The following is a 70845-nucleotide window of genomic DNA, read 5'->3' on the forward strand; positions in this document are numbered from 1 at the left end:
ATGGATCATCGTATCCGCAGATCCGCGGTAAATATCCGCATCTAATCCGAAAATTGCGGATACGATCTGATCCGCAAATTGATCGGATCGGATCGCGGATATCTGCTCTACATCTGCAGATCCGCACTATAATAATTAATAAATAAATAAATATATATATGTTTGGTATTATATTTACTTGTTTGTATGTTTTAGTTAGTAATTATTATTCATATATTGTATTATTTTATTTTTGTTATTTAGAGAGAGTTTGATTAAAAATATTTTAGGAATAAATAAGTTTAAAACTACGAAAGAAATATTTTTATCGAATTCTTTTACATAGAAATATGATTAAAAAGAGAATGTTTAATTATGCGGATATATCCGATCCGCAAATGTACGGATCGGATCGGATCCGGCACTAAAGAGTACGGATATCATACCCGATCCGATCCGATCTGCAGACACCCCTACTACAAAGGCCTCTTAGAGATCCACCTGCTGTACATAGCAAAGCATTCTTCAGGCTTGAACTCTGGTGCTGTGTGGCCACCACCCTGCAAATGCAAAGTTGTTAATGATTCATATAAGATACCAATAAAGGAAAATCTATATGACAACTTTGAATCACAATTCACAAGGCTTGCCTTCACAGTTGCAAATGTCATCCTATTAGAGTAAGTCCTTGTGTATCTATACTTGGATAGAAAACCAAAAAGTACAAAACTTAATTAGCTTGTTTCATATGTAAATAAATACATACACCTTGGTAACTTTATAGCAACATGATTAGGACTTAGTTGGGTGAATACCCTGCTACTTGTCCATTTGTTTGCCATTGTCTCCAGTCTTCTACAATGGAGTAGTTTAAGGATCTTATCCATGCTTGAGTTGACAAGAAAGGAACTGTGATGTCATGATCACCACTGCACACAATATATTAGAATTGCAAGGGGTCTAATTCGACCTCCGAAGCTAGCTCAAGGAGCAAGGATTATCAGGCACTTTAAAGGCTATCTAGGGGTTATTTCTAGCAAAAACACTGACCTGTATATCAGTGAACGATAGCCTTTTTGACTGAGATTTACATGATACTCAAAGCTGTTATAGATTTCCAGCTTGTGAGGTATGTTCCATGTACAGCGATGCCATTCGCCGATGCTTCCCTGCAGCTCATACAACCAAAAGCTTTAAATTATGGTTGGATTGATAGCTATGTGACAAGAATTTGCTTCCAAATGTATCAGTTATACCTTTCTTATGTGGAGAGCATTGTGAACACTATCATCATTAGCCCAATAAGTGCAAAGGAAGTATGCATAACTCTATAATGATGAGGAAAGTTAATTAGTTAGTGTACAAAAAAGTGTATGATGCATCAAATTATCATTTCATGAGTACATGGAAATTGGAAAAGGCATGCAAGGCTGAAAAGGTTACACGGCAGCTTAATGGTGGCAATGTCAGGGGAGGAGCAAGGAAACTCCTGGAATACTTGTTCTCAGTTAGAGCTCTCCTCCAAGAAAATTTCTCCGGCTTAGGCGAAGTGATGTACTCGCATAACGGATCCAAAATCTGTGCTGAATTAAGTCCTTCAATAGCCCGTGGAAATGGAAGAGTGGTTTAACTTTGTGAAAGTGTTTAGGACTAAACTCTGCTGACAAAACTTGGATAGCAAGAAAACAATGGATGCAGTGTGTACCTTGTTGAAGGAAACAATGTCTCTTGAACATAACACATTTTCTGTGTCTATATTTATGTAGTCTCCTTTACAATTTTTTTGCAGTGACTGCTCATTAGACAAGTAATAGAGATATGTTAGCATCTACATTTTTATACTATAATGTTAAAGGGAATAGCTTATGAGAAATTATATTTTTAAACTACATTGTATAGTTCATCAGAAATAAGTGCCATTCCATGAGCAAATGGGATTTTATAATTCTTTTCCGTTCGAGTTGTTACAGGATTTCCCAGCAGGTATCCCTGAAGGAAAGAACATACCACAATTAATCTTGAGTTTTGGTATTGAATAAACAATGCAGAATACACAACCTCTTACCAATGTCCATTTTTATGAATCTAAAATTCCATGAGATCATTGTAAAAAACAAAAGAAAGTTTACATTATTAAGATTGAATTTAATTTATAATACAAACCTGGAGATTAATCCATGGTTGGACCCCTTCTTCATTTCCTGAAAACATGAGAATTTGTGGGATAATACTACTTCTGCATATGCATGTTAATGGTTCTAATTTTGACTGCATAAACCATGTACAAGTTTTTTACCTTGTGAAATTTCTTGAACAACTGCTGGGATAGGAATACCAGAGTATGAATCACCACCAATGTAAATTTCATGTGATAGAAATTTTGGATGTTCAATCAGCCACTACAAACATTTAACAACATTAAAGCTTAATAGACTAATTGATATAACTGCAAACAAAACTGAAGAAACAAAAAAAATAAGGTAATGAGTGTGAAGTAAACTGTGAAAAGCTAAAACCAATAAAATCATTGGTAAATACCTTTCTAAGAAATTGATGAGTTTGATTAACCAGTAAACAATCGCTTCGTTGAGCAGCAGAATCTGTTCTGGCATAAGAAAAGCCTGTTAAAACAGGCAAATCTACAAATATAATGTTGCTTACCTACCAAGAAAAATTGTTATAAATATTAGTGATATTTGATGAAACAGATTATTTTCAAAAACTTTAGATTATATATGTTGATGCAAGTTCACACCTTTGTCCAAGAGTGTGGCTTCAAATACAAATTAGGCAGACTCCCATTATATTCTTCATTTTTAAATGTAAGTGGACCTGCAATAATGGAGGGAAATATGGTTTATTAGCATATAGAATGACCAAGAAATTAAACTAGTCTATCAAAGATTCAAGAATATGAATGATGAATTGAACTTATATTAATGATGCATCAGTGCATCACAATTCTGTTTTAGGTAGCGTTTGGTGGAGAGACAGAGATAGAAAGACTGAGACTGAGAGAAAGAGACTAGCGTTTGGTGGAGAGACAGAGACGGAAAGATTGAGACTGAGATTGAAATAAATCTCAGTATTCTGTTTGGTGCAAAATGGGAGACAGAAATTGAAACAAGAATGAAACTCTAATTTAATTTGCACAAAGGATAAAATTAGAATTAATTAATTGAAATGAAAGTATTTTACGTATAAAATGTTATTAAAGTTTTAGTCTCCATCTCTAAAAATTTCAGTCCCCTGTGTCTTTACTTTTTGGAGGTACTGAAATACCGAAATTTTAGAGACAGAGACAGAAATTTTAGTATCAGTCTCTGAACTAACAAACACGATACTGAGTCTCAGTCTTTCAGTCTCTGTCTCAGTACCTCAAAACAAACGCTACCAGTTATTACCAATTTCAAAGACAAGGCCAGAGAAAGCAGAGCAGCCAGGACCACCAGTGAGCCATAGCATGAGAGGATCCACCTTAGGATTGTTCTCTGACTCAATGAAATAGTAGAAACTCTGCACATCATCATCTTCACCCACCCCAATATATCTGATATCAAGTTTAATAATTTGTACATATGAAGATTCAAATTAATGCATCAAATAGAAAACCATAAAACAAGTTAGATGATCTTATAGTGTAAAACTGACCCAGTTTCAAGCAGAAAAGGAAGGGGTCCTTGGAACCCTGGAAGATACTTAACTATGCTGCCACAGTTTGCAAGCTGAGATGAAAACTGAAGTACTAATAAAAGAAGAGGAAGTAGGAAGACACCATGAAATGTGAAATCAAATATCATATAACTAGTAAACGACCTTGCCATTTTCAATGGCCTCTCTCTTTTCTCCATGACCATTTCTATGGTTGTAACTTTATTATCTTATATTATATATTATATATATTAAGGTTCCCTTTCTTGTTATGATCAAATGTATGTTCGGCCATAAATGTTTTTTGATACACAATCGACATGCACATAAAATAAACTACCTTCCTGTAACTTTTGTTTTACCTAGCCAAAATGTTATATATGTAATAGATTGCCATTGATGTTGATTTTTTGTTGTTAATAAGGTCATTAGTTAAGAAACTGAATAAGACATTTAGAATAAATTTTCTTACTAACTTTTAACTCTAATCATTTTTTATTCTTTGCTACTTAATCAGTGGTCTTCATCATAGCAGATTATAATATATAAATATTTCAATTTAATCATAAGTTATATAATATCGTCGATGAATAATTGTTCTACTTTAAAGACAAATAAAATACTTATTCACTGTTTTTAATATTTTTAATATTAAAAATAGTTATTCTTATGTATGTTTTTGCTTGAAAAATTCAAAAAAATATTTTATATATTTTCATGTAATATTCTATACAGGACACGAATAAATATATTAATATATAAATAATAATACACTATATATACACATGAGCATTAACTATGAAAAAACAATAAATAAAAGATAGTCTTGTACATAAAGTTCAAATCTTCAAATATGAAATTTCCGTAAACAATAATATTATTATCATAAATCTAAAATATAAAGTTGGAGATCAAATTAATTATTGAGTGAAAATTAAAGAATCAATTTAAAGTTGGTTGAAAATTTTTTTTGGTCCAGTGAATAGGATTGACCAACATAACTAATACAATAATAAAGTAAGCCTAGCTAGCTTTTTGTATGTATATATATGCATGATTTCAATAACTACATTAAGAAAGTGCTGTCTTCTGTCTAAACTAGATTTCAAAAGTAAACTGCCATTTATTTCCGAATGCATATGACAATAATTTAAAGCAATTAGATTAAAAAATAACTCTACACTGCCATGAGAATGAGCAAAAATAATCCGTTAACGAACTATAATTTAAACGTGAAATTCGTGTAATGCGCAAAGATATATATATATATATATATATATATATATATATATATATATATATTTTTTTTTATTTTTTACTAAAGATAGGAGATTCGAATCCGCAACTTCTTAATTGAGTATGAGGAGACTATGCCATTTGAGTTATTACTCATTGGCGTGCAAAAAGATATATTATTTATACTATATTGTGTATTTTAATAAATGTTATATTAAAAATATTTTACAAAACATATTATTTTAAAATTTTAAATTTATTTAATTATTTTAAAAAAATACATAAATTATTTATATTAGAGTTATACAAAATTAAATTTTTATTTTTTTTTTATTTTTCGATTTGCATTAATTGTTATACTTTGTATTTAGAGACAATTCCTTTTTCATGCTACACTTTGTCTCCAATACTGGGTAATATATACTACTATAGATGTTGAAAACACCAATAGAAGTAATAAGAAACCAAGAGTTTTTTTTTTTTTAAATAATATAGAACAAACAAACAACCAAATATATATAACAAATACATTATCAAAAAACTAATAACAAAACATTTTTTTACTGTGTCTAATAATGGGAAAATGAGAAATATGATAAAAAAGTACTTGTTTGGACTTAGGTACTCCTGAGTTATCTGGTGTATATAAATGGTTAGATTTCTTAAGTACTCCTGAAGTACTCTGGTGTATATAAATTAGAGTGAGATCTGCGCAATGCACAAAGAGATAATTATTTATATTATATAGTGTATTTTAATAAATATTATATTAAAAATATTTTAAAAAATATATTATTTTAAGATTTTGAATTTATTTATTTAAAAAAATACATAAATTATTTATATTAAAGTTATACAAAATAAAATCTTTATTTTTTTTTTATTTTTCGATTTGCATTAATTGTTACACTTTGTATTTGGAGACAATCTCTTTTTCATGCTACACTTTGTCTCCAATACTAGGGTAATCTATGTTACTATATATGCTGACCAATAGAAGTAAGAAACCAAGAGTTTTTTTTTTTTTAAAAAATAATATAAAACAAACAACCAAATATATATAACAAATACATTATCAAAAAACTAAGAACAAAACATTTTTTTTACTGTGCCTAATAATGGGAAAATGAGAAATGTGATAAAAAGGTGCTTGCTTGGACTTGGGTACTCCTGAGCTATCTGGTGTATATAAATGGTTAGATTCTTTAAGTACTTCTGAAGTACTCTGGTGTATATAAATTAGAGTGAGACCGCGCAATGCACAAAGAGATATATTATTTATATTATATAGTGTATTTTAATAAATGTTATATTAAAAATATTTTAAAAAATATATTATTTTAAGATTTTGAATTTATTTATTTAAAAAAATACATAAATTATTTATATTAGAGTTATACAAAATTAAATATTTATTTTTTTTTATTTTTCGATTTGCATTAATTGTTACACTTTGTATTTGGAGACAATCTCTTTTTCATGCTACACTTTGTCTCCAATACTAGGGTAATCGATGTTACTATATATGCTGACCAATAGAAGTAAGAAACCAAGAGTTTTTTTTTTAAAAAATAATATAGAACAAACAAACAACCAAATATATATAACAAATACATTATCAAAAAACTAAGAACAAAACATTTTTTTACTGTGTCTAATAATGGGAAAATGAGAAATGTGATAAAAAGGTGCTTGCTTGGACTTGGATACTCCTGAGCTATCTGGTGTATATAAATGGTTAGATTCCTTAAGTACTCCTGAGGTACTCTGGTGTATATAAATTAGAGTGAGACCCGTGCAATGCATAAAGAAATATATTATTTATATTATATAGTGTATTTTAATAAATGTTATATTAAAAATATTTTAAAAAACATATTATTTTAAGATTTTGAATTTATTTATTTTGAAAAAATACATAAGTTATTTATATTAGAGTTATATAAAATTGAATCTTTGTTTTTTTTATTTTTCGATTTGCATTAATTACTACACTTTGTTTTTTCATGCATTTTTTTAATTTGTAAATAATTAAAAAAAATGAATGAATGAGAATGAAAAATATATAAAAATATCTTAAATTTACGAAATTTTTGACAATTGGTACTAGGGATTAAGAAATAAAGAATAGTAGAAGTCTTAATATGTATAAATTGTAGAATTTGAATATGTTGTAGAATTTAAATATTTGTAACTAAATTTTTTTATAATTATTATTTTTATGACATTTTTAATATATATTTATTGCATTTAATTAGCATTTGATGTTTTAATTGAATAATAATATATAAGAATTTTTTGTTTTAATTTTTTTAAAAGATTTTATTAAATGGTGATTGGTTGATTTTTATCTTTTGCCAAATTATTAAAATTGCTAGTATGGCATCATTAGCAAAGAAAAGATGGCTTAAACTCATTATAAAGAAAGTTGGTACCAGCTTTTATAAATAGATAGATTAGATTAAAAAATAACTCTATATTGCATGAGAACAAGCAAAAATAATCCATTAACGAACTATAATTTAAATGACATAGTCTATCTATTTTTATTTAAAAGTTTCAAATTCAAATTTCATTCTTAACTTAAAATATATATATATATATATATATATATATATATATATATATATATATATATATTTGAACAAAAATATAAAATCTAAACCGATCAAATTAATTTACAACCATTTGAATTGAATAAAATTAAAAAATAAATTTAATTTGATAACATGTAAATAACAATAATTTAAATAAAATTAAAATTAAGTTAAAAATAATTTCAAATTTCAAATCATAATAAAAATATATCTATTTTATTTTTCGAATCCATCTTAATCATTTGTTAACACTTGCCATAAAGTAACATTCTAGAACCCGACAAAAAAAGATAATAAGTTCTAGAAGCTTAATCACAAAGTAAAGAAATCAAAAATGTATATGACAGCATGCACTAACAAAATCCGACTCTTGAAGATACGGCATGTACCGATAAGCTAGGAAAATAATGATATAATGATTATTCAAATTTTAATTTTAATATATTTAATTTCTATTTTTCAAATAATCTCAAACTTGTTTGTTCCCCACACTACTCTCTATAAAACAGCGTTAAACAAAAGCAAGGATTATGTGCCTTGCAACATTCCCATCCATTTGACTCCTTTAATTACGATCATCAATTCATCATGTTTGGGAGTATTAAAGTTAGGAAAAAAATAAATTTTTTTTTAATTTTTAGTGTGTTTAATAAAATTTTAATTATAAAAATAAAAATATTAAAAATTCAAAAAATATATTTTTAAGAAGTATAATTTATAGCTCAAATAGCATAGTCTCCCATACTCAATTAAGAGGTTGTGAGTTCAAGTCTCCTATCTTTTGATAAAAAAAAAAGAAAGAAGTATAATTTATATTTTTAAAATTTTTTTAAAAAAATCACTATCATCATTAAAATCTTTCGAATATTTAAAATTTAAAGGTTAAACCCTAATTAACTAGTACGCATCACTATCATCATTAATTATCTTTTTCTCTAAGTGACTAATATATATTTTTTGTTACTACGTTACGTCCCTCATATTATTCTCCCATAATTTGTTGTTTCTTATTTGGCATAGCAACCATGAAAACTGAAGAAGCATCGTCTTCTTCTGCAACACCGAACGGCGATGGAGGACGAAGACGGAAGAAGAACAAAGCGAACCAGAAGGTTCCATTCTACAAGCTTTTCTCTTTCGCGGATCGCCTCGACGTTATATTGATGATTGTTGGAACACTCTCTGCAATCGGCAATGGCATGTCTCAGCCTCTAATGACTCTTATCTTCGGCAAGCTTATCAACACTTTCGGTTCCGGTGATCCATCTCATATCGTCAAGGAAGTTTCAAAGGTACGCTTTTTCTCTCTTCATATATGCTTCGCTCCTTCCTCAGCTCGTTATTAGGTATCTTCATTTTTTTTTTGTTCTCTTTCTTCTGCTGCTTCTGTTTTTGCTTCCGATTAGAATCAACATCAACGACCGTGTCTTCTTCTTCTTCTTCTTCTCTTCTTCCATTTTGAGATGATCCGCGAGATTCAATGCATTAACCTCCACAATCTCCTTTGAAACCAGTGGAATCGCGCCTGAGCTGTGCTTCACTCGCAATTTCCCCTTCTTCGAGCTTCTGCTGCTACGCCGAAGCATACATAAATCACGATCAACAATGCCACCACGATCGCCAAGAAAACCAGCACTAACACGTACAGCTTCAGACCTAGAAATGTAGTTCGGTTGGTTAGCTCCGGCAGAGCACCGGCGGTGGATTCCGTGGAGGTTGCTGCCATTGCTGCGAGTAATGAAGAGGTGTAATGAATTCTCTCGGGAATCGGGAGTGTGTGTGGTCGTTAACTAAGAGCGTTTGGCTTGTGAGAAAACTATAATGAGATGGGATGTTTGGAATTTGGAAAAGGAAAAGAGAAAGGAAAAGACAAAAAAAAAGGAAGAGTGGGGTTTCAACTTTGAAGTTTCATCATTCACAAACGATTTTTTTGTTGGTCTTTTGCATTACTTCAAGTTTTGGTGCGATAGGGTTCCTGTGTTCCTTGCGTTAGTTTTGATTCTTGCGCGTAGTTAATAGAAACAAAATCAGCAAACATATCACCTGTTCTTAATTTAATATGAAAACATAAAGAGAAGCCTTATGTGTACTGATGAATTAAGTTTTGTAGAGTAAGAAGAAAATCTAAAGGGTTTAGAATGGAGGAGAATATCGTATAAGCATTTTCATGGTGCATCAAATTTGATTGGTGTATTAATAACGTACCATGCATTGCATTTATTTATATAATATCATTGAATGTGTTGTTGCAGGTTGCAATACTGTTTGTTTACCTGGCTATTTGGTCTGGAATTACATCGTTTCTTCGTAAGATAACAATAATCTTCTCTTCCATGCTTCTTTAATTTGAATATGATTATGTAAGCATTCTGATATATGAGATTAACTTTGTGAGAGAACAAAAATGTTGCAGAGGTATCTTGTTGGATGGTGACAGGAGAAAGACAAGCAGCTAGGATCCGTGGTTTGTACTTGAAAACTATATTGAAGCAAGACATTGCCTTCTTTGACACTGAAACAACAACCGGAGAGGTCATTGGTAGAATGTCTGGCGACACTATTCTCATTCAAGATGCCATGGGAGAAAAGGTAATAATGAACACACCAACATGATTCCCTTCTTTGTTGTACCTTCATAAATACTCTAAGATACGTTGGTTGTATCTAAATAAGTAAAAAAGCTTTAACAATTAATCAGCCAAATAAGTATATTTTATTGTGTTTATACCTTAACTGATATTTATCTTTAATAATGAGGGTATTATTCTTTCTTTCACTCAAGAATTTGTATTTTATGTCATTTATTTTACTAATGGTGTATCATATCTTATCATCTCTATATTTGTTATATCACAGCTTCGGTATTTGTATCGTATCTGCATCTCGTATCATTATTTGTTCTTTATAGGCTATCATGATCTTAGAAATTGAACTTGATGATGACAGGTTGGGAAGTTTATTCAACTTGGTTCAACCTTTGTTGGTGGCTTTGTGATTGCCTTCATAAAAGGATGGAGGCTCGCTGTAGTTCTTCTTGCATGTATACCATGTGTGGTGGTTGCTGGTGGAACTATGGCCATGATGATGGCTAAAATGGCTAGCCGAGGACAGATTGCGTATGCAGAAGCAGGGAATGTTGTTGAACAAACAGTTGGAGCCATTAGAACTGTAAGACACTGAAAAACATGGAACACCCTATATAGGAACATTAAATTAGTTTGTTTTAGATTTTAATTGACTTATATCTGAGCAGGTTGCATCTTTTACTGGGGAGAAGAAAGCAATAGAAAAGTACAATATTAAGTTAAAAGTCGCATATACTACAATGGTTCAACAAGGAATGGCATCAGGTATAGGACTTGGAGCACTTCTGTTCATTATCTTCAGCACCTATGGGCTTGCCATGTGGTATGGTTCCAAGCTCATCATCGAGAGGGGATACAATGGTGGAACAGTAATCAATGTAATCATTGCTCTTATGACCGGTGGAATGTAAGTTGATAACTGCAATTGAATTAAATTACTAGCACTGGCATAAGATTGTTTGGGCATTAATTTTATTTGTTACTCCGATTCCTCTGTCTAACAATAATTGTTAGATTGAAAAAAAAAAGATAATTTAGCAAATTAATGTGTCTCATGTGTGCGGGTAGATTAACTTCTATTACATTTACAGGTCACTTGGTCAGACATCTCCTTGCGTAAATGCATTTGCAGCAGGCAGAGCAGCAGCATTTAAGATGTTTGAGACAATAGAAAGGAAACCAAAAATTGATGCATATGACACAAACGGTGTTGTCTTGGAAGACATTAAGGGAGATATTGAACTCAAAGATGTTTACTTCAGATATCCTGCTAGGCCAGATGTGCAGATCTTTGCTGGATTCTCATTATGTGTTCCAAATGGCACAACTGCTGCTTTGGTTGGTCAAAGTGGCAGTGGCAAATCAACTGTGATAAGCTTATTGGAAAGATTCTATGATCCTGATGCTGGAGAAGTACTCATAGATGGGGTCAACTTAAAGGATTTCCAACTTAGATGGATAAGAGAACAAATTGGTTTGGTTAGTCAAGAACCTACTCTTTTTACAGCTAGTATCAAAGACAACATTGCTTATGGAAAAGAAGGTGCAACTGACGAGGAAATAATGACAGCAATAACACTTGCCAATGCCAAAAAATTCATTGACAAGTTGCCGCAGGTATGTCAGTATTCAAATTTCATTGCCTTTTTTTTATGTTTGGTCATGGTAAATGAAAGTTTATTGTTATGTTTTCAGGGAATTGACACAATGGCAGGGGAGCATGGCACGCAACTTTCTGGTGGCCAAAAGCAAAGAATTGCCATAGCAAGGGCAATTTTGAAGAATCCTAAAATTCTGCTTTTGGATGAAGCCACAAGTGCATTGGATGCTGAATCTGAACGTGTTGTTCAAGAAGCCTTAGAGAAAGCCATGTCAAATAGGACTACCGTAGTTGTTGCACATCGTTTAACAACTATTAGGAATGCTGACACTATTGCAGTGGTTCAACAGGGGAAAATCGTAGAACAAGGTAATACACATGGTTTCTTTTTCCTAAGACAAAACTAGTTTGAAACGTGTTATGTTGTATCATTATCATGTTAAATTTTCATTCTTGCAGCATGTTCAAGCTATGTTTATCATTTTTTGCATGTTTCCTTTTTTGTAGGGTCTCATGATGAGTTAATCAAGGACCCTGAGGGTCCTTATTCTCAGCTTATTCGCTTACAAGAAGGACAAAAAAATGAGGATGAAGATAGCAGAATTTTTGAAGCAGATTTAGATAGAGCTTCCTTCCACAAACCATCGAATTTGAGATCATTAAGCCGAGGTTCATCAGGGAGCAGGCGTTCTCATTCAAATAACATTGTTGCCCCTTTAACTTCACAAAGTTCAGTACAAGAAATAGGTGATGGCGACGTTGAAACTGGTGAACGAAGTGATAAGAAGCGCAAAAGCGTTTCAATGAAACGTTTGGCCTATTTGAACAAGCCTGAACTTCCTGTGTTACTGCTTGGAGGCATCGCTGCAGCAGTGCATGGAGTTATATTCCCCATATTTGGCCTATTGCTTTCATCAGCCATCAAAATGTTCTTTGAGCCTCCACATCAGCTAAGGAAGGATTCTAGGTTCTGGTCACTTTTGTATGTTGGTTTGGGTTTGCTCACTCTCATGGCTATACCAGTGCAGAATTACTTCTTTGGGATTGCTGGTGGAAAACTCATTGAAAGGATTCGCTCGTTGACATTCCAGAAGGTTGTGCACCAAGAAATCAGTTGGTTTGATCATCCTGAAAACGCAAGGTATGGCAGCAGCATACCAATATTTCACTTACAAGAAGGAAATATGAAAACATGGAAATATTAATCATCATGTGTTAATTTAATTCATTTTTATTGATTTAATCATTTAACAAAAAGAAATGAATCAACTTTCAGTGGTGCAATCGGCGCAAGGCTATCTACTGATGCTTCAACAGTGAGGAGTCTTGTCGGTGACACATTGGCCCTCATTGTGCAAAACATATCCACAATCATAGCAGGCCTAGTTATAGCTTTCACTGCTAATTGGATTCTAGCTTTTGTAGTCCTGGCTGTGTCACCATGTGTTCTCATCCAAGGATTCCTTCAGATGAAATTTCTAAGAGGGTTCAGTGCTGATGCCAAGGTTAGCCTACTTTCCAGATTTTGTTAATTTTCCACTAATGTCACCATGTTTCGTACACAACATGATAAGATTCTGTTATTGCGTGGTACAGTTGATGTATGAAGAGGCAAGTCAAGTGGCAAATGATGCTGTTGGTAGCATTAGAACCGTTGCATCGTTTTGTGCAGAACCAAAGGTGATGGATATGTATAGGAAGAAGTGTATAGGACCAGAAAAACAAGGTGTAAGGTTGGGGCTTGTTAGCGGAGCAGGATTTGGTTTCTCATTTGTTGCTCTATACTGCACAAATGCCTTTTGTTTCTACATAGGATCTGTTCTTGTGCAGCATGGGGAAGCAACATTTTCAGAGGTTTTCAGGGTACCTACCATCACTCAAAACACCTTTTGAATGATTCACTTTCTTCTTTTGATGTGGTTCTTATTTTAAGATTCCATGTGCAGGTTTTCTTTTGCCTCACAATGACAGCAATCGGCGTTTCCCAGACTAGTGCCTTGGCACCAGACACAAATAAGGCCAAGGATTCCGCAGCTTCAATATTTGAAATCCTTGATAGCAAACCAATGATTGACTCCAGCAGCAATGAGGGAATGACACTAGACAATGTTGTTGGTGCCATTGAACTTCAAAATGTCAGCTTTAGTTACCCAACAAGGCCTGACATCCAAATTTTCAAAGATTTATGTCTAAGCATCCCTGCTGGGAAGGTAATCATCATCATTACTTTACTATTCTACTAACTAGCCCTTTTGGCTGTACTACATTTATAAAAGGCCTCTTGAAAATTGTTATTTTAATATAGTAATGATCGTACTTTGTGTTCATAGATGATGGGAATTATCAATTATGTTAGCCCCAAAAAGCAACAGATCTTACTATATGTCTTTTTTTGTAGACTGTTGCATTGGTTGGAGAAAGTGGAAGTGGAAAATCAACAGTGATCAGCCTCTTAGAAAGATTCTACAACCCTGATTCCGGACAGATACTCCTTGATGAAGTGGACATCACTAAGTTCAGAATAAGCTGGTTGAGGCAACAAATGGGTTTGGTTGGTCAAGAGCCAATTCTCTTCAATGAAAGCATCCGTGACAACATAGCATATGGCAAAGAAGGATGTGCCACTGAGGAAGAGATCATTGCAGCAGCAGAAGCAGCCAATGCACACAATTTTATAAGCTCTCTTCCGAAAGGATATGACACTACTGTTGGTGAAAGAGGGACACAACTCTCTGGTGGACAGAAGCAGCGTATTGCCATTGCAAGAGCCATGCTTAAACAGCCTAAGATACTATTGCTCGATGAAGCAACAAGTGCACTTGATGCTGAATCAGAGCGTGTGGTTCAAGAGGCTCTAGATAGAGTGAGTGTGGACAGAACTACTGTGGTGGTAGCTCATAGGCTTTCAACAATCAAAGGTGCTGATATCATTGCTGTAGTGAAGAATGGAGTGATTGCTGAGAAGGGAAGACATGATTCTTTGATGAAGATTGAGGGTGGCACTTATGCTTCCTTGGTAGCTCTACATATGAGTGCATCCTAAGATAATATTCCCTCTGAGAAAAAAAAAATAAATAGAGAGTAGAACACGCCAAATCCAGGGAACACTTTTTAAAAAAAATTAAAAAGATATTTGGAGAACCATTTTCTTTTAGTAGAATACACATTAGAGTTTATCTTTGAATTCCTCTACTTGTAGATTTTTCCAGGATTGATTGATTGGAGTTTACCGTTATTTTTATCTTTTTGTAACTTGTAATTTGATGATATATTTTTTTAATCAAATTTTGAGAAATATAGTAAAATCACAATATTTTTCACTTTATTCATTTTCAAGCGAGAATATTTTTCCAATGCATTGTTGCTGTCTCAAAATTTATTAAAAATTAAATTTAGACCAGTTAGATCGTAGTTGTTGATGGAATCCTCCTTGTTGTTCTTGACGGAATCTTCTTTATTGTTCTTGATGGAAATGAGATCTTCTTCATTGTTCATCTTGATCGTGAGTGTTGAAGGTGTAGTAACTAGAGAGTATGCAAAACCAATGATGATTGAGAGAATGTTGTCGTTACTATATTAATACTGTTGCTTAATCAATAATTAGGTTGTATTCGTTGCAATTTTACAAATTGCATTTACAGTTACTACTCTCCCTACTCTTAATTAAATCCTACTATTAGTTGAAGACAAGTTTACATTTATACATACAAATGCTTTAATAATTTGTCATGCATAATTGATGCTTAAGCTGGTGGAAGAATAATGCAATGCAATCTCATGCATAACTAAAAGGATCACAAGTCAATATCGCATTTAACTAATATACTTATTAATTCATTTTCAGCTAATTGTGTCAATTACCAAAAAATGATATATAACTAGCTTAGCTAGGTGTGCTTTTAATTATGGAAAAGTCTAGGGGCCAGCAACTTTGTTAAATTCTGATCAGCATGTAACCAGTAAAAAAAAGTGAGCCATTGGATGAAATTTCACACCAATCTCACACCATTAAAACCATCATTGATGACTATTTGATGGCTACAACTCACAAAAGTTACTGGCCCCTAGTATTCCTCTTTAATTATTATGCATGCTAGCTAATAAGTATTGAATTTTGAATCCATTTTTTAAGGTTTATTCTAAGCCATCTCCACAACCACTACTATTAATCTAAATATAATAAGGGGTAAAACAACACATACATACATTTGTAGTAATATAATTTATCTGTGATCTTCTAATATAAAAGTTCTTCAACTTCCAAAAATGCATTTGGCACGTGGTTTTAATCAATTATAATTTAGACTTTTCTTTATCATTAAAGAGGAACAATGTTAGTATAAATTCACCATTTTTCGTGATGTGATTACTACTGGTGGAGCTAGGGAGTTTTTCATATTGATTTCTATTTTCTATTGTAAACTACATTTAGATATGGTTCCTATTAGGAATAATTTCAAAGTCTTAAATTAGTAAAAACTATATGTACTATTTGGATTATGCTATTGAAATTATGAGAGTTTTCAAGAAATATTTTATTACACTTTTTTGTTATTTATTATATTTTCAACAACATTTCTCATTCTCTTAGGCTATGAATAAAATTTATAAAATTAGAATCTTAACTAAATTAAATATTATTAATGTCACTTAAATAGGAGGCAGTATTTATGACCAAAATAAAATACAATTATATTTTATTAACGACTTAACATGCACTACCGTATCTGTTTAGTCGCTTTTTTTATTAAGTTTAAAAAATTATTTTATATTTTTATTTTTAAAATTATAAATAGAATACAATAATTAACATGTAAAAATCACCTAATCTCCAACCATTATTTCACAATTCACATAATAAAATTCACTTAAAAAAATATAATAAGAACCAACCATTTTCTAAAATTAAAGCATAACCATAATCAATACTAATATTATCTAATAACACCAAATATTTAAATCAATACAAATAATACAATATTATGCATCTACTAAAGTCTTATGCATTTTAAACATAAAACGTTAACTTATAATCTTATAATGACTAATAACACAAAATATTAAGGTTTATAATATTTAAATTTCACATAAGAATAGCCATCATCTATCACTAATAACACAAAATATTAATTGTGTATGATGACCGGGCCACCAGACCGAGTTCGGGTGACTCGAGTTATGGCCCGGTCCTGACCCAAAATAATGACCGGGTCTATTTTTAAGACACTTACCCGATCCTAAACCCGATGAAATCACACCAAATTAACTCCTAAAGTGTTCGGGGCCGGACCGGGTCTTCGGGCCAGACTGGGTCATGTACACCCTATCTTAGGCCATAAATAAAATTTATAAAATTAGAATCTTAACTAAATTAAATATTATTAATGTCACTTAAACAGGAGGCAGTGTTTGTGACCAAAATAAAATACAATTATATTTTATTAACGACTTAACAGGCACTACCGTATCTGTTTAGTCGCTTTTTTATTAAATTTAAAAAATTATTTTTATATTTTTATTTTTAAAATTATAAATAGAATACAATAATTAAAAAAAATTATAAAAAATAAAATATCTTAAGTTATTTAACATGTAGAATGTATAAAATAAATCAATTTGAATTAAAAAGTATTATTAAAAAAGAACTACGTTATTATTATGCCTAACAAAATCAATATAAAAATTTATTTATATTATTTATATATTAGTTATTTATAAATCTTATTAAATTTATTTATTTTTTTAATTTTATTTAATTTAAAAAAATTTAAAAATTTATATTCAAAATTTTATTTTCTCAATCCTATTAACATTTTATTTTTAAATAATTTATTTTCTCAATCATATTAGACAATTTTCACCTCAGAATTGTACCAAAAATAAAAAAGAAAAAATATAAAAAAAATAATTAAAATCATGTGATTTGGTTTTCATTTGTTGTTAGGACTTAGGAGGGAAAAAAGAAGAAAGAAACAATACGGCGTCGTTTAGGTTGATATGGCTCTGTGTGTCGCATGGGTACGCGAATTTAGCTGAACTAAACTCAAATCGAAAAGAAAAGAATCAAAATTTGCTGCATTCATTTCTTTATTTGAACTCGAATAGGAAGAACGATGGCGTGCTTACATGATCACAGTTGCGAAGACCACGATTGTTCCACCGATTGGTCGCTATACAAGCACATCGACCTCTCCAAGGTTTGTCCTTTCTCTCTACAAACCCCCCCCCCCTTTTCTCCCAAGAACCTATTCTTAATCAAATTGAGTCAATTGGGGTAATCTAGTTTGTTGATGATATTGGATTTTAGTTTACTGAACCCATGGTTTGGATTTGGAGTATATGTATGCACTATAACTGAGTGAATCACATTGAAAGTGTAATGCACAGTTAGTGCTTGACAAAATGCCTAGCTGGGTTTTGCTGTTCATTTTGATCATGCTTAGGTGTGTTTATGTGTGCTTATATAGTCTCATGGTTTGTGTGTCTTTTAAAGCAATTATTAATTGGGAGTCGTAAAAAATTCCTCTGATTCTTCCAATGATTCTGTTAAAAACATAAAATCATTTTTCAGGTATCTGCTTTGAATGAGGCAAGACCAGGAAGTGTTAAGTCAGTTTTTAAAGCTTGGGAGGAGCGTCTGAATTCTTCTGGGGTAATACATTCAACAATCCACTTTAGCTCCTTTTTTATTTTCACATTGAATGAAATGAACATCTCGCTTCCATTGTGTCATGTTACTTTTATTTCTATTGCTAGATACGAGAGTTTCGAGGTTCACTGTTTCTGCATTCTGGTCTTTTAACTTATAATGATATATCCCTTTTGGCCGTCTTGTTTTCAACAGGAACACTTGGAAAGCAACGAGGGTGATCCTGAGTTACTTGTTTTCATTCCGTAAGTTTCTATTGTCTGAACAGTGAAGCCTTTTGTGTTATGTGAATGCTGAACTGACAGTTCTCATGTTTTAATATGCTATATTGACTATATTTTTTATTTTACTGTTATTATATATATACTGCAGATTCATGAAGTTTATTGCATATAGATTTTCATTTCTATTTTATTATTTTGATAAATGTACTGTTTGGCAGTTTATGACTGCTAGAAGGCCAAAGGCCAAGATTATTTATTTAATTTTTTGGGGAGAGACTTCTTTTCATCGTAATGGTTTTCCATTGCATTCCAGCCATGAAATTCTGCATGTTTCCGTGTTCAACTTTCTGCTAAATGCATTAATGGTACTTACTTTTCTTTTCAATCCTATCAGTTCTTATGGAACCTTTTCTTTTTGGATTCTTTGTGAAATAGATTTACTTCAGATGTCAAAATTAAAAGCATATCCATAGTAGGCGGAGCTGATGGGACAAGTCCTACTAAAATGAGAGCGTAAGTTGTTTGGTTTTGGAGCAGCTTTTCCATTTAGGTGCCTTCCCTTTGCAAGTGGAATTTGGTAGTAATTCCTGAAAATAATGTTTTAAGTTCATAGATAAGTATTAGCCACCACAACTTTAGTTTTACAACAACCGACTTTGATTGTCACGAGTCTTTTGCCTGCTTAAAGCTGTAATCTGTTGCTACTTGTATGATTTCTTGCTTATATTCTCTGTTGGATGTTAAGAAAACAATTCAAATATGTTAGAAAATACTTGTAAGATCCTTTAGTTGTACTGTTATAAATGACTAGGTGTGCTGAAGCTCACATCTAGCTTGTGGAGGAAAGGTTGTAAAATGAAAGACGAAAATGTAGATAGATGGCTATATGCATTTTGGCATTTTCCTTATTACTTGCTTTTACATAGGTGTAATGCAGTCTAGTTTTGGACCTAATTCAATAGACTTGTCATCTCTATGTAATACCTACTCTTTGTAAAGTACTTGATTAAGCGACTGAAACTTTGAATTCAATTAGGTTTATCAATCGGGATGGAATTGACTTTTCAGATGCACAAAGCATGCAAGCCATTCAGGTAATAGGTTCTTTAAAAGGATTTCAAGGAATTCATTGATTGATCCAACTCCACAACATGTATGAAACTGCTGTTTTATTTCGTGAAGGAATGGGATTTGGCTGAGAATATGCAAGGAGTATTGGAATACCAGACAAGGTAATCATGTTGCACTTGTCACTTTTGTACTTCCATTACATTAGCTTGTCAGCACGTGTCCTTGCTTTCTTGGTATTTTAATATATCAATCCTTTTCATTAGATATTCAAAATTTCAAAGTGTGGGAAATATTACGCTGCACTTTCCTGACAATTTTGGAGCCGATACAAGCAAAATCCACTATATTGGCCTTAAAGGCGAAGCCACTCAGGTACTTTAACTTCTAAATTCAGGGCTATTAGCTGAATTGTGTGCATTCATTACCCTGAATAATTACTTTCTTATTGTACAGTTAAAAAGGGATGTGGTTGCAACTATTGTTTATGAGGTTATGCCAAATCCTTCTGATCACAAGTAAGTATTGAACTCTTAACATGATTTTACTACCAATCCATTTTTTGTAATGCTTCCAAGTTCCAATGTATAGCTTTGTTTAAAAGCTTGGGCTCCTGAGCCTTCACTTTCCAATTTCTTTTGTAGGACGCGTGCTGAAAGTGGTGGCGGTTTTTCGCATGTCGAATAAGCACGGCTAATTGGCTATGGTGTTATTTACTCACAGGATAACCTTCTGAAATCAACTAGCTTACCCCCATCATATTTTCTCCTTCCTTGGGACAAAAGAGTACAGTTGGATAATTACAATCTAAGTTGAAGAAATAACTTTGATATATACATTTCATATGAGATTCTGTGACACAGACTTGTTGATCTCGATGATGGAATGTAGGATAGTACAAATCCTACACATCATGAAGAATATGGCCTTTCGGCAAAAAGCTAAGGAAAAAGGTTGGAATATGAATTTCAATTTTATGTAATTGATGCAGATTGCTAATGGTTGAGACGCAATGTTTTTTGTTTTTTTCCGAAAGAAGCGAATCTAATTCGTTCTAGCTTAGTAAACTAGGAAAGTCGTGTGACACTAACCAGTGTCGAGGGAAGAAGAATTCTGAGATATCTTGACTATGAAAAAAATAAAGAAAAAAATTTGTGTGGATAAAATTGTAAACGAAAATGTTAAAATATATTATCAATGTGCCTTTTTGATTGGTGTAGTTAACAACTTAACAATAGCGACAGTGATAAATTTGAAATGATAATTTATTTACATTTGTCTTGCACAATAAAAATAATAAAATATACAAGCATGAGAAATAGATTCCGAATATTCCTTGCTTATTTTGAATCGCAGTCCTACTATTTTCACTATAATTATTTCCAGTCATTATGCCTTTCTCATTAAGATCAAAGTGAAAAATAAGAATTTTTATGAGTGCCTTCCATCTAAAATAAATTTATATTAACAAAAGTAACTATTTCTATATATTTTATCTTATGTTAACAATGAGTACGAATCACAGAAATAATTCTATAAATTAAAAAAAAAAGGACAAATGTCAACTTTTTTTTTTTTTGGCAATGACCAAATAGTAACTCTAAATGTGATTTAAAAGTCATTGGCAGTATCTACCAAAAAGAAGTTATGTACAGAAAATATTATACTTAATCGAAGCAGTAATATGATGATTATTTTCTAAATTCATCCTACGGTATATCCAACATTGAGTTTTTTTTTATAAATAAATTAAAAATAAATTTTGTTTTCAAAAAAGATCTAACACCTTTGTTACCCAAAATTGAGTTTTTTAATTTTGATATGGAAAAAGTGACGGAGTTTCACAGCGTTATGGGGGTTTGGGGTGTTTCACGGAGATGTGACGGCGTTGTCGAAGAAATCGGTGGCACCGATGGGGGTACAGAAATCGGTGGCAACGATTTCAGGTTGCGGATGGGACGCAAATCGGTGACACCGATTGGTGACCCCTTGCCACGCGTCACGCATGCAGATGGGTTGTGGGTGGCCCGTGACTCCTATGCGCGTTTTACCCCTCAAAACCCGTGTTTCCTATCTCTTTCACCCTCCCAACACTTTCTCATTTACTCCCACACACAAACTATCCCTTTCCCCTTTCTGCAACGCCTAAACCCCACCATTTCACCATTGTTGGACCACCAAAAAGCTCAGTAAAAAATTTGAGTAAAAGTGCCAAGAAGAAGAAAAATTAAGGAAGTAAATCAACCAGAGCTTCATATTGTTAATTATCTTGGAGATCCAAATTATGTAAGTTTTTATTTTTTAATAATTTTATTTAAAATTAATGATAGTGAGAATTTTAAATTTTATTAGCAATATATTAGAATGGCATTAAGTAGAAATTAAACATGTATGTATGTATAATTCTATTATTAGGTGGTTAGAAATAGAAATTAACATAGAAATAAACTTTGTATGTATGTATGTATGAATGTATGAATGATATGGCTAGTTAGTATATTATCAGTATTAGTAATTGAGTTTAATTAATTATTATGATGAAAAATAAAAATTTAATTTATTATTTTATTTATGATCTGTAACAATTGAATTTTAATTTAGTAAAATTTAAACAATAAATTAATAATAACTAAAATTAGATTTTATGTTATGTTAGGTGTTAGGTGTTAGATGATAATAATAATAATAATAATAATATTTATAATATTAATAATAGTAATAACTAATTAGTATGTATGCTGTTTGAATAATAATAATAATAATAATAATAATAATAATAATAATAATAATAATAATAAATTAGTATGCTGTTCTATATGAATAATAATAGTAATGAAAAGTTATAATTATAGTAAAAAAATTAGTATTATAATCTTCGCTTTCAAATTCACCTTCGCTTTCACTATTATAATCTTCCAATTCAATGTTACGGTCCACTTCAGATTGTTCAAACTCAATATATAACTCGATGCACGACATCCGGTGGCGATTTTCCATGTACATTGAAAACATTTCATGCATACCTGGATACCTGTACAAAATACACGATATTCTCCTACATCTTTGAGAATCTATCTTCTCACAAATCACACCTTTTAATTCCTCAAATGACAATGTGAACGGAATAACAACATCTAATGGATTTTCACACACAAATTGAACTCCCTCGTATGTTTGCAATAAGATCTGTCCGTAATAATAAATCTTCAATACAACTCTATCATCCATAACACTACACGTAGTTGACTATTCACAACCTCACAGAAATTTGTTTTACAAAAAAAATGGAGATGAATCAGAGAACAGAAGAGAAGAGGATGAACATGACGAGGAAGAAATGAGACTTTTGTGAACTCACCATCCGCTTTTTTGTATGCACTAACGGGCAAATCGGACGGACCGACCGCTGCACCACCCAAATCGGTGGGTCCGATTTGTGCACCCCGGATTAAAATAAAATTTTCTGCCTCTAGTAATCGGTGGGACCGATTACTGCACTCATCCGATAACGTCTTCCTCCACCACAAATCGGTGGCACCGATTTATTCCCCATCAACCTCTCCCTCACACAAATCGGTTCTTCCTCCCTGCTTGAAATCGGTGGCACCGATTTTTTCCCCCAAAAATTAAAAAACGCAACGCCGTCATAACAGTGTAAATCACCGGTAATAATCATATCTCAGCATAACTCACACCCGGGCATCATATCTAAAAAAATCAGCCCCCAAAATTCACTTTTTTTGTTTTTTTAATGGAAATATGGGATGGATCCAACTCCATTTTGGACCCAAATCAAGTGGACTCCATCCGATTATGATATTTTTTTTTTACATTATATATATATACATTATTTTTAATGGTAAAATTTTTATAGTTAGGAAAAAACTTATTTTATAGTTTAATTTAATTTAGTTATATCTAAAATTAATAAATAAAATTAATACAAATTAACAAATTTAAATTATAATATTTTAAATTTTAAATAAAAAATATTATTTAATTCAAAATTAAGTAATTTAGAATTTAAAGAATATTATGATTTGAACTAAATATAAGGATCCTAATCGAATAAAGTTGTCGTTCTTTGTTTTTGGAAATAATATTTATTTTTGATTTATTTATGAAAAAAAACTGCAACATTACATTGATCCTTATCCTCATTTATGTGAAAAATGAATAAAATAATTTCTTAATTCTTATATTTATTTATTATGAGTTCTTGGTAGTAGACCGAACCACACTGCTTCGTTTCGCGCCGTTACTTTTGTCTGTCTTTCCCTTCGTCCCTCATACTCCCCATAGCACACTTACTCTTCTCTCTGTTCCTCTGCTTCTCAGGTAAGCTCAACCCACCTTGTTTTCATCATTTTCTGTTTGTTTCGTGTTATACTTTTGATGGGGTATTTCAAAATTCCCTTTTTCCTTTATTTCTGTGGTATGTTATGTACCCTTTGTTGGGTATGAGTCATGAGTGTATCATGGTTTTCATTGTTTTTCCAGTATATTCGTGCTTTTCTTAATGGATATGTGATGAAATTTGCCTGTTCAAATGATTGCTGTTGAAAAAGTCAGAGTAAAGCTTCAAGCTTTATGATGTCCCGGCGACAAAAAGAAAGCTTGCCCATTCTTTGATTTTTAAGGGTTTTTCAATTTTGAACTGTGTGGCCCAAGTATGAAGTAGTTCATAGAATCTGGTAATACTAACAAAAAGCCTGTTTTGCAGTTCATGATGTGTTTGTTTAAGAATAATCTGAGATTCCTCTATCGAAAAGTCTAATCAAATCAGTATTTATAGGGGGAAATTATATCAGTTTGATTTGTACTGCATCATTTATTTCTCAGCTTAAATGTATTTCTTTTTTTTGTTCAAAACTATCTTTTCCCCTGCAAAAGAGCTAACTTATTTCTGTAGCATGCTATGTAGCAATCTTTCTTATTGTTGTTGTACAATGAATTATGAACCATGTATTAGAGCTTTAGAGTTATAACTCTTGACTCATTGAACCGCAGGACAAGGATGCAAGCCACTACTGGAGTTGCAATGATGGGTTCTTTGCAACAACAGCCTGTTTGGACCAAGGGGATGACTTTCCCTAATAAAGGGCTCGGCAATAATGGATGTTTAGCTCAGACGAAGTTCTATAGTTTGAAGCCATGCAAAGCATCTCATGTTGAAGGAACTGTACTTACTGGAACTCCATCATCTTTGTCCGTCTCTGTGCCTGAAATTGGAGGTAATTATAGTTTTACCATCTGATTGAAAAATTGGTATGTGCAAGTGACTTGTATTTTATCTATTTATTTATTTTATCCCTTTGTAGACTAGAGTAATAAATACTATTGAAAGTTTTAGATAGATGCAAGTAGAATAAGTGTAAATCATCCCAAACATTAGGCTTGAGGTTTTCAGTTTTGTATTGTATCAGGTGATGGAAGCAAGTTTGTGGATTATGGCTTGAGTGAAGCCGATCATGAGGTTCGTGCAATTATTGATAAGGAAAAGGACCGACAATTTAAAAGTTTAGAGCTTATTGCCTCGGAGAATTTTACTTCTAGAGCAGTGATGGAAGCAGTTGGTTCATGTCTCACTAACAAGTACTCCGAAGGACTACCGGGTAAAAGGTAAATTCTTCTATCCAAATGCTGTCTTCTTTTTCTGTTAAAGTAATTTCATTGACTGGAATCTTGTTATACATGTAAGGTATTATGGTGGTAATGAGTACATTGACGAGCTTGAAATCCTATGTCAAGAAAGGGCTTTGACAGCATTTCATGTAGATAGAGAGAAATGGGGTGTAAATGTTCAACCGTTGTCTGGTTCCCCTGCTAATTTTGCAGTATATACTGCAATTCTTAAACCACATGATAGAATAATGGTAAACTATTCTCCATTCAATTTAACTATGCCAGAACGGTGTTCACGTTATGTAATTGTCCTAATGCACAATGGTAATTTACCAGGGTTTGGACTTGCCTCATGGGGGGCATTTATCACATGGATTTATGACACCCAAGAGACGTGTATCAGGAACATCCATTTATTTTGAATCTATGCCTTATCGACTTGATGAATCAACAGGTTCCTTTTTTTCTTGTCACTAAATTATTGCAGATTTATTTTCTAATTTGTTTGATAACTTAAATTTTTTAGCCTGTTTTGGGTTCTATCAGGTCTTATTGATTATGATATGCTGGAGAAAACTGCAAACCTTTTCCGGCCAAAACTCATAATTGCCGGTGCCAGTGCTTATCCTCGAGACATTGACTATCCTCGCTTCAGAAAAGTATGTTTTCTACTTAATTATTTTCTGGAGTATATCACGATTCATACCCTTGAAAATCTTATGTGATTATGTTTGCAAAGAACTAATGATGGCTTATATACTTGTGAAGATTGCAGATGAAGTAGGTGCTTTTCTTATGATGGATATGGCTCACATAAGTGGGCTTGTTGCTGCATCTGTGCTTGCTAGTCCCTTCGAGTTTTGTGATATTGTGACCACCACAACCCACAAGGTTTGCCTTGAGATTTTTCTACTTCGTGCTTTCTACGTTATGGGTTTTGAGAATTAGTTTTGTGAAAGTATATTATTCTATTATGCTTACTTGGATCCGTAATCCCTGTTATATATAACTTGTGTGTTGTATTAAGACACAGTTCCAATTGACTTTATCCATTATATATTTAATCCAGTCCTTGAGAGGTCCAAGAGGTGGTATGATATTCTTCAAGAAAGATCCTGTGCATGGAGTCGATCTGGAGTCTGCCATAAACAATGCTGTTTTTCCTGGTCTTCAGGTAAATTAGAGTTGCCATCTTGCTAGTTCTCTTGAGCATTCTGATTGATAAGATGCAAGTATGCTTTGCACCTCTGCTGTCAGATACATCAATTTCTTTTCCTTTGTAGTTTGTGATCCTAATAGTGTAAGTCAATTATTCAGGGTGGTCCTCATAACCACACAATTGGAGGACTAGCAGTTTGCTTGAAGCATGCTCAATCTCAGGAATTTAAAAATTACCAAAACCAGGTACAATACTTTTCATCATTAATTAGAATCGATGCAAGGCGCTTCCTAATGATTGCACATGTATGCACCATTGTGCAGGTGGTCTCTAACTGTAGAGCTCTTGCAAACCGGTTAATTGAGCACGGGTATAAACTGGTCTCTGGTGGTAGTGATAATCACCTGGTTCTTGTTGATCTGAGGCCATCTGTAAGACTCTTACTCATGCCTTTGTTTTTATTGTCTGAAGAAATATAATGTAGTCTGTCAAAATTTTCATAAGTAAACTGCAATGAAAATTCCTAACCATGCTTTTCAATGTAAAGGACATGACATGATCATATCATATTAACTGGCATCAATTTCTTCAGGGTATCGATGGCGCACGAGTTGAGAAAATTCTTGATATGGCTTCCATAACCCTTAACAAGAATTCAGTGCCCGGTGAGACTATTACCACTTAACAAGCATCATTTTTTTCACATACTTTTGCTAATTGTGATGTTTATGCTGCATTAATTTTCACTGACATTTGGCTAATTATAAAAGGCGATAAGAGCGCCCTAGTTCCCGGAGGCATTCGCATTGGATCGCCGGCAATGACAACAAGAGGACTCAGCGAGAAAGAGTTCACATTGATAGCTGACTTAATTCATGAGGGTGTCCAGATAAGTCTTGAAGCCAAGAAGTTGGTGTCAGGGACAAAGCTGCAAGATTTTATGAAGTTTGTAACATCTGCTGAGTTTCCTTTGGGAGAAAAGGTTTCAGAGTTGCGTGGTAGAGTTGAAGCTCTTACTACTAAGTATCCAATCCCAGGGGTCTAAGCCTGTGTACTTTATTTTAGAAGCTGTTCAACAATTTTTTATATAATAATTACATGCTTCGTCTGTATGTTACTGATTTTATTAAATTACTTCTTTAAATAAAATACCTACCTACCTTGCAAAATGTTTATCTATAAAAAAAAGTGGCCTTTAAGGTTTAACACTATAATAGAAACCTTGGTTCCTAACAAGGGTTTAGTTTGGTGACTTAATCTTATCCTTGACCATGAAAAATTTTGAGATTAAATATGAAGTTTGATAAGAGTAAAAGTAATTTTTATGAACTCACTCTGCATCTCTCAAACTACAAGTGACCATTTTCAAGTATCTTATATCATATGGGTCAACTATTAAAATTTCAAAAACTAAATCAAGGATTGGTAAATTATTTTACCTCAAAAAGTTATTCATTCTTCTAATAGACTCTTTTAAGACGAATGCATGTGTTTCAAAAAAAATTAAGAAACTTAACTATTCTTAAAGGTTAATTTACGATTAAAATTTAAAGAAACAAAATATAAAATAGGGCTGCACATGGATCGGATCGGATCAGATACGATATCCGCATAATTAAAAAAAAAATAATTTTAAGATTCTGTTTGGCTATTTTTACAAAAAAATATCGAAAAAATTCATTTTTTATCTGTTTAAACCTATTTACTCCTAAAATATTATCAATAATAGTTCTCTTGAATAACAAAAATAAAATAATAACACAAGATTTAAGTTTAATTATTCTAAGTTGAAGTACAATATAAAAAATTAAAAACAAAATATTATAAAATTCATAAAATAACACACTAAAATTCATATCCCATTCGGATTTATTTTCTTAAACTATGCTATTTATATGTGATGTGCGGATATGCGGATTTGTGGATCGGATCCGCGAATATCACTGCCGAATCCGCAATCCGATCCGACCATAGTGCGGATCGGATTCGATCCGATCCAATGGCTCTACGGATCGGATAATATCCGCAAAATTCGGATCAGATGCGGATAATTACCGCGGATATGCGAATATTATTCGATCTATGTGCAGCCCTATTATAAAACACCTTAAACCCTAAATTTTTAATTTTAATTATAAATTCTAAATCTGAAATATTCTGTAAAAAAAAAAAAGAAAAATGTGAAAAATTGATTAACTGGGCCTTGTAAGTCATAACATAGAAGAAGCCCACGAGTGCCTCTTGTGTGATAAAACCTGGGTCACGCACACAACGCAAACACAAAACGGAACGAAGAGCAATTTCAATTGAGAGATACAGTATAGAGAGAGAAGAGAGAATCCAAGAGCAAGTTTGTATCAGCTTCAGCAGAAGAACAAGATGGTGGTTGAAGATACCCAGAAATCAAGCATCACTGACGACCAAATCACCGCAAACCCTAACAACGAAAACGAAGACCTTGAGGAGGGAGAGATCCTCGACGACGACGACTCCTCCGCCACCTCCAGGCCACCCTCCTCCTCCGGCGCCCTCGCCCGTAACCCCCACCCTCTTGAGAACTCTTGGACCTTCTGGTTCGATAACCCCTCCGCTAAGTCCAAGCAAGCAGCTTGGGGCAGCTCCATCAGACCCATTTACACCTTCGCCACCGTTGAAGAATTCTGGAGGTCAATCTTCTATCTTTTCCCATTTTCCGATTTTTGGGCACCGTCAAAAATTGTCCTTTCATTAGTTCTTGATGAGATCTTTGTTGTGTATATTTTGTTTATTTGTTTGTTTTGTATTATTTTTTAAAAAACAAGCCTTTTGGTTTCTTGCTTTTGATGGTGGTTACAGCATTTACAATAACATACATCACCCTAGCAAGTTGGCTGTTGGAGCAGACTTTCACTGTTTCAAGCACAAGATTGAGCCTAAATGGGAGGACCCTATCTGCGCTAATGGGGGAAAATGGACTATGACATTTCCTAGGGGGAAATCTGATACCAGTTGGTTATACACGGTATTGTTATGTGAAAACCATTGATTCATTGCATTGATGAATTGAATTTATCTGTATGATTTGTGATGTGAGCTAATATGTTCTCTTTTTTGTTTTTTTGTTTCTAAAGTTGTTGGGGATGATTGGAGAACAATTTGATCATGGTGATGAGATTTGCGGAGCTGTCGTAAATGTCAGGAATAGGCAGGAGAAAATTGCTCTTTGGACTAAGAATGCTGCAAATGAAGCTGCCCAGGTTTTGAATTAGTTATTTCTATCTTCTAAAAATTGAGTATATTGCTAGCTGTTAATTGTAATTTACCAAAGAAAAAGTTCAAATCTGTTTACATGTGAATGGCATACCTAATAATGAACTTGCTAAACTGTTTGATATGGAGTGCAAATAAACAACATAACTCAGTTATTTGCAGTGACTGGTTGGAATTGTTAGAGATATGAAATTTTTACCAATAGGTGGAAGTTCTATGTAATTTACTCTTGAACATGCGAAGGTGGTAGATATGTATTGTTACAATGAACAATAGCAATGAACATTCCGAGTCCTTTGCTTGTGCTTGTGAATTGTATACATCTATTGTCAAATTCTTTGGACAACTTGTGGAATACCAAATCCAAAACTGTGTTTCTTGTTGCAATGCAGGTGAGCATTGGAAAACAGTGGAAGGAGTTTCTTGATTATAATGATACCATCGGCTTTATATTCCACGTGAGTATAACAACTATATGAGCTTTTGAATTTGTCGTTACAAGTCATATAAGTTCGTGATTTATGTTTGTTGTTGGCTATTTGTGCAGGAGGATGCAAAGAAGCATGACAGAGCCGCTAAAAACAAATACGTCATATGAAGTGTATAGCGTTCATTCTATGTGGTAGCAAAGTGTAGGCTGTGTTACATTTTTCATGTATGTAGCCGAGAGTTATTTGAAAACCTTTTTTGCATCTCTTATCTTCAACAGTGTGTTAAGAACCGTGTACCGTGAATAGGTGACTCTGTTATTTCATTAATAATAGTTTTGTTTTACTAATTGCATCTTATATTGATATCTTGCACATTCTTGGCAGACTCTTGTGTGCGATAAAATGAATGATGTTATGTTATTTTTTTTTAGGTCATGATGTTATGTTCTTATTTCAAAACTGGTTCAACTATAGTACTTTTTGGGCTGAGTTATACTTCACACTATCGTTTAGGATATGCGTATGATAACAGGTAGTAAGATCAAATTAGAGTCAAATTCAAATTTAGGTAGTCCTTGTATGTTAATCAATAGCATAAGTTAACTCTTTTAAGCAGAAAGTTTACCCACATATATTGGCAATTCTTGTATGTAAATTTAATAGTGCACAATCCAACACATTATTAGCATGAGAAGAGGGAGCAAAAACATTGCATATCAAGTCAATGTACACATCAAGTTGTATTTAGAACGACTTCCACTACTAGGCAGATAGGAAAGAATGGGGGCAACAGCAAAGGCATAATAGGCGATCTTGTTGGACAGCAATGTGCAGCATTTACAATCAATCTGTTTCAAAATCAGATAGATGCACAATTAGGAACTGGTGCCTGGTAGTACTATATTAAAAGTTAATCACTACAATATTTCCCCTTCTTCGCAGCCTCCGTTTGGTAACACCTCGTCTTCATCCGCGGCATACTCGTCTTTGATAAATAAACCAAGCCGCTCCAACGGGTTTTCAAGCTGAGGTTTCTCCAATGTCTCCTCCATTGCAACTTTATAGCCATGTCTACCAGCCACTGCCTTATAAGATAATGTACACCCACTCAAAATTTCAAGTTCTCTCACTATCTCCAGATTGTGCTCTATATCAACAGTCCTTTTCATCTATTAAAAAACAGAAGATATCAGAGTCGACCTTCATTTTGTTAATCATATCATTTGAGTACCAAAATTTATTTGAGGAACAAAACCTTTTCTATTGCAAGTCGTGCAGCTTCTCTTTCCTTTTCTCTTCGTTGCCTTGACTCTTCCTCGAGCTTCAATCTTGCAGCTGCTTCAGCATGTTTGATTTGGGCTTCAATTCTAGCTCTCTCTGTCATACAGCACATAATGAACAAGGATCGGATATATCATAAATAAATAAATCACGATTCTCAACAGCCCCATATCCACTTTGAAGAATCTTCTACAACAATTAATGCATCATGAATAAGTATGGAAGTCCATGCCATACACCCCACACCCCATAAAACTCGATAATGAAGAGCAAGATGAGCAAGCAGTTGCTCTTTAAACAAAATATATAAAATACAAAGGGAATTGCTGGATATTGGTACCACTCAAATTCATATAGCATCACAGTATGACAGTTTACTAGATAGCTAGTAGGGAAAGACTGAATGTGATGGTTAACTTTCTTTTGTTGATCTTATCCCCTCCATTAGCCCACAGGCATAAAATATCACATATATATCCGAACAAAAGCATCTGTATTATCAAGGATTCCAATTCAGTATTCTTACTTTGCATGACACGTGTCAACAAACACAGAAAACAAGGGAGGGACACAATGGGAAAATGGAAACAATGTCCCTCATGAACATTCAAAGTTCAAACAAGCATACAGATTTGTTCTGCCAAATTAGATTGTTTCAAAAGCAAGTAACTATATTCACCTTCTCGCTGCATCCTTTCTAATCTCTCCTTTTCTAACTGCATTTTCAGAGGATCACCTTTATCACCCTAAATGAAGCAGTAAAAAATAAATTAGGAAACCACACTACTTAAATGTCAATATCCTTTAGTAATGCAAAGAGAAGAAATACTGCAATGAAGGCAAAGCCCTACATGTTCAAGAAGTGTTTTTTGTTGTGCTTTCAAGATTGTATCTGCAAAGCGACTTTTAAGCATAGCAGCCCGGAGAGCCTTTTTAGGTGACAACTGTACAGAAAAAACAGGGGTGCTCCATACTGAAATTTAAAATAATAAAAAAAAAAGGAAGACAACAAGATTAGCATCATAACAATTCACAGAACACATTTAGATATTATTAGAAAAGAAAAGAGAGAGCAACAAAAGCAGAGCAAATAAGCTGACCTTCCCCAGAAGTGGCATCACCAGCAGAAGTTGCAAGCTGTGAACTAGAACATACGTGTTCACTGTCCAGAGAACTTACAGGCCCTTTACATATCAACATCAAGCATTCCAAATCAGCACACAAGTAAGAGAACATAACACATGATGAATGATAAGTTCTTCTCACCATCAGAATCCGGGTCAGATTTTTTCTCCAAAGGTGATGTAAATTTAGTCTGGCAATCCTGGAATTAGATATACAGTTTCTTTTAAGGTTTGCAGTTAAAAAAGAAACTGATAAAAGACATAAAATTTCATTAATGGTATAGATAAGATTGCTGTAAATACCTGCCCCAAAGCATCCTTCCCTTCAGATCCTTCAGAAGATATTTCTAAATCAATGCAGAAATGCAGGTCAACTAGGCAAAAAATTACACGTCAAATATAGACACAGGAAGAACTTTGTTTCAACTACCTGAAGCATGACTCGAATTGCTATGAATTCCACAACTGCAAGTAATGTCACCACAAACACTACATCGGCTTGTGATAAGTCGCAATGAAGGACAGGACTCCCCTTCATGGTTACTTATATTGCCTACAGATTACAGAGTTATTAGCTCCCTTACAGAGCCCTAAACACATGCTGTATTCTAAACAATTCATACCTTCGTTCAAGTCTTTCTTCACTTTGCACGAAAGCTGTGGAAATTTTGGAAACTCCACCTATGACCAAATCATTGCCAATACAATAATGTCTTCAAAAATACATAAAGGGAAACAAAAGACATATGTGACCTAATGAGGTTGACCTCGTGAGGTGACCTCAGAGAACAAAATTAACAGAAGTATCAATTTTATTTCATGATTTCCAGAAACTATCTTCAAACATTGCATATTACAATAAGTCTTTACTCTCCTCTCACAGAAATCAACACTTACATTAGCATCTTTTGCTGCCATTGAACTACCCTTCTGAATTCCTTTGTGCTCAGATACTCGTGACTTTTTGGGCACCGCGTCTTTTTCTTGAGACTGCATCCCATTACAACTCTTTACTCCCGTTTCCTTGATGAACCCCGTCCTATTTTTTTCAAGGTCTTCTTCACATTTCAATTTTTTATCCAAATCTTTCCATTTTTTCTCAAATACTTTGCTGAGTTCCTTGGCCATTAAATGAACATCATTATTGGGAGGATTATATGTCATAGCATTCGAAAAGGTTAACCTGACATCAGTGGCGAATTCCTCAATGCTGGAATAAATATTTTTCTCCAGCTTGGATTTAATTGTGCCTAAATCCATGGGTTCAGATATGATTGTGAAATAATCCGGAATGTTTAATGCCACAGGGTCCACTGGCTTACTAAAAACCCAGCTATATCGATGAGATGTTAAACTCTTCAGGACTGTAGAGCAGTGTGAAGATCCCTTTCTATCAATCTTCTGCCTTTTCTCTTTTTGGCACTCAATGCTCCCTGTCCCTGGCAGTCCCCTTTTGTTGGAATCTGCCTTAAGCGACTTCTTTGAACTAGAGAGCTCACTTTGATCAATTAGGGAAACTTTCTGTGCAGCCTCACATTTTGTTCCAGAATCAACTTCTATCCTTTTGGTTGAGAATTTGATCCTCAACTTTGTACTAGGTACGATAGTTTCAGTGGCAATCATGTTGTGATAAAAAAAGACTAAACTGTGAGCTCACTCCCTAACTTTTCAAAAAACAAGTAGAGTCCAAATACTTCAGAGGGCAAGGGCATTAAGCGTGAAATGCTTCCATGTGAAGACAGAACACCTACATGACAAAAATACATTCAAAACAAGATACCAAGATAGTAACAATCACAGAACAAATATCCTAAAACTGCAATGCCCTACTTAACCCTTTAAAACTTAGTTTTGATAAAAACTATAGCCAAATAGGTTAGTTTAATGTAGATACCGAAATTAGAAGTCTAGTCTCCAAATCTTGGACAGTAGTTGCATAGATTTGACAAGGTAATTTTAAAGGTATCGAATCCAGACTGCTATAATTAGAGAAGGGGGAATTAAGAGGTCGAATTATACTGTGAATAAGCTAAGCACTACATCATAGCAACTAAACAAAAGGTCGAACAAAAACCATAATCAAATTAAATTCAATCATATGCTGATAATCTTAGATCTGAGCAAAAACTCAAGTATCACAAAATCAGCATAGATCGTATACCTGCCTCTAACAAAGCAACCCACTTTCGACATCAATTGAACTCAAAGTAAAGTAAGAAATCACCAATTACATCGAATTCCCATTCAAATCAAGTTCCGAAATCGAAACCCTTTTAGGTTACCATGTTTCGATAGCAACCAGGAAAATTAAGATGAAGAGTGAATAATAGATGAGCGCGAAGAAAGTAAAAAAGGATTCGGAGGTAAAAGTACCTGAATTGAAGCAGAGAGAGAGGGCTGGAAAGCCCCCCTCGGAGATCGACGCAGCAGGGCGAAGGGAAGGAAAAGAAGCGCAGAGGAGTGGGAGTGTGAACTTTCTAGCTACCAGTGTTTCTTTTTTCTCTATCTCTTCTTTTTTAGGGTTTTTCCTTATCTACGCGTGTTTCAGTTGACTACTTCTACAGTTCTACTCTTATTACTTGCGCTTTACTCTATTTTTTTTTTTTAAGTTTTTTTTTTTTTTTTACTTAAAATATGGAGACTCAAACCCGCAACTTTTTAATTGAATATGGAGAAATTATGCCATTTAAATTATTGTTTCTTGGCTTTTTTTAAGTTTTTTTTTATATTTATTTTCAGTGACAAAAAATATAACAATTATATAAAAGAATATCAAAACCATCGACATCATGTGTATGGTTTTGTTTCTTATCTTATGGAGTTGAGAGAAATTTCTTGGTAAATTTGAAGTGAAATAAAATTATAATAAAAATCAAATGGATGTGGTTACAATAAACTTGGTACTTACCCAGTCTTTTTTTTGGTATTAGGTTGAGGATTATTTCCAAAACAAAATATATATATTGGATATAATGGGCCAATTAGTGTAAAGCTGGGCGTGTCTGACAGATTCCAAAAATGTTAGATTCTAATACTCAAGCCCAACTATTATTTTGCGACCCACCTTCACTTTACATTTTAATTAGAGATATGTTATTGGGCTTTTCTGCTTGTAGGACTTAGCCCATGACCAAACATATATTAATAGGAATATAACTTGGTGAATGAATAATTATTATTCATTTTCTAAACATAAGTTTTTAACCTCTTTTTCTAGTATTGATAATATTTTAATAATTATTCTGATACTATCGAAAATTGGGGAGTAACTTATCCCTTCTTTTACATTGTTATTTCATGAGAAACTTAATTATATATACATTCAACATATGAAATAAATCTCTTTATATATTTTATATGAATATAGAGTATCATGTTTAAACTAAATACTAGATAATTAATTTATCACATCATTTTTATCCTCTCAAAACTATACAACATGAGAAATATTTGTATATATAATTCTATTGTGCATTCAATATATCTTCCAAAAACTTTTTTTTCTTTTTTTTTATATAATTTTATTGTGCATTTAATTATTTGCTTTCATGGACAGACATACAATAATATAGGGCTAGTTTGTTTATAAGAAGAGAATAAGACAAGACACTAAAAATAAGACACAAAATACAGAAATACAAAATTTTGTTTTTTTGTATTTTGTTTGGTGATAAATTATAACAAATTTTGAAAATTTAATTTGTTCTCTTTTTTTTCATCTAAAAATTTGAGAAGAAAAATATAATAATAAAAAAAATTAACAAAAATAATAAAAGAACAAATAAAAAATAAGTTGTGTCCTTTATTAGTATCTCTGTGTTCTTCTGTCAGGATTGACACAAAATATATTAATTCAGTGTCTTTTGACACAATGTATTTGTCCATGTCTCATCTGTCAAACACGATTTTATGTCTCCATGTCCCTGTCTCAATATCCCGTCATTGAAAACAAACGCAGCCTAGTGGATCATCTATGTCCTTTGTATCATAATGCAAGACTCGGTACAACGACTTATATATACAAATATGCCAAACACGCCGATTTCCAATTGTAAGAATTGATTTTTGCAAAATTTCTCAACAAGGGCTAGTACTTGCAGCTCAACATCAATGTCGACTTGTTAGAAAACAAAGTAGTCCCAATTAATCATAATATATGACAAATGGACACAGGATTGCATAGACTCTAGAGTGTCCAACGTTTTCGTATAATGAATTTGTCTAATCCATGACAGCTTGATCATGCTAGATACATGATTGTTTTTGCCCAGCAATATCTCGAAGTTGACCATGCAATCGTCGACCTAGGTGAAAAAAACTAATATCTGTTCTTCCACTTACAACACGATCGTTATTCGGGAGACCATAAATGTGTGCCACATCCTCGAGAGTAATTGTACATTCTTCCACTAAAAGATGAAACTTATGTGTTTTCGGCCACCGTCTATCTATTAATGCCGTCATTAGGGATGATTTACAGTTCACTCTTTCTATTTGAGAAATATGATAGAACCCGATTTTTCGTAATGTTTTCATCACCAACTGACTATATCATTTTAAATGACCAATTTTTTTAATCTTAAAACTCTATGTGCCTAAATATGAAAAAAAAAATTGACTAACCATAATTAAAATTAATAAATAAATTAATAAATAAAATTTAGCCAAGGTATCTATATATTTTTCATAACATAACATATAATATATATGTTAATATATATTTTAATATTAGTGATATATATTATCGTAATTCTATATATATAAATAATAATATATTTATGTATGTTGCGTACAACAATATATTGTCCAGACATGCAACAACACTAGTAGACTATCCATATTCTTTGTATAATAAGGCGAGATCCGGAACAACAATTTAGACAAATATGCCAAATTCGTCGATTCCCAACTGTAAAAATTGATTTTCGTAAAATTCCTCAACAAGAGCAAATACTTGCAGCTCACCATCGATGTCGACTTGTCAGAAAACAAAATGGTTTCAATTAAGCAGAATATGTGATAACGAACATAGCATTACACAGACTCTAGAGTGTCCAACACCTCCGTATCACGAATTTGTCTGATCCATGACAGTTTGATCGCACTAGATATATAATCGTTTTCGCCCAGTGGTATCTCGAAGTTATGGCCACACATTCATCGACTAAGTAGACAAAACTACTACCTGTTTTTTCACTTACAGCACGACCGTTAGTCGAGAGACCATAGATGTGTGTCACATCCTCCAGAGTGATTGTACATTCACCTACTAAAAGATGGAATGTTTGTGTTTTTGGCCACTATCTGTCTATTAATGTCAACATTAAAAATAATTTACAGTTTACTCTTTCTATTTGAGAAACATAATAGAACACCAGCTGACTATACCGTTATGAAGAGACTAATTTTTTCAATTTTAAAATTTTCTGTGCTTGAATATAAATAAAGATAAAAATAAAAAAATTAGACCAACCATAATTAAAATTAATAAATAAATAAAATTTAGCTAAAATATCTATTTTTCATAACATAGCATATAATATATATGTTAATATATATTTTAATATTAGTGATATATATTATCATAATACTATATATATATCAATAATAATATATTTATGTATGTTGCGTACAGCAATATATTTAGAATAAATATTTTAATATAAGCATATTTAGTAGCATCAATATATACAATACTTTAATGTAAAAAATATTCATAATTAAATTCGATACAAAAATTAATAAATAAAATCTAAATAATGTGTATATTTAATTTTTTTTATAACATGGCGTCATATATATTAACATACATATATTTTAACTCTAATGATATATATTATTATAGGACTATATTTATCAAATATATTTATGTATTTTGCATAATTTATTTATTTACAATATAATAATATTTCTGGATGGGAGGACGTGTGTGCTGCGTCATTGTGTGAAGTAATGGAGTTAGGGTTGGTTGGAAAATGAATCCTCTCAATTTGTTTTAACATCTAAAAACATAAAGTGTGATTTTTTACTATTAATTTTATAAGTGGAATTAAAGATAAATATGAGAGAGAGCAACGAATGGTGAAATTAAACAATTGACACCATTCAATTTTTTCTTTACTGAAGAGGATCCACTCCCGAATTGGTTGGATAATGATTACAGACTTAGAACATCAGTAGCTATCAAAACGGTTTGACCGATCGGTTCTTAGTCAATTTGGCGGTCTGTTACGATGGGTAACCGGAGATGGTGGGCTGGACTCGCTAGGTTGGCCCAATCGTCTGAGAAAGGAAGCCTTCGAGTGGGTCTGCGCCTTGGGGCCTCCGTCCGACTTGCGAGTATGAACGAGTGGGGGGTGGTACCTGCAAAGACACTCCGATGCCTAAGTCAGCAAGAGTGTGAGCAGGTCTAGAGAGTATTGGGACTTAGAGATACCTGAGGGGTGTCAGTGTATTTATAGTGGTGAACCAATAACCACCGTTGGAGTAGTGCCACCTTTTTAGGTGGATAACCGTCCCTTTATTTAGGGATTGTTGGGATATGGTTTCTAGAAGTGAGTTGAGAGATTTTAGGAGCAGTTACTTATTTGAATAAGTGTTATCTGCCAGCTATCTCTTGAACCCGACTTCTTTGGAAAGAAGTCTGTGTTGAGTCCGACCTCTTCTAAAGAGGTCGGTGAATAACGAAGGCCAATCTTTGGATTGGGCCTTTTGGTGTATTTGGACCTGGGTCTTAGTGTTGGGCCAGTGTATGAACATGGTCCAATGTCAATTTTTCTAATTTTTTGGTTTCTGCATAGAACCAAATTATTATTCCTAATTGATGAGTTTGGAAAACTCTAAACTAAATTGATGATGATCAAACATTATTAACAGCAAAATTATTAATCTAATTTTGATTGATATATTAATTAAATTAATTTTGATGTGCAGGTTTTTATTGGGCTGAGAATTAATGAAAATACAGCAAGCCCAAAATTAAAACTTGCAATCAGCCTTGTTTAATGTTTCTTACATTTTGGCTGAATGGTTATAATAGATGTTGGGCAGGAATAAATCTTATTACTTCAAAGCCCAAAGAATGCTTTCCCATTTGCTCATTGCTTGATCCAAATTTTATCAGGAAAGCAAATGTTATTATTGGGCCAGAAATTAAATGTTGTTGCAACTAAGCCCAACTTCACATTTGATGAGAGTTCCTCATGCATGATCCGAAACAAATGAAAAAGAAAGCAAAAATGCTTCCAACGGATCCAAGCACTTCACCATGTGATGGATTCCAAAATTCATTACATTGTCATTTATTGCATGGGAACTATAAGAGAGAAAGTTGCAGCTGAATTGATTGATGGCCATAGTGTTACACGCCACTCTAGCTAGGGAAGTAAAAGCAACTCATTTGAATTAATTTATTCAAACACTTGATTGTTTTTTTCTTTCACAATTTCTTCTCTCTCATCTCTTTCTCTCTTCTTCTTCGGTCCTTGTCCAGAAAACTATGAATTCTATGTTCATCTATCAAGAAAAAGAAGAAGTTGCATGCATCAAAACCATCAAGCTAATGATGGTAAGAAAACATACTAAAATAAAAAAGAGCTGTGGCTAAGATTGTCACCAAACATGGATAGATTTGGTGAGGTAATCTTGGGTTCTTTATTCTCCAAAGGGAAGAAGAAGATCTCGGCCAGCAAGGGGAGATTCTTGGAGGAGATGGCTTGTCTTTGATTCTGTTCAACCACCACAGGAAGTAGCTAGAGTGGCGAAGTGATGGTAGAGGCAGAGATTGAAGCAGATGAAGTCATCATCATCATGAAGTATCAAGGGCCATAAATCCATCTTGGAGAGCAAGCCAATGATGGAGAGCTCGGATTGATGAAGAGTGATGACCAAGGAAGGACTAGAGGTAATTGCATGTTGGTTATTGCATGGTTATCTCTTCTCTCTCTGTGTGGCCGAACCAGTTTCTTGAAGGAAGAAGAAGTTGGCTTGGATTTTTGGCTTCAAGTGTGGAGGCTTCTCTCTTCTATAAAAAGGGGGAACAGCCACTGGTAGGAGCAAGGAGTTAGAAGTAAGCATTGAGAGTGCAAGGCACAGGATTCTCAGAGCTACCTAAGCTTACAGATTTTCTTCTCCTTCAATGTATTCTGTTTAGTATTTTTCTGTTTAATTTTGTCATGTCTTGAGTCTCATGGAAAAAGACAAACAGTAAGGTTTGTATGAAAAAGCCATAGAGCGGAAAAAGGCAGAGAGTGCAAAAGATGTCTTAGAGTTCTTTTGTTCATCTATGTTGTTTTTCATGATTCTGTGGGAATCCCCTTGTAAGTTGGGTTAGCACTTTACAGTTTGTAATCAGATTGATTATAATGAAATTCCATCATGTTTGTGATGGAGACTGGATGTAGGCTGCACTGCACTTAGCAGCTGAACCAGGATATATCTGGGTGTAATCTTCTACTCTTCTCTTCTACATTTCTGTTTCTACTGCACAGGAGCAAAAACCAAAATTATCTCGTGCCAAGTGACGAGACAAAAAGAAAAGTCTCGTGGCTAGGGACGAGACAAAAGAAAAAGTCTCGTGTAAAGTGATGAGCTAAAAACAGAAAAGTCTCCTCTAAGTCCAGCAAGGGTTATCAAGCAAAAAGGGGGCTAAGATTCAACCCCCCCTTCTCTTAGCCACTGAAACCATCAATTGGTATCAGAGCTTGGTCTCAAAGAGATCAAGCTTTGCAGCTTGGAGTAAAGATCCTTATGGCAGAAAACAGTGGTGCAAATGTGGTGTCCTATAATCTGACTGAAGGACAATCAAGCAACAGACCTCCTCTTTTCAATAGAAAAAATTATACCTATTGGAAGGAGAGGATGAAGATATTTGTACAAGCATTGGACTACAGACTTTGGAAGATCATCTTAGAAGGCCCTCAATTTCCAACTAACACAAGTGCTGAAGGAATAGTCTCTCTCAAACCAGAAGCAAGCTGGACCGAGGAAGATAGGAAGAAGGTGGAGTTAAATGCCAAGGCAGTAAACCTGCTCAACTGTGCTATCAGCTTCGAGGAATACCGACGGGTATCACGATGTACAACAGCAAAGGAAATCTGGGACAAGCTACAAATCACTCATGAAGGAACCACCATTGTAAAGAAGACTCGGACAGACATGCTAAATAGAGAATATGAAATGTTTGCAATGAAGGAAGGAGAGTCTATTGATGAACTGTTCGAACGGTTCAATGCCATCATTGTTGGCTTAGATGCTCTGGGAATTACACATTCTGAATCTGTGCTAGTAAGGAGAGTGCTGAGATGTCTCACAAAAGAGTGGGAAACAAAAGCTCTAATTATTTATGAGAGCAGTGGCTTAGATTCTATGACAGTTGATGATTTGAGAGGAAATCTTCTTGCTTTTGAAAACACCTATTTGAAAAAAGATTCAAAAAAGAAAGGAATTGCTTTCTCTTCTATGACTAACCCTCTGGATGATGAATCCAGTGATAACTCCTTTGAACATGAATTTGTGTTATTTGCCAAAAAATTCAGGAAAATGATGAAGCTCAAAGGCAAAGGCAGCAGCTCAAGGAAAGTGAAGAAAGACCTTAGCAAAGTAACCTGTTACAACTGCAAGGAAATGGGGCATTTCAAATCTGATTGTCCCAAGTTAAAGAAGGAGGAAAAGCTGAAAAGAGGAAAGAAGAAGGGACTGATGGCTTCATGGGAAGATTCGGAAAATGACTCGGATGATGATGATGATGAGGAATCCGAGACCAAGTCACAATCTTGTCTCATGGCAGATCACATAGATCAGGTAGTTTTTCATAATCCTAACACTGAAGATCTTCATCTTATGATAGACCACCTCTCTGAAAAAATAAGATGTTTTCTGCTGGAAAATCAAGAACTTGAACAACAAATCACCATTCTTAAGGCTGAAAACAGTTTTTTAAAACAAAAAGTGAGAGAGGCCGAAACTGCTTGTGATCTTGTTGAAGAGAATAAGCAGTTAAGAGCACAAATTAAGAGCTGTGAAAGTAATCATTCCGTTCTTGCATATGTGGATTGTTTTAAGCAAAATGAAGAGTTGCTTAAAGAGGTTAAAAGACTAAAGGAAGACTTAGCCAAGTTCACCCAAAGTTCTGAAAATCTGAATCAAATCTTGGCTAGTCAAAATTCTCTTTATGATAAGGCTGGGTTGGGGTTTTATAAATCTGAAAAATCTCATTTTGAAAATATTGCCTCATCTTCAAATGATACAAGGTATCAAGACCCAACCTACTTTAACAAAACAGCAACTCCAAGATTTTGTAGACTATGCAACCGAAATGGACACTTTCCCATTCAATGTTTTTTTGGTGAAAGAATGATTGGTGATAAGGTTTATAAAATTGTTTTTGATTACAATGGCTTAGGACATAGAAGATGGTTTAACGTAAAAGGATCCAAAAAGATTTGGATACCTAAGGTCACTTAAGCTTGTTTTGTAGGTGTGCCTAACATCCAAACAGAAGGAAAATATGTGGTATATGGATAGCGGGTGCTCTAGGCATATGACCGGAAAGACAACCTTCTTCATAAAGCTTGATGACTATGATGGAGGACTTGTCACATTCGGTGATGATGCAAAAGGAAAAATTGTGGCTGTTGGGAAAGTAGGTAAAAGTTTCTCATCTTGTATAAATGATGTCCTTCTTGTACATGGCTTGAAACATAATTTACTTAGTGTTAGTCAATTATGTGATTTGGGTTTTGAAGTTATTTTTAAGAAATTTGTTTGTTTAGTTGTTTGTGAGAAAACTGGGGATGTTCTTTTTGAAGCTAAAAGATGCAGCAATGTGTATGGATTAACTCTTGAGGATTTAAAGGAACAAAATGTAACATGCTTTACATCTTTTGAATATGAAAAATGGCTTTGGCATAGAAAGTTGGGACATGCTAGCATGTACCAAATTTCTAAGCTAGTCAAAAGGAATTTGGTTAGAGGAATTCCAAACATCAAGTTTGATAAGGATCTTACTTGTGATGCTTGTCAATTGGGTAAACAAGTAAAATCTTCTTTTAAATCAAAAGATGGAATCTCAACCAAAAGGCCATTGGAGTTGTTACATATTGATCTTTTTGGTCCTACTAGAGCTCAAAGTTTATGAGGTAAACACTATGGCCTTGTGGTGGTAGATGATTACTCTAGATTTGGTTGAGTACTTTTTCTTGCCCATAAGAATGATGCTTTTCATGCTTTTTCCACCCTTTGTAAGAAAATTCAAAATGAAAAGGATTTGAAAATTGCCCATTTGAGAAGTGATCACGGAAGAGAATTCGAAAATCAAGATTTTAAAAAATTCTGTGATGACTTAGGGATTTCTCATAATTTTTCATGCCCTAGAACCCCCCAACAAAATGGGGTGGTTGAAAGAAGGAATAGAAGGCTTCAAGAGATGACTAGGGCTATGCTATGTGAGAATGAGATTCCTAAATTTTTGTGGGCTAAAGCTGTGAACACAGCATGTTATATTTTGAATAGAACAATCATTAGAAAAGGGTTAAAGAAAACCCCTTATGAGCTATGGAAAGGAACCCCTCCAAATCTTAAGTACTTTCATGTTTTTGGATGCAAATGTTTTGTGCTTAATAATAAAGAAAATCTTGGAAAGTTTGATCCAAAATCCTATGAAGGAATGTTTGTTGGATATTCCACCACAAGCAAGGCCTATAGAGTTTATCTCAAAGAGCATAGAACCATAGAGGAATCCATACATGTTACTTTTTATGATTCTAACTTAATTCCCAGTATTGTGAAGGATATTGATTCAGATTGTAAAGAGGCTGGAACAAATAAAGAAAATCCCAAATCTGTGCAAAATGAAGAATCTGTCAGCCCGGTTTTGTCTCGTCAGATTGGAGGAGACATTTCCATTTTGTCTCCTGAGCAGGCACGAGCAACTGAAACAGTGAGACCACCAGAAGTTTATCAAAGCTCTACACCTGTCCGAAAGCCTAGAGAATGGAAGTCTATGAGGGGTTATCCTCATGACTTCATCATTGGTGATCCCTCTCATGGTGTAACAACAAGATTCTCCACCAAAAGGCAAACCGAACCTAGTAACTTTGCTTTCTTGTCACAAATGGAGCCCAACAATGTCAAACAAGCTCTTGAAGATCCATCATGGGTCAAGGCCATGCAAGAGGAGCTAGCTCAATTTGACAAGAATGAGGTTTGGACATTAGTACCTTATCCGGATGGTAAGAAGGTAACGGGTACTAAGTGGGTATTTAAAAACAAACTTGGTGAGGATGGACAAGTTGTTCGTAACAAGGCTAGATTAGTGGCCCAATGTTATGATCAAGAAGAGGGTATAGATTTTGATGAGTCTTTTGCTCCGGTAGCTAGAATGGAAGCAATTAGATTGCTTCTTGCCTATGCCGCCCATAAAAGTTTGAAAATGTTTCAAATGGATGTTAAATGTGCTTTTCTTAATGACTTTATTGATAGAGAAGTGTATGTGGCACAACCCCCCGGTTTTGAACATATAGAATTTCCAAATCATGTTTTCAAACTAACTAAGGCTCTTTATAGTCTTAGACAAGCTCCAAGAGCTTGGTATGAAAGGCTTAGTGCCTTCTTATTGGAAAATCAATTTCAAAGGGGTACCACCGACACTACTTTATTTATTAAAGCATCTAATGATGATATACTCCTTGTTCAAGTTTATGTTGATGACATTGTATTTGGATCGGCTAACATTTCCTTGTGTGAAGAGTTTGGAAAACTCATGACTAGTGAGTTTGAAATGAGTTTAATGGGAGAACTTACTTTCTTTCTTGGCCTCCAAATTAAACAAACTCCTAGTGGTACTTTTATTTACCAAGGAAAGTATGCAAAAGAGCTTATCAAAAAGTTTGGCCTAGAAAATTCCAAATCAATGGGTACTCCAATGCATCCCAACACAAAACTTGAAAAGGATGATGATGGTCAAGATGTGGATGAAACAAAGTATAGGGGAATGATAGTTTCACTCATGTATCTTACCTCCTCTAGACCGGATATTGTCCAAAGTGTGGGTGTATGTTCAAGGTTTCAATCTCACCCAAAAGAATCCCATCTCACGGCTGTTAAACGCATCATTAGATACAATAAGGGAACTTGTGATTATGGATTATGGTATCTTAAATCTGATAACTTTTGTGCAGTAGGGTTTTGTGATGCAGATTTTGCGGGAGATAGAGTGGATAGACGAAGCACATCCGGCATGTGTTGCTTCCTTGGAAGCTCACTCAATATGTGGTCAAGCAAAAAGCAAGCCACAGTGGCTTTATCCACAGTTGAAGCAGAATACATTTCCGCATCTGCATGTTGCTCACAATTAATTTGGTTAAAAACACAATTGGAAGATTACAAATTAAAAATCAATAGTATACCCTTATTTTGTGATAATATCAGTGCTATAAACATTTCAAAAAATCCTGTTCTGCACTCAAGAACTAAGCACATTGAGATAAAATATCATTTCATTAGAGAACATGTGCAAAAGAGAACTATTGATATTCAATTTGTAAAATCTGAAGACCAAATTGCTGATATTTTTACAAAACCCCTCTGTGAAGACAGATTCTGTACCTTGAGAAAAAGTTTGGGAATGTTTGATTTAAGTTTCATTAAAAATTTGTGAATTTTTTAACTCTGTTCAGTTTTGTCTCGTAGGATTGGACGAGATAAAAATGCAGGCTTGATGAAGGAGCTATGATCAAGGGGGAGGCAACGCAGATTTAATTTTTTGGGTCCCACCTAATAATTCCTGACCCCACTTTGCCGTTATGGTAGTTATCTCTCTATGGAAATAAGAATCTTCTTCCTGTGTCATCATATCTTTGGAAGTGGTTATTGTCAAATCAAATCCCTCTCTCCATCTAATCCCTTGATTTAAGGCAACAACTTTTCAGATTTTTTATTTCAAAAATAAAAAGGAAAATCATTTTTGGGTAATAACTACACCATAATGGTCATTAACCGTCCACTAATGGTCATTACTTCCACCAAATTCTCTCTCCTGTCCTCATTTAATGTGTCTCTCACCTTCCTTCTCCCCCACTCAATTCGATTACTTCACCTTTCATATTCCACTCTTCCATCACCATGAAAAAGAAAACCGCGCCAAGAAAGAGCGAAAGAATCCTTCTCTCCCAAAAACCATCAACCCCTCAAACCCACACACATATTCACATACATTCTACTTCTTCATCTTCTCCCTCACCCCCAACCAAGCACACCGAAGCTATGAGGAAGAAAGTAATAGCACAGAAGAGTTCTGGAAGAAGAAGAAGCGGGAAAAATAAGGAGCCCCACATTGAGGAAGAGGACGAATCTCATACCTCGCCCACTCATTCACCACCACCTTCATCACCAAAGAGAACTACCCCCGAAAAAAGCTCACAGAAGACCAAGGGGTTTGCGCTAAATGACACCACCGAACCTCCAAATTTGGAATCCTTGGAATTCAGAAACAAGTATGGCAAGACTCACTCTCACTTTGATCCGAACAGATTCAACTCTTGTACCTCTTTTGAGTTTCACAATGAGGTTATGGAAAAACGTCATTTGTGTGTAACCTACCTTGTCAGTCTCGACACTCTCACTAACAAAGGCATCAACATCTCCTCTCTGTTTGAACTTCTCAACTGGAAGCCACTTCTTCTCATTCAGAAACCAGTTTATCCTGGCCTAGTCCGAGAGTTCTACGCCAATATGCGACTCATTGACGACACTCTTCATTCCTATGTCAAAAGGGTTCAAATAGCCCTTGATTCTGAGACCATTGGAGCGGCCCTGGGCTTCAAGGATGAAGGACCGCGAGCGTACATGATAAACAAATGGGATACACAAGTCGGCGTCTCATACAAAACGGTTCTTCAGCACATTTGCGAGAATCTTTCTGGCTTGCATGGAACGATTCCAACCCACAAAGCTCTAGGACCAATCAACTCTCTGCTTCACCGAATCATCACCCATATTCTGACTCCCCAAAGCGGCTCACACAACCGAGTAACATTTTCTGACTGTCTCATATTATTTGCTTTGGTTACCTCTACTCCGATATCCTTTGGCTATATTATGATTAGGCATATGTGGGATTCTGTTAGAAGCACCAAAAAGGCTAACCTGCCTTATGGTATGTTTTTAACTAAAATTTTTGAATACTTTAAAGTTGATATATTGAATGAGGCAGTAGAGAACAAAGTATCCTCAATCAGAGGAGGAGGAGCGACTAAGGGAACCAAAGGGGGCAAATCTGTTGCATCGGAAGTGACAATGAGACCCGGCCAGAGTCTTCCAAAACAGTCAAATCCATCAAAAAAATTTTGGGTGAATTCTCAAACATGGCAAACATGATGATTCAATCTCACAAAGAGGCTCGCAAGCAAGCCTCTAAGAGCGAGAAAGCTTGGAAAAATTGTAAAGAAAGGGTCGGCCTGATGTTAGCAACTCTTAAGGAGGATCTGGGCGATAATAGTGAAGAAGGCGCTGAGGACTCTGCTTTTCATCTATCAGATGATTGATGACTGTTGTTTTATGTTATTTGATATTGGCATGATTAGGCTCAATCTTTCTTTTGTAGTAGCATGACTTGATACTCACTGCTTCTTGACACTTTGACTTATTTGGCATCTTATGAATATTTTGTTGTATTGTCAATGCTTTCTTGCTGCAGGTACATAATGCCCCTTGATGCCAAAAGGGGGAGAAAAATCCAAAATTGAAACTGAAAAAAAACAGGGGATGAAATTCTCTTTGAGAATTCATGATCACCCTTGTTGATAATGGATAATGCATTGTGAAAATGCATTAGGATTATGATTGATGATGTTTTGATTTGATGATGTCTTGATAATTTAGCATTCGGTTCTATATTTTTTACTGCCATTACTTGATGATTATCTTGGTGAAATATGTGAATTACCTTGATAGAATGATTGATGATTGAACTTATTTTTGGCAGTTCCTTTAGTTTGAAATAATGAAAGTTGCTGTGTTTGAAAAGAATATATCATGTTGATGAAAAATATTTTTTCCACCATAACCATGATTGCTCTGATTTAGTGAAAAATATTTGAACAGCAAAATCATTTTCCAATGTACTTTGAGCGAAAATCAAACTTGTGATAGCAAATAAGTTTTGTATATCATTCAAATCTGCTCATAAATCAAGCATTCAACATTTCAAAATTAATATGTTGAATAACATTGTTTCTTGAAGCTTGATTAAATTGTTAACAGGTTAAGTGCTTCCCTTGGTAAGAATAGCATATATCAAGGGGGAGCCATGTGACATTTTGAAATGGGAGAAATTCAATCTTCAAAGGGAGTACTCATACTCAATTTTATTTCTAAAAATTTCTTTCCATTTCAATTTTAATAATGTTTGTCATCAAGGGGGAGATTGATGAGTTTGAAAAACTTTAAACTAAATTGATGATGATCAAATATTATTAACAGCAAAATTATTAATCTAATTTTGATTGATATATTAATTAAATTAATTTTGCTGTGCAGGTTTTTATTGGGCCGAGAATTAATGAAAATACAGCAAGCCCAAAATTAAAACTTGCAATCAGCCTTGTTTAATGTTTCTTACATTTTGGCTGAATGGTTATAATAGATGTTGGGCAGGAATAAATCTTATTACTTCAAAGCCCAAAGAATGCTTTCCCATTTGCTCATTGCTTGATCCAAATTTCATCAGGAAAGCAAATGTTATTATTGGGCCAGAAATTAAATGTTGTTGCAACTAAGCCCAACTTCACATTTGATGAGAGTTCCTCATGCATGATCCGAAACAAATGAAAAAGAAAGCAAAAATGCTTCCAACGGATCCAAGCACTTCACCATGTGATGGATTCCAAAATTCATTACATTGTCATTTATTGCATGGGAACTATGAGAGAGAAAGTTGCAGCTGAATTGATTGATGGCCATAGTGCTACATGCCACTCTAGCTAGGGAAGTAAAAGCAACTCATTTGAATTAATTTATTCAAACACTTGATTGTTTTTTTCTTTCACAATTTCTTCTCTCTCATCTCTTTCTCTCTTCTTCTTCGGTCCTTGTCCAAGAAACTCTGAATGCTATGTTCATCTACCAAGAAAAAGAAGAAGTTGCATGCATCAAGACCATCAAGCTAATGATGGCAAGAAAATATACTAAAATAAAAAAGAGATGTGGCTAAGATTGTCACCAAACATGGATAGATTTGGTGAGGTAATCTTGGGTTCTTTATGCTCAAAAGGGAAGAAGAAGATCTCGGCCAGCAAAGGGAGATTCTTGGAGGAGATGGCTTGTCTTTGATTCTGTTCAACCACCACAGGAAGTAGCTAGAGTAGCGAAGTGATGGTAGAGGCAGAGATTGAAGCAGATGAAGTCATCATCATCATGAAGCATCAAGGGCCATAAATCCATCTTGGAGAGCAAGCCAAGGATGGAGAGCTCGGATTAATGAAGAGTGATGACCAAGGAAGGACTAGAGGTAATTGCATGTTGGTTATTGCATGGTTATCTCTTCTCTCTATGTGTGGCCGAACCGGTTTCTTGAAGGAAGAAGAAGTTGGCTTGGGTTTTTGGCTTCAAGTGTGGAGGCTTCTCTCTTCTATAAAAAGGGAGAACAGCCACTGGTTGGAGCAAGGAGTTAGAAGTAAGCATTGAGAGTGCAAGACATAGGATTCTCAGAGCTACCTAAGCTTACAGATTTTCTTCTCCTTCAATGTATTCTGTTTAGTATTTTTCTGTTTAATTTTGTCATGTCTTGAGTCTCATGGAAAAAGACAAACAGTGAGGTTTGTATGAAAAAGTCATAGAGCGAAAAAAGGCAGAGAGTGCAAAATTAAAAGAAAAAGCCATAGATGTCTTAGAGTTCCTTTGTTCATCTATGTTGTGTTTCATGATTCTGTGGGAATCCCCTTGTAAGTTGGGTTAGCACTTTACAGTTTGTAATCAGATTGATTATAGTGAAATTCCATCATGTTTGTGATGGAGACTGGATGTAGGCTGCACTGCACTTAGCAGCTGAACCAGGATATATCTGAGTGTAATCTTCTACTCTTCTCTTCTACATTTCTGTTTCTACTGCACAGGAGCAAAAATCAAAATTATCTCGTGCCAAGTGACGAGACAAAAAGAAAAGTCTCGTGGCTAGGGACGAGACAAAAGAAAAAGTCTCGTGTAAAGTGATGAGCTAAAAACAGAAAAGTCTCCTCTAAGTCCAGCAAGAATTATCAAGCAAAAAGGGGGCTAAGATTCAACCCCCTCCTTCTCTTAGCCACTGAAACCATCACTAATGGTTTGCGATTTGAGCGGCAAATTCAAACAGATTTTCAGAACTTTAATTTTAATAATGCCATTTTTTTTTACAAATTCATACAAAAAACAATGCAAAAAAAATCATGTAAAAAAATGACATATCAAAAATATGAATTTAATTGATTATTGATTTTCTTTACATATAATTATAAATGAGTGGTAGGTAGATGGTGAACATGCTAATTGCAATCATCAATTAAAAATATTAGATAGTGGTCATGCTATTCAATTGATCAATTATAAATAGGAGATGGTAGACATGTTATTTAATTGATCATTGTAGTTATTATTTTCATTTTTTTTATAAGATCTTAGAAAATAAATTGAATAATGCTTAAATAACCAAGTATTTTTGTTAATTAGCTCAAAACAAGTTAGTCTAACCTCAACAAAAATCAACTATGAGTAGCATTATTTTAAGTTTGATTGTTGAAAAAAATTATTCAAACAAGTTTGGTTCAACGGTCAAGATGTTTAAACTAAGTGTGTTCATACTTTATTTGGGTGCCATCAAATTGATAAAAAAAAAAGATTTTTTTGAGAAGTTACAATTTACATATTTTTTTAAAAGGTCTTTTTTTCTTAAAAAATATTTTTTATATAATAAATGAACAAAAAAGTACTTTTATTTTATTTTATCCCAATGTAATTGATAAATAAAAAAAATTTTTTACATGATATATCCAAACATAAAATTACTTTTACTTTTATAAAAAATATTTTAAAAAAATATCATTTAAAAAAATTCTTTTAAAGAATAACGCCCAAACAAATTCTGAATATTAAACCAAATATTCACTTAATGAAGTTTTATTTTATGTTAAAAAACCTTATATTCAACCATGTATTTATCTTCTCTTTTCCTGATTTAGTTTTGAACTTTGATTATGCTACGGACACTTGCAAAACGTTGTGATTAAACTGTTAATGCATAACGAACAAAAATGCTTCTAAAAAACAAAAATACATTATACATAATAAGAAATTCAACAAGTTTCAATTATTCCACGTTCATAATGATGGGCTCCAAGAAAGAAGACAAGAGATTTTTAATATGGATGCCACCCAAAGGCGCAAATCTTCACTGCAGAGATCAGAAGTACCACGGAACAATTCCGGGCACTTCAATAGACCACCCTTCAATTCCAAAAATTTTAAAATTTCACCAACATTTTTAAAAGATATCATCACCACAAATACTACTATTAAAAATTCATGAATCAAATATTAAGGTTTTTTTGGTGACAAAGAATGTAATGTAAAGAAAGAAACACATCTGTGAGGAGGCTTTGAATCTAATAAAGTATCATGTTTAAATTAAATACTAGATATTATTTTATCATTTTTATTCTCTCAAAATTATAAAACATGAGAAATATTTGTATATATAATTTTATTGTGCATTTAATATATCTTACAAAAACATTTTCTTTTCAAACTTTAATTTAATTATGAGTTTGATTGATTAAATATCATTGTTCAATGTGTTATAATTGAATAAAATAGTCTTATTGTATGATAATTTATGAAAGGATAATTTCTCCTCTAATTTTCAAAAGATATATGAAACAATTGCATGATTTTTCTTTTTCTTAATAATGATTATGGGCATGAGCAATAAGGTTGAAACTTGAAAATTTGATAATAACGCCATAGAATGCATTATTATGATCCTCCAAAAGTTTGTTTTGATTACATGGCGCCAAATCAAATGAAAACAAAGCAACACCATTTCCAAGAGGTAACCATTCCATCATGCATCAACAACATAAAATGATGGAGAGTCCCACACAATTCGAAATATTATTGTTTACTAATTAATTGGCAGGTTGCTTACCTGATCTTACCAAAATTAGGGTCCCAAATTAAGCATGCACATGTCCCTTCGTCTTTATGGTCCCCACATTATTAATCTTCATATTCGTTCATTATTAATTATTTTTCAGTTTTAATAGCTCTTCTCTGAACTCAGAAAGGAATTTTGTATTATAAAGGATTAGATATGGAGAAAGAATAAGTGTTGTCTATATACGCACGTTAAGTTTGTACGTTGCTTTTAATTAAAAGGTCTTAATTTTTATACTATTCCAATATGTTCATTAAGCTTTAAGCCATTATCAATTCAATTTTTCTCCACATTTTGTGACAAACTAATTAGTAATTAGAGTGATTAGTAAACTCCTCCTAAATTTAAGGGGTATTGACAATATTAAATAACAGTTTAAAAAGTTGTGATAATTAGTTATAATTAATATGGGCTCATGGCTCTTGATCATAAATATAATCTTATTTTCTTCTTTCACAGGTTATCATCTTCTTTAGTTTCTCTTTGGTGTTCTTTCCCATCACTTCGAATTTGCAATAATTAGTGCTTTCAATTAGAGAAGCTTTCAGAAATTCGATAGATAGAATATAGAATCGTATTTTCTTAAGATATATCTCTAAATATAGATTTTGATTGGAAGTTCTAATCAATTTTTCTAGTTTATTTGATGTGAATAGTTATAGCCGTCATTCTTTGGGGTTTCAATCCCAATTAATTAGGTTGGTTTTAAGGTTAGGACTAGGAATTAAGATTATATTTAAAAATAGATATAGATTTAGTATTGAAAACGGTTAAAATTATAAAAAAAAATTATTGATTAATTGTTAAAATTAATTGTGGCAATGCAATATATATAATTAAAATTTAATACTAGAGATAAAATTAAATTAAATTAAATGTCAAAAGTAATTTTAAAATATTTTAAAAATATTAAAAATAAAAATATATATTTTATATTTGAAAAAGTATAGAAGATCAGCACTTTTATTAAAATTTGATCAACACTTAACAAAAAAAAGTGAATAATTAATTATAATTTTAGATCATTAAAAATACTAATAATGACTAATTAATGACTATAAATTACAAAAGCTACCGGTTCTCTAGCACTCTTCTTTACATTTTTATAACAACAACAACAATAATTGCTTCATCTTCTTTCCAAAACATACGTTTCTTATTTGATACTTCAAACTAAACGCGTTTAGATTAGTTTAAAGTCGACGTATCTTGATCATTATTATGGGTATCCCTAACTTGTATTTACCAAATCTTAATACAAGTTTAACAAGGCTCTCTTGTCTTCTTATGGAGGATTCTCATTCATTATTTTTCAAGCTTACTAGAAAAGAAATAATAACATCAGATGGAGTGATCGATATTACATCATGTATATTACAGATTTACAATATTGTTATTTCTAGAGAGAGCCTGGCAGCATAAGCTTTCACAACAAATATTTTTTTCACAACATATATTTGACAAGTCTTCGTCCTCCTATATATTAACAATATTGTTTAGGAGACAATAAAAATCAGTTTAAATAGTCTAAAATTATTTTATCTAACATTAAATAATTATTATTAAAATAATTTTATAATTTTAGATACAATAAATATGTAATTATAAATATTATATATATAAAATTATAATCTCTTTTAATTTCTGATCTGTTTATATTATTGGAAGAATTTCACCTTTACCAGTGTCCTTTATTGGTACACTAGTGTAGAATAAATTTAAACCGTTAAAATATTAGTTTTAAAATATGAATGGACCAGATTTTTTTATGTAACTGCTGCTTATGATGGAGAGGATCATGACGTTTGTATCCAAGTTTACGTTAATCGAGGTATACTTGCATGAAGAATTGATGATTACATCTGCTGCCCTTGGCGCAGGCTTGGCTTCGTGGCTGCATTCTTAGATGGCTTACCATTTGATTGGGTTTGACTATTTTCCTATGTGTAGGGCTAATGGACTTTTTTGGCCCATAGCTGTTGCTTGTATTAATTTAAGGTTAATGGATCGTTTTTGGGTGCATTATTTTTGTATAGTTTTCGGCCAGCATTATAGTATTGGGTTAAAAATTGTAGAGCCATAATTGTTAAATTTTGCATCGTTTTTTATTTGCTATTTGGTTCATAGTTTGGACTAACCCACACAATAAATGGAACTAACCCTTATACATGTAGCAACATAAAATAGGGTGTTTGTTGTGCCGTTTGGATCGGTTTTGGATCAGTTTTGAGTAAAAAATTTGTCTGATTCAAACACTAATTTTTTTGGCCGTGTAGATTGGATTGGATGAGTTTTTATTAAAAAAATCGTATTCGATTCGATCCAATTTCAAGCGGTTTGGATGGGATTGGATTTGCGGTTTTGTAAAGTAAAAAAATGAATTTTAAATAACCAACAATAGCATAACAAGTCTCAAAAATATCTTAAATAATCAACGATAACATAACAATAGAAATAAGATTATAAGTCAGTTAAAATAAAATAAATAATTCTCATGGTAAACATAAAATATTTATTAAATAATAAGAATACATGAATAATATAAAAATATATAACAAGTTGAACATGTTATAAGTATAATTGTAAATATAAAAATAAAATAGTAATATTATAGCACATTGTACGGTTTGAGTTAGATTGGATCGGTTATGAGAATTGGATCCAAAATTTGATCCAATCCAGCGATTTGCAAAAAAAATTATAATCCAATGAAATCCAAGTTAGTGCGTTTTAATCGATTTTCATTGGATGAGCAGTTTAATTTGAATTAATATGGATTTGAATACCTCTGGAAAGAACCGAAGTATTTTGGTCCTCTAAATTTGGGACTAAATCTTAATTTGATCTCTAACTTTCGAACACTATTTTTATTCGAAAAAGTTTTAAACAGGTGCAATATAGTGTTACCATTAAATTTGCCACTAATAATTAAGTGAATGAATTATGTGGACGTTAATGAAGTTACTAATTAATTCATATCTTCTTTCATGGGTTAGAAAAATATAAACAGATTGCTAATAAAAAAATAATACACAAGGTGGCAGGGACAAACCTAGAGAGGATGAATAGTGGTTTCGACCCCTCTCCAAATCTTAAAGAACTTAAATTTATGTATGAGATATGTGGTCAAAAAAAAATAAAATTGTTTAATTTAATAGTTTTATATGTATTATTTATTATTATCTAATAGATTTATGTCTTAATTGTTGAAGTCAGTTAAATTTTTTACTTAAACAATTTAATATGATAGCTTCAAATCTTTGTATCTTTCAAATTAGTTTTTATATAACTATTTCTATAACGAATTTTTAAAAAAATCATTTGTTTTGTAAGATTAATATATTTAACTATGAATGATGTACTACTCATAATCAAATATACGAGTACCATGACGCAAGTATATTAATTTTTGTTCGATTGAATTTTATTGTTAATTTAGATTATATTTATCTAAATTTAAAATAAGAAATTTTGAATTTAGAAAATTTTAAAATTTTAAATAAGTTGAATAAAATTATATGACATAAAAAAAATAAGAATACACCAATACAATAGTGTTGAAGAACAATATATTGACATAAGAAGCCATGTTGTACATGTGTTGGATAAATTTAAAATTTAAAATTTGTTCTGTTAAAAGATTTTAAGCGTTATGTATATTTAAATAAACCATACTAGTAGAATAATATAAATATTGTGGTTAAATCATTAAAAAAAATATAACTTTTTTATTATTAAAAACAAATCGTCAATATGAACTACAGATTTATTAAAAAAATGAATCCAAGTAAGTTTACTAATGTTTTTCTAACAACATTTAGAAATGAAAAAAGTATAATTTAAACTTTTTAAAATCTGGTAAAAATTTAAAAACGTATAAAGTTCATTTTTTGCATCTTAATTTTAACCAAATAATATTTTATTTTGAAATAATATGACGGTGATAAGCTAATTTTAGTATCATGAATCATTAAAATTAAACAATCTTTATCTTTTTTTAGTAAAAATAAAAACCAGTCCGATTATCTTTTATTACTCTTCTTTAGTACTTTTTTTATATTTAAGTATAACTTTCTAATAAAATTGATGTTATAAAAATTAAGAATAATAAATAAAATATATACTAATTTAAAAAGATAATAAAAAATATATGAAGTCAAATAAAAAAAATTCTACAAAAAAAAATATATTAATAAGAGTAAGAAAAAAATTTATATGAGCAATGAGGGCTAAAAATTCTATTAAAAAAATTACAATAATGTACATGAATAAACATAAAAAGAAATCAAAATAAAGACACCCTTATTTACTGATGCATACTCTCTTGCCCTTTTATCGAAGTACACGTATAGGCATCAAGTTCCAAGTAGGGCAGGGATATGGTTGTTTCATGTCATCATCCAAAGTCATCACACTAGCCATCGCCGATTTCTGTAGATTTCTAACCCGCTTGTGTACCAAGTACTTGTAGCCGAAAATTCGGGATGAACCAATGATGACTCTTCAGGATAAACGGAGTTATGTGTGGACATGGTTCATCCACGCAATTTGGGATATGGATGATGACTCCCTGCCATAACGCCGAAAGAAAGCAATGATTAGCAGGTAATTCTAGATGCAAATCTTTTAAGAAGATTATGTGAAGCGTTTGATCTGACCTGTTCGTCACAGATAGGGGTGCAATGATCATGATATACCAATAGGCACGTCACGCCTTATCGGCCGATAGATGTCTGACGAGGGTGTTAGAGTTGGTAGGAGGAAAAGTTGGCGTCATCGAGAGAGATGGATTTCCTCCAAAAAGTTGAAATTCGAAAGTGTTGACGTTGGTAATGATCAGTTCCGTTGCACAGTGTAAGTAATTGGTCATTTAACTTCTTTATTAGAACACGTGCTTAAATAAACAAGGAAAATGAAAATTCAAATTGCAGGGTCTTTTAGGAAGGAAGGGCAAGTCCAATAATTTGTCCTTTGTGGTGATCAGAGTTAGTCGGCCAATGCTACGTGTGAGTGTCTTTTCTGATGTCAATCCCTTTTGTTGGAGGTTTTGATCCTTCATTATATAAGTTGGTTTAGGTGGTGTCTCCTCTTTTCACATCCATCACCATCTCACTATCTCAGAATCACATTTTTTGACAAACACTTTTTACCACTGCGCTTGCTTAGGGGGATAACCATGGATGCTTCGACGGAGTCTCACCTTCCAGCAGAAGAGGATGGGTACGTGTTTCAATTTGTTCGGTTTGCATAAAGTTGAACATGTTATATTAAAGTAACAATTTTTAAAGTTGTTATCTTCTCAGTGATATTGGATCTTTATGGAGTCCGTATTGGACTAATGACACGTATGTGGTGTGCAGGCTTGCGTCAACCCGTCTGAGTCCCTCCTGCAAGCACACCGCTGGGGACGCATGTACTAGGAACATCAATCTGGAGCTTGCAACAGACGTGGTGAGTTTCTCTCCTCTATGGTCTCTTTCATTTTTTAAATAGTGGCCTTCATTGACCTCTAACTAGTCGTGGTTTCTTGCGCTATGTTGCGACATAGTCTGCCCATGGAGCTGATAAGGCCGTTCAAAAGGACGATGTCGACTGCGATGATGCTCACAATGAGATGCTCCGCATGATTTTGGCAACGGTGGAGGTTAGTAACTCTGAAAGTTCCTTTATTTTATTTCAGAAATGTTTCATTAGTTTAGGGTTGTAAACTAACTTTCCAACTAACAACCAAGAAAGGATTTGAGTGGCATCCCATGTTAACTTTGACACGGCATTTATGTAATCTGGTTCGGCTGACGTTGAAGTTTCTTTTGTAGAGGATCGAGGCTAGGTCAGTGGTGCTTGATGAGCGTCTAGAAGAGATGCAGAAGCCAATAGCTGGCCTGGTTGCTGATGTTAGTCAGGTCCGAAGGATGGTTGAAAGGAACGCTACAACTAATGGAAGGGACCAAGTTGTGCCGTCACATATGCCTAACACAGGAGGGGCTGGGACTGGATTTCGGAATGTTGCAGGCACAGTTCAGGCGTCCATCGGAGCTCGCATTGTACCTTGTACGAGAGTCCAGACTGATTTGAAGATTCAATCGTACACCCATCAGATCAACCCTGGAGATAAAGGCAAGGGTAAGGTCGAAGATGGCCCTGGTTATATGTGGGATGTCATTGTTCCCAACTCACCTGGATACGATGATGATGTCATCATTGACGAGTTACTCTCAACGCCGAGGCCAGTCCCACCAGTGCCTTCTATTTTCTTGCCGATGAGGCCGTTGTTGCATTGGTCATCTGGAACTCCAAAAATGTCCCTTGGCGGTAGCATTGGGAGCCATGTCCCAGTTCCGAACTCTACTGAAAAGGTACGTAGTAAATTATTTTGCATTACACCTTCGTGTATATTCACAGATATTGTAAGACTGATATAGACATTTTGTAATACTGGGCATGCAGATAATGCAGGCCTTTAATGAGCTACCCAACTCTGACCAGCTTGATTGCACAAGCCTGGTATCTGAACTGTTTTCGTTATCGCCGAAGCCGGCTCGAGCTACGAAACATGCAAAGATAGAGCCATCAGAGGGAGTCAAAGTGTGCTTCGACCCCAGCATGGTCGTTCCCACCCCACCTAACATGTCAGGTCTTCCCAGGACTGATAGCACCACTCCGGTAAGGAGAGCAAGTGGAAAAGGAATCCGGCGCCCTGGCTTAATCTCTAGATCTGACTCCCCTGTCTTCATGATTCCCATGGTAAAGCAACTTCACATGGACTCACTTATAAATCGTTTTGGTTTTTGCCAAAAAGTAACCTCCTAACCGCTATCCCTAAACGTTGCAGTCATTCGAGATGGTTTTTGATCCGACTGCTGACATGGACCTGACAACGGAGGAGTGCCGTATCGCTGCATATATATTTGGGAAGACAGATAACTATGGGTACGAACTTACTTTGATACACGGTGTTAATGGCTATTTTGTAACAAATTTGTGGTTCATTTGTGGACTCGTTATTGAACACATGTACCTATTGTCACAGGAAAATTCTGTTCAAGTTCTACGAGCTAGAAGTCCCAAGGGGACAGCTACATTCTCTGTGTCCTAAATATTCACCTCACCCAGATGCATGAATCTTGTGTACATTTATTAATCTCTTGTTTCTGAACCACTACGTTCTTTTCTCACGTGCTTGTGTTTACTCTTACACTGACACAGATTGTGAACATCATTGTCATGATGGCTTCATTGAAAGCTACACGAGAAACCCCGCCAAGAGTTTGGCTCCTTCCATCCCCTTTTGCTGATGATGTTCTTTGCTTGAAACCATTTGATGTCATTGTCAGGGCATACTTGTGCCGCTGGATGCCGACAACCACTCAACTGGAGAAGGTATTTTGGATGTTTTTATATAATTCATAATGGCACATCAACCTATGCTTGTGTCCCGATGCGTCGTTTTATGCAACTTAACGATAGTGCCGTGCTGTTATTATAGGTCATCGTTCCCATATATGAGGTCCCTGACTCTTGGTACATATTGGTCATGGATGTTAAAGAAGGAAAAGTTTATTGTTTCGATGTTACCAAATCTGATGACACAGTTGAGAGAAGGGAGCGCAACATGCGCACCATAGTTAGTCCCTATTGAACCTTTTAACCGTGACTCATAATTAAATAATTAAATCATATGATAACAAGAGTCCTATTTTAGTTGCAAATGATTTTTGTTTTTTCGTCTTTGCAGATGATCACGCTCTCCTAAATTTTTAGGCAAGAGCAGAATGTTGGGAGCTTCACCCATATTGTCCCAGACCCAACAATGTGGGGACCAATTGAATATCCAAAGAATGTCCCAACTATACACAATAGGTATGGCCTATTTCAAACTATTTTTAAGCCCTATATGTTTCTTTAGATAATCCAACCATAACCGATAAGACTAAGCACCCTTATAATTATGCAGTGGAGACGTGGCTGTGTGGTGCCTCCATTGACTCCAACAGGATGCGAATTTTGATGTTAGGAACCTTGGTGTCATGATAAGCGGAAAAGTTCGGATGAAAACTGCCACAGCTATCGTCATATCAGAGTGGAATCAGAAGAAGAAGGCTGTGGAGTCCAGTGCGGCGGGTCTTTGGCGCACTCTCCTCTGTGTCCAGGACTAATCTATCCGGACGTTGAAGCAACACTTTTGGAAAACTAAAGCATCGGTGGTTGTCATCTGCCGAATGCAATAGTCAGTATATGTTGCTTTAGTAGTCTAAAGCATGCTCCTTTGAGCAGCTAAATAAATCCGCTAGGTGATAGTAAGATTAGTCAGTTATCTTTTGTTTAGCTCATGTGGTTCAGTGTGGACAAGAGTGGTCCTTCTTTTGTTTAGCTTGTGTGGTTCAGTGTGGACAAGAGTGGTCCTTCGTGTAATGGGGGAGCACACTATCCACACCCCAACCTTTGGATTATATGTATGGCCATCCTTTTGAATGCAGTTATTAAAGTTGCTTCTCAATGGTAGTCCCCTAGCTATGGATCTTTTAATGTATGTGTGTCCCAACTCTAATGATTTGCATATGTCTGAAGGTAATAAAATTGACTCGATAGTCACGTACTCACATACTCTCCAATCCCATTCTCTTCATGCTTGCCCACGATGTAGTTACTTAAAACCTCCAACTCTTTTAATTTGCTCATCTTTTTTTGCATCTCTTCCAAATTAGTTAAGGAAACATGAAGATGATGCAAATTAACAAGATTTTGCATCTTGCTAGGAAGCTTTGCAAGTCTTTCACAGTTTTTCAACTTCAAGGTTTGTAAATTGTACAAGCCACTTAATGATTTGGGCAATCTCACGATGTATATGTATGAAAGATCCAAATAACGAAAATGGATCAATTTGCCAATTGAACAATGCAACAAGTTTTCATCATGTAAAACAAAATTTGATGACAACACTTGTAAGCACATCAAATGTTCTAGTAAGTCACAAGGAACGGCTCCTCTATATACTCCGCCACCTTCATGCGAAGTGAGATTCTATATCATCCACCACCTTCATGTAAATTGAGATTCTATATCCTCCACCACCTTCATGCAAATTGAGATGCAACAATGTCCTCACATGTTTTAACATATTGCATCCTTCCATGAACATCAAAACCAATTCATCATCATTCTCACATGACAAGTGGCGAGTTTTGGTATCACCATTTCCTTTATTCTTGACTTTAAGGATACATACTCACATTGCTTTATTCGTGTTTCCATTGGTCCTGGGCTAACAACTATATTTTTCCCTTTTATTTGGACCGTGTAACAAATTTTTTTCTAAAATTAGTGCGGTGCAAAAATACTCATGGCAATTTCCAACTATTAAGGCCTTTAGGGTTGGTCGATGGCCTTTAATCAGGAAGCAGGGAAAAACAATCTCCTGAGAAGTCCGGCTATATTAACATAGACTATCATGGAAAAATGGACTCAAGCCCACACTCCTCATCCACAAAAACAAAGGTGTCATGAATAACAGGCATGGAAAAAAAAAATATGGTTGTCACGGAAAGAAGAATCATAACAAAAATAAAGGAACACACCTCACACACACCTTGGCAACATTAGTTGAAATGTCTGTAACAAAAACTCTACTTTCAACCGTAAAAAGGATTTAAACTGAAAATAGTAATATATGTACATACAACACATATATCAACATCTCTTAGAATAAGATAAACTCTAGCTACAAGACAAAATATAAATTCATACAGGACCACATGCATAGTTGCCAGAACCCACATCAAAGCGCATTGATCTGCTTGGGGGACTATACGATTTCCCGAGTCCATCAAAACTGACTTAGGGGGGCGGCATCTTCGCCCTCCGGATGGCTCTGCTCGGCCTGCTATAGGTAAAAAGTAACAAAGTAAGTAAATCAATGCCAGGTTACCGTAGGGGGCACAAATATATAAAGCAACATGAGGTTTCTAGTTATTGAATGGTTGCATGACAGGCTTACAAGGTGCGAGTATATTATATGGCAACAAAAAAATACTACAGATAATTGAAAGGGAGATGTAAAGTCAGTCTAACCTCAACGCGTTGATGTTTTGTTCGGCCACTTGAGCGTTGTTGCCCTCGCTGCATACCCTGAGGCGTCCCATTTGGGCATCGAGTCCTTCGGTGACCAACTCATCCGCAGGTACTACATTTATGATGTTTCTTTCCCATTGTTGCCGACGGCTGGCTTAAACGACGGGTGCCCTTAGTTCTCACATGAATGGGGTCCTTCATGCCAACATCGGACACGGAAACAACGGTTTCCTCCGCTGTTCTTAGCCCGTGCTTCATCTCCAGTCGGAGGGCATCACTGAGTATCTTCTTCGAGTAATCCTTGAAGTCGTCATCGCTGAGACATGCTACCCGACCAAAACAGCTACAATGTGCACACACGGCAGACCAAATGATTCCATTCGCATGCAATCGCAACTGAATTTATTACTCGCCCTCTCCCACCTAACCTCCCAGGTTTGCTCGGGCCTTCTATATTTTTGAAGGATGTACACTTCTCCGCTATCACTAACATCGCAGTGGCAAATCTTAACTCGAACACATCTCCTAAGAGTTTCCCGATATCTGAAGAACATTTTACGGGTGTACTTTGTCCAACCCGACTTCTCAAGCTCAACAAATTCAGTTTGTAACACTGGGGTCCCGTACGAGGAACGAAAATCAAGCTCATCCTCATTATCATGCAAAAAATCTATGCACCTTTGGAAGTTTGTCACAAATTCAAGTATGCCATACCTACTCTCCACAAACCTACCAAGCTTCGCGTGAAGTGACTCGCAGCGAGACGTTGTGCGTATACCAGCAAAAAAGCGGCCTCTGATGTACGCAGTCGCCCAAGCATGCTTTCGCCGGTAGAGGTCCTTAACCCAATCGACTTCCCTTACCCCACATTCATCCAACATAGCATCCCAATGTGCCTCAAACTCATGAACCTCCAAGTCAGCAAGCATGCATTGCCTAAAAAGATGGGTGAAGCGTGGGTCGCATATGTTTGACGTGGCGTTCCGGAGAAGATGCCATGCACATAACCTGTGGTGGGCCTCGGGAAAGACCTCGTGAATAGCTATGCGCATCGCTGGATCTCCATCCGTGATGACCGCATTTGGGGGTTTTCCTTCCATGCATTCCAGAAACTTTTCTAATACCCAAATGTAGGACTCTTGTGTTTCGCACGATACCATTGCCGCCCCAAAAATACAGGTTTGATTGTGGTGGTTCACTCCTGAAAACACAACCACAAGGAGATTGTACTTGTTTCGACCATATGTGGCATCAAATGCAAGAACATCGCCGAAAATTCCATAATCCAGCTGACTACGGCCATCGCTCCAGAACAGGTCGCACATATTGTTGTCCTGCCCTAGCGTATACCTCCAGTACATCCTGTTATCCACACGAGCTACACCTTCCAAATAGCGAACTGCTGCATTAACATCCCCATTCTGCAAGCTTCTTTGCTTTCTAACCTCGTTATACATGTCTTGCTTAGTGAACCTGACGAGGTTAAAACCGCCAACCTGTGCGGCAAATGACTGATATATTTTTGGTATGCTTATACCCACCTCCCTCAAGCTAGTCAGATGAGCAATTTCAACATCAGATAGCCCCCTATGCGACCTCAAATAGTCAACATACTTCCCAGCTACGAGCTCATGGTTATGGTTGTCCAAAAACCGTGACACATACCACTTCCCACTGCCATCTTTTCGCTTAATTCTCATCTCAGCTAAGCAGCCACAGTGAGTCACTACCTTGTGTTCCCTCTTTCGATCAGCCATCTCCAACCATTTTTTATCACGAAACCCTTGCCTGTTGCACACGAACGTATACCTAACAATCTCTCCTACCTTGTTCGGTACCTTTTTCCCCTGCCTCGTGGCAAATCCCTTCAATCGGCTATAGCTGTTATAAAAACACCGTGCTTCTTCGGGAGTACAAAACTCCATTTGAAGGATATCTTCTACTTGGAGACCTTCCACCCCGTTCAATTCATGAAAAATCGGATCTGCCTTGCCTTCACATTCAGCTACAGTTTCTTCAGCTTCAATCCTCGTGTCATACACACCTTCCTGTAAATGCACCCAAAACAAGCATAACTCATGAATCCTACAGCCCACAGCTCACAGCAACAAACTTAACACCAAAACCATTCCCAAAACCATTCCCATGTATTATTATTTATATATTTAATAAACGTAACTTTACATTAATAAATACATTTGCGAGTATTAATTCACTACTTATTATGATTATCTTATCTTTGTTATATATATTTATCATGTGCCATGTATTCCATGGATTTGATTTTAATATATGTCTTTTATTTTATCAGTTATTTGTAATTAGCACGGTAATTAAATGCATGCATGTCTATCATACTTGAATGTATGACACAGATGAGCGGAAAAGATAGAGTGTTTACTGGAGAAGGGGAGCTGAGGAAAAAAAATGCCTTTAACCACAAACTAAGTACCTGTTCTTCGAAACCCATCGCCTCGAGGTCAGTCTAATGATCCCTGCTGGTCACCATCCACTCGCCTCCTTCCTGCATCGCCTATGCAACATGCCATTCCTCTTCCACCTCTATTCATACCTTTTGCCCGCATACACGTCTCTTACAAAATCTTATAAAAAAGTACTACAGATAATATAACAAGCTCATTTGGCAAAAAGTCATATATAACAATTTAAAGGAACCTATGTTCCACTCTTAATCCATTCACTGAATAATTTTTCAAATTTATCATGATGGACTTTTGCACTAACTAGAACAGTTCATCATCATCATAATTATTACTAATAATCGATTTTCTTTTTAAATTTTATTTTATGTTTCAGGCAACTTTTAAAGAATAAGATGGAAAAAAAAACTTTTTTATGGATAATTTAATTATTTAGATTAAAAAATTACTAAAAGATGTTGTTCTAATTTATATATTCAAGATTCTCAATCACTTATAATTTGAAAAATATCGCTTAGGATAATTTATAATATTTATCTTTACAGGAATTCATTTATTGTTATGGTAATAACAAAATATGAAAATATTGTGATACTTATAAATTTTGTTTTTTCATAATGCTTTTATGTATTTTTTATGTTAAAATTTTTGGCTCCCTAAACAAAATTTTTCAAGCTCTGCCACTATCCCGGTAGAAATTGTAATTTTCTCACCTAATTTTCCAATGGCAACAGGCTAACATGAACGTGAATGCAGAAGCTAATCACTTCCGTAAAAGAAGACTTACCAAATATAAAGATGAAGCTTTCAAGAGACTCAAACGCGCTTCTCTCGTCCCCAACGCTAAACAAAACACACCCGAACAAACTGACTAAAAACCAAATTCAAAGCTATTGTTACAGCAACAATTTCACCTCATTGATTATTTTCATCAACAAATTCGACTATCATAGTTTTTATCAGCAAAAATAATTTAGGAACGTGATTCTTTCAGCAAGATAGATTCCCAAATTCAAGGTGCAATTATCATAAAAACTTAAGTCAGTGATAATTTTCAGAAAAAAAAATTATCTAACTCATTACTAAGCAACACGGCAACAAATTCACAAGTACCCTAAGTGATAATCATTAATCAGAAACTAATTTCATCAACAAATTTAACATTCACTAACAAATTCAAGTTTCAGCCACAACAACAAACTACATTGATGTAATATGAATTACGGCAATAAATTTCAAAAACAGGAAAATTTGCTGCAACTCACCAAATCAAGTACCAGCTTCTCAAACGGCGAGGCTCCAAGTAGGAAGACGACAACGACGACCGGCACAGGGTCTTGCTACCTCATCTGCCGGCGAGGAGGACCACATCGAAGGCGTCCGTGTGAGTGCGAACGGTGACAACACATAGACTGGCGACGAGGACCAGCTCTGGGACCTGATTCTTCCGCCCGCAGCTACGACGCCCGCGGTGAAAGAGCGATCCCGCGTGCGATACGGTGGCGACGCAGAGCGCCGTGCACACAACCAATTGCAAGACCGCCACACGGAGACCACAAAGATTGGTTATGACGACCACAACGAAAGTGGTGACACCGACAGAAATTGTGCTTCACGGAGAGAGTCACGGGAAAGATACAAGCGACTCGGTTTGGCTTGGGGGTGATTGATCACCATTACATTAGGGCACACAGTGGGGACGTCAGGCTGGTTTTTGGTTTTGGGGGATTGTTTTACATGAAAACGACAACGTTTAAAATTTTTACAAACAAAATAAATATCACTACCGGGTCTGAGTTCTTTATTATTTAGTAATCCAAGTCCATCTAATATGTTTCTTGGGTTGGTAGATAAATGGCCCATCAGCTTCCAGCCATTAGAGCCATACATTCTCACCTCAGTTTTCTATTAGCTTCAATCATGAAGCACAAAGCCAATCTGTCATTTTCATAATTTTACTGTATAACTAAGGACATTTTAGATTTTCTATTCATCATTATATGATAAGGATTTGACTGCTAATCAGATCGTACTTGCTATATTGCTGTACCAAAAAAGTGATTGGTACATGTGAAAATTTTCCTATATTATTTATATTATTATTGTTCAATAATGTCACAATCAAGACTCCAAACTTCTAAATTGACTTTTACACTACTTTCCAATCAATCTAATTAACCATGCATTACGTACCAAACAAATAGTATATTTTAGCCCGCACGAAACTTCCTCTATCGACCTCTACATTATGCAGCCACCATATACTTTGTGATGTATGATTTTTAAAAAAATGGAATTATGCCAAGGGAATAATTATGATTAATATTCGAATAAATTTTGAGTCGGGATGATAAGTGGGTCAAAATTCACTGGTCTAGTCTGTGTAATTTACCTAAAAAAAATTGAATTCGGTTAAAAATTTAAAATTACCATAATTAAAAAATTTATTTAACTCGTACCGTCTAACATGCAAATTTTGAAGAGCTGGGGCAAAAAATTATATATATATATATATATATATATATATATATATATATATTGTTTTAATAATGTCATCTATTTTTCTTTTTACAAACTTATACAAAATGTAATGTAGAAAATATATAAAAAATGACATTGTCAAAAATACAAATTTGATTGATCATTGATTTTTTTTACATATAATTTTAAATGAGTGGTAGATAGATGGTGAACATGCTAATTACAATGATCAATTAGAAATAGCAGATAGTGGTCATACTATTTAATTGATCAATTATAAATGAAAAAATAGTACACATGCTATTTAATTAATTATTATAGTTATTATTTTTATTTCTTTTATAAGATCTTAAAAAAATTGAATAATACTACATATCCAAGTATTTTTGTTAATCAATTCTAATCAAGTTGATCTAACATCAACGAAAATCAATTATGAATAACATTATTCTATATTTTATTATCTAACTTAGTTAGACTTATTTATAAAAAAAATTTGAATATGTAACATTACTAAAAAACAATTAAAAATATAAATATAAATCAAATAAACTCCATGTTTTTAAATAAACTCGATGTTTTTAAACCTGTGTTAAAAATAATTATTTTTACTGAATTAGATACATAATACAAAAATATTTTACAATAACAACACATCAAAATTAAATTTATTAAAAAAATATTTCTTAAGTTCTTCCATATAAATATTACGCATCTAACTATTGATCTTAAAGGATATATCACTTAGGAACAGATTTACATTGATAAACAATATAACTGATAGATAAGTTGTTGTACAAGATGTCTCTGGTACGGGTTGAGAGATGGATCGAGAACTTGCGGGTTGAGGCAGATGCCGGATCACTTGACTGGAGCAATGGGGGAGGTACCTGCAAAGACATTCCGACGCTCAAGTCAGAATGGATCTAAGAGGTATAAGGTGTGAGGAATGAATGAATACCTGGAGGGACCTGGGTCCTCTATTTATAGGTGATGGTAGTTATCTTATCTTATCTTATTTGGTTAAGATAAGGGAGACGTTTGAATTTGAAAGTTGGTTAGGAACTCTAGAGGGCCGGTTCCGGACCTTCTAGAAGGGCGAAGCGGGTCTGACCCAGGTAACCGGGTTCGGGGACCATTCCGGGCGTAGGATCCGTGGGTCGGATCCGTAACAGTTGCCCCCGGAGCGAGAGAGTGAGGGTGCTCGGTCTCATCGCTGGAGGAACCTTTTCCTCGCCGTTTATGGTTTGGCAAGGAGATTATTTATTTGGTTTTTTCAGTCGAGGTCGAGGATTTGGGGAGTTCCTGGCCGTTTCATGGTCAGGCGAGGAGCACGTTGTTTGGGCGTCTCATCACATGCTGGGTTTGATGACCGTTCTGAAGAAGGGCCCGGAGATCGGGTCTGGAGCAGTTGTCCCCGGAGCATGAGAGTATGCTTTCTTGGTCTCAATGCTAAGTCGTTGGGGAGTCCGATTCTCTGTAGTTTGGGAGACTGTGAGGGTCCTGAAAAGGGCGTGACATCATCCTGAATTTATTGGTAGGATGTTGGTTAGTCTGGCTTTCCGCAAGTTGGAAGACCGTCAGCTCATGCTTGTTTTGTGTGGCCTTTTTTGGGTTATTATTGTGAACTTATTTTAGGCCTCTTGGTGGGCCGATTTCAAGACTTTGTTTATTTAGCTTATTTGGATTTCCGTTTTGTTGGCTTTGTGGGTGATCGATTCACGAGTCACTATTTTGTTATTTGGATATCCGTTTTGTTATTTGGATATCTGTTTTATTGGCTTTGGGGTGATCGATTCCCGGGTAGCCGTTCACTTATTTGGATATCCGTGGGTAATCGATTCCCGTGTAGCCGTTTACTTATTTGGATATCCGTTTTGTTATTCGGATATTCGTTCTGTTATTTGGATATTTGTTTTATTGGCTTCAGGGTGATCGATTCCCGGGTAGCCGTTCACTTATTTGGATATCCGTGGGTAATCGATTCTCGTGTAGCCGTTTGGATATCCGTTTTGTTATTCGGATATCCGTTTGTTGGCTTATGGGTGATCGATTCCCGGGTAGCCGTTCGGATATCCGTTTTGTTATTCGGATATCCGTTTGTTGGCTTATGGGTGATCGATTCCCGGGTAGCCTTTTCACTTATTTGGATATCCGTTTTGTTATTCGGATATTTGTTTTATTGGCTTCGGGGTGATCGATTCCCGGGTAGCCGTTCACTTATTTAGATATTCGTTTTATTGTTTGGATATCCGTTTTGTTGGCCTCGGGTAATCGATTCCCGTGTAGCTGTTTACTTATTTGGATATCCGTTTTGTTATTCGGATATCCGTTCTGTTATTTGGATATCTGTTTTATTGGCTTTGGGGTGATCGATTCCCGGGTAGCCATTCACTTATTTGGATATCTGTGGGTAATCGATTCCCGTGTAGCCGTTTGGATATTCGTTTTGTTATTTGGATATCCGTTTGTTGGCTTCTGGGTGATCGATTCCCGGGTAGCCTTTTCACTTATTTGGATATCCATTTTATTATTTGGATATCCGTTTTGTTGGCCTTGGGGTAATCGATTCTCGTGTAGCCATTTGCTTATTTGGATATCCGTTTTGTTGGCCTTGGGGTGATCGATTCCCGTGTAGCCGTTTACTTATTTGGATATCTGTTTTGTTGGCCTCGGGGTAATCGATTCCCGTGTAGCCGCGTTTGGTTTGTGCCGTCGGACGGGAAAATACTTTTAAGAAAATGAATTCCATTTATGGTTTGGGCCTCGTTAAAACCTCCCAATGTGGGTAGGAAAGAGTGCCCAGTAAGAAAATATACGATTAAACGACTTAAGCAATAAATGCAAGTAAAAAAGGCAAAATATAAAGGGTAAAGAGATAGTCTTAAACGACCTCAATCTTGTTGCTTTGGAAGGATGTTTCTACATATAGTAGCACCGTAAGTTGGTGGAATTTCAGGATCTTGGAAGCTTGGTCCCGTCTAGTCTTTCGAGCATGTAGGCTCTTTTTTCGATTACCGTCTTAATTTGGTAGGGACCTCCCAGTTGGGTGTGAGCATCCCTTCTCCGGGAGTGGGTGGACCGATATCGTTTTGTCGTAAGACGAGGTCTCCTGGTCTAAAGTCTCATCGTACCGTGCTGCCATTGTACCTTAGATTTATTCTTTGTTTTATGGCTAGCTCCCGTAGGTGTGCTATGCTCCTGACCTTGTCTGC

The 70845-nt window shown here is 34.4% G+C and overlaps 7 protein-coding genes across 9 annotated transcripts; 4 read left to right on the forward strand and 3 right to left on the reverse strand.

The window, feature by feature from the left end:
• Window positions 1-361: 361 nt before the first annotated feature.
• Window positions 362-3836, reverse strand: LOC112783793 (serine carboxypeptidase-like 2). Its single transcript, XM_025826867.3, has 14 exons — window positions 3631-3836; window positions 3384-3529; window positions 2735-2811; window positions 2518-2640; window positions 2276-2378; window positions 2143-2180; window positions 1870-1968; window positions 1683-1771; window positions 1423-1582; window positions 1236-1307; window positions 1030-1148; window positions 795-908; window positions 630-675; window positions 362-539 (listed from the first exon to the last, which is right to left on the reverse strand). Exons 1-14 carry the CDS (start codon window positions 3834-3836, stop codon window positions 456-458), a joined length of 1476 nt encoding a protein of 491 aa, XP_025682652.1. The 3' UTR covers window positions 362-455.
• Window positions 3837-8435: 4599 nt separating this feature from the next.
• Window positions 8436-14971, forward strand: LOC112785010 (ABC transporter B family member 9-like). The gene is made up of 12 exons (XM_025828412.3): window positions 8436-8755; window positions 9716-9770; window positions 9877-10052; window positions 10410-10631; window positions 10717-10955; window positions 11140-11665; window positions 11744-12017; window positions 12156-12789; window positions 12925-13153; window positions 13245-13511; window positions 13595-13858; window positions 14047-14971. The coding sequence occupies exons 1-12, from the start codon at window positions 8489-8491 to the stop codon at window positions 14689-14691; spliced, it is 3798 nt and encodes a 1265-aa protein (XP_025684197.1). The 5' UTR covers window positions 8436-8488; the 3' UTR covers window positions 14692-14971.
• A 2602-nt stretch (window positions 14972-17573) lies between these two features.
• LOC112784607 (uncharacterized) lies at window positions 17574-20571 on the forward strand. 2 transcript variants are annotated; one of them, XM_025827876.3, is made up of 9 exons: window positions 17574-17845; window positions 18220-18300; window positions 18493-18542; window positions 18957-19034; window positions 19558-19615; window positions 19704-19753; window positions 19856-19964; window positions 20046-20107; window positions 20234-20571. In XM_025827876.3, the coding sequence occupies exons 1-9, from the start codon at window positions 17762-17764 to the stop codon at window positions 20274-20276; spliced, it is 615 nt and encodes a 204-aa protein (XP_025683661.1). In that variant the 5' UTR covers window positions 17574-17761; the 3' UTR covers window positions 20277-20571. The 2 variants fall into 2 exon arrangements, with proteins under 2 accessions (XP_025683661.1, XP_025683662.1); XM_025827877.3 differs by lacking the exon at window positions 18957-19034 and having other exon boundaries at window positions 17623-17845.
• Window positions 20572-23667: 3096 nt separating this feature from the next.
• LOC112783585 (serine hydroxymethyltransferase 3, chloroplastic) lies at window positions 23668-27542 on the forward strand. Of its 2 annotated transcripts, XM_025826588.2 has the most exons (12): window positions 23668-23927; window positions 24600-24823; window positions 25016-25211; window positions 25291-25465; window positions 25551-25668; window positions 25761-25873; window positions 25983-26105; window positions 26284-26388; window positions 26532-26618; window positions 26697-26804; window positions 26966-27038; window positions 27144-27542. In XM_025826588.2, exons 2-12 carry the CDS (start codon window positions 24607-24609, stop codon window positions 27416-27418), a joined length of 1590 nt encoding a protein of 529 aa, XP_025682373.1. In that variant the 5' UTR covers window positions 23668-23927; window positions 24600-24606; the 3' UTR covers window positions 27419-27542. The 2 variants fall into 2 exon arrangements, with proteins under 2 accessions (XP_025682373.1, XP_025682372.1); XM_025826587.2 differs by having other exon boundaries at window positions 23762-23927; window positions 26532-26804.
• Window positions 27543-28673: 1131 nt separating this feature from the next.
• LOC112783840 (eukaryotic translation initiation factor 4E-1) lies at window positions 28674-30407 on the forward strand. The gene is made up of 5 exons (NM_001426609.1): window positions 28674-29039; window positions 29209-29374; window positions 29484-29609; window positions 30015-30080; window positions 30170-30407. Exons 1-5 carry the CDS (start codon window positions 28753-28755, stop codon window positions 30218-30220), a joined length of 696 nt encoding a protein of 231 aa, NP_001413538.1. The 5' UTR covers window positions 28674-28752; the 3' UTR covers window positions 30221-30407.
• Window positions 30408-30735: 328 nt separating this feature from the next.
• Window positions 30736-35018, reverse strand: LOC112783839 (transcription factor GTE12). Its single transcript, XM_025826909.3, has 11 exons — window positions 34832-35018; window positions 33356-34205; window positions 33082-33139; window positions 32889-33011; window positions 32762-32805; window positions 32601-32658; window positions 32435-32518; window positions 32186-32307; window positions 32014-32080; window positions 31309-31430; window positions 30736-31222 (listed from the first exon to the last, which is right to left on the reverse strand). The coding sequence occupies exons 2-11, from the start codon at window positions 34079-34081 to the stop codon at window positions 30971-30973; spliced, it is 1656 nt and encodes a 551-aa protein (XP_025682694.1). The 5' UTR covers window positions 34082-34205; window positions 34832-35018; the 3' UTR covers window positions 30736-30970.
• A 27010-nt stretch (window positions 35019-62028) lies between these two features.
• Window positions 62029-66782, reverse strand: LOC112782382 (protein FAR1-RELATED SEQUENCE 5-like). The gene is made up of 5 exons (XM_025824740.3): window positions 66415-66782; window positions 65937-65992; window positions 65161-65311; window positions 62709-64756; window positions 62029-62520 (listed from the first exon to the last, which is right to left on the reverse strand). Exons 3-4 carry the CDS (start codon window positions 65176-65178, stop codon window positions 63035-63037), a joined length of 1740 nt encoding a protein of 579 aa, XP_025680525.1. The 5' UTR covers window positions 65179-65311; window positions 65937-65992; window positions 66415-66782; the 3' UTR covers window positions 62029-62520; window positions 62709-63034.
• Window positions 66783-70845: the final 4063 nt, after the last annotated feature.

Source organism: Arachis hypogaea, chromosome 20 (genome assembly GCF_003086295.3).
Source record: "Arachis hypogaea cultivar Tifrunner chromosome 20, arahy.Tifrunner.gnm2.J5K5, whole genome shotgun sequence".
Classification (NCBI taxonomy): domain Eukaryota; kingdom Viridiplantae; phylum Streptophyta; class Magnoliopsida; order Fabales; family Fabaceae; genus Arachis; species Arachis hypogaea.

Bases quoted from the DNA above. Each gene is read 5' to 3' on its own strand.
- LOC112785010 (XM_025828412.3), top strand. From the start codon at position 8,489: ATGAAAACTGAAGAAGCATCGTCTTCTTCTGCAACACCGAACGGCGAT. The intron at 13,154-13,244 runs GTTAGCCTACTT...TGCGTGGTACAG, and splicing joins GGTTCAGTGCTGATGCCAAG to TTGATGTATGAAGAGGCAAG. The intron at 13,859-14,046 runs GTAATCATCATC...CTTTTTTTGTAG, and splicing joins TAAGCATCCCTGCTGGGAAG to ACTGTTGCATTGGTTGGAGA.
- LOC112783839 (XM_025826909.3), bottom strand. From the start codon at position 34,081: ATGATTGCCACTGAAACTATCGTACCTAGTACAAAGTTGAGGATCAAA. The intron at 31,431-32,013 runs GTGAATATAGTT...GCTGTATGACAG, and splicing joins AGAAAGGATGCAGCGAGAAG to AGAGAGCTAGAATTGAAGCC. The intron at 31,223-31,308 runs GTTTTGTTCCTC...GTTTTTTAATAG, and splicing joins CACGACTTGCAATAGAAAAG to ATGAAAAGGACTGTTGATAT.
- LOC112783840 (NM_001426609.1), top strand. From the start codon at position 28,753: ATGGTGGTTGAAGATACCCAGAAATCAAGCATCACTGACGACCAAATC. The intron at 29,040-29,208 runs GTCAATCTTCTA...TGGTGGTTACAG, and splicing joins ACCGTTGAAGAATTCTGGAG to CATTTACAATAACATACATC. The intron at 29,375-29,483 runs GTATTGTTATGT...TTGTTTCTAAAG, and splicing joins ATACCAGTTGGTTATACACG to TTGTTGGGGATGATTGGAGA.
- LOC112784607 (XM_025827876.3), top strand. From the start codon at position 17,762: ATGGCGTGCTTACATGATCACAGTTGCGAAGACCACGATTGTTCCACC. The intron at 17,846-18,219 runs GTTTGTCCTTTC...ATCATTTTTCAG, and splicing joins AGCACATCGACCTCTCCAAG to GTATCTGCTTTGAATGAGGC. The intron at 18,301-18,492 runs GTAATACATTCA...TGTTTTCAACAG, and splicing joins AGCGTCTGAATTCTTCTGGG to GAACACTTGGAAAGCAACGA.
- LOC112783793 (XM_025826867.3), bottom strand. From the start codon at position 3,836: ATGGTCATGGAGAAAAGAGAGAGGCCATTGAAAATGGCAAGGTCGTTT. The intron at 3,530-3,630 runs GTCAGTTTTACA...ACTTGATATCAG, and splicing joins CCTTTTCTGCTTGAAACTGG to ATATATTGGGGTGGGTGAAG. The intron at 540-629 runs GCAAGCCTTGTG...TTGCATTTGCAG, and splicing joins TGACATTTGCAACTGTGAAG to GGTGGTGGCCACACAGCACC.
- LOC112783585 (XM_025826587.2), top strand. From the start codon at position 24,607: ATGCAAGCCACTACTGGAGTTGCAATGATGGGTTCTTTGCAACAACAG. The intron at 24,824-25,015 runs GTAATTATAGTT...GTATTGTATCAG, and splicing joins CTCTGTGCCTGAAATTGGAG to GTGATGGAAGCAAGTTTGTG. The intron at 25,669-25,760 runs GTTCCTTTTTTT...GGGTTCTATCAG, and splicing joins TCGACTTGATGAATCAACAG to GTCTTATTGATTATGATATG.